This window comes from Convolutriloba macropyga, chromosome 1 (assembly GCF_964194025.1).
Source record: "Convolutriloba macropyga chromosome 1, txConMacr16.3, whole genome shotgun sequence".
Classification (NCBI taxonomy): Eukaryota; Metazoa; Xenacoelomorpha; order Acoela; family Convolutidae; genus Convolutriloba; species Convolutriloba macropyga.
Genome location: NC_134468.1, coordinates 61,178,873 through 61,250,961, shown reverse-complemented (window position 1 = coordinate 61,250,961; position 72,089 = coordinate 61,178,873). Strand labels below are relative to the sequence as shown.

The 72,089-nt window shown below is 36.6% G+C and overlaps 3 protein-coding genes across 3 annotated transcripts in view; all 3 read right to left on the bottom strand.

Annotated features, from left to right (window-relative positions):
• Positions 1–2,441, bottom strand: part of LOC142341248 (uncharacterized) — an 88,608-nt gene extending 86,167 nt beyond the window's left edge. The window contains exon 1 of the mRNA XM_075392171.1: positions 1,516–2,441. Coding sequence (XP_075248286.1) covers positions 1,516–1,791 — 276 coding nt within the window. The 5' untranslated portion in view covers positions 1,792–2,441. The remainder of the gene's footprint in view (positions 1–1,515) is intronic.
• Positions 2,442–29,829: 27,388 nt separating this feature from the next.
• On the bottom strand, positions 29,830–31,620 carry LOC142341241 (peptide-N(4)-(N-acetyl-beta-glucosaminyl)asparagine amidase-like). The gene has a single exon (XM_075392162.1). It carries the CDS (start codon positions 31,477–31,479, stop codon positions 29,905–29,907), a length of 1,575 nt encoding a protein of 524 aa, XP_075248277.1. The 5' UTR covers positions 31,480–31,620; the 3' UTR covers positions 29,830–29,904.
• Positions 31,621–61,045: 29,425 nt separating this feature from the next.
• Positions 61,046–63,054, bottom strand: LOC142350299 (uncharacterized). Its single transcript, XM_075402109.1, has 2 exons — positions 62,772–63,054; positions 61,046–62,313 (listed from the first exon to the last, which is right to left on the bottom strand). The coding sequence occupies exons 1-2, from the start codon at positions 62,850–62,852 to the stop codon at positions 61,579–61,581; spliced, it is 816 nt and encodes a 271-aa protein (XP_075258224.1). The 5' UTR covers positions 62,853–63,054; the 3' UTR covers positions 61,046–61,578.
• Between the last annotated feature and the right edge of the window lie 9,035 nt (positions 63,055–72,089).

The window sequence follows — 72,089 nt, the reverse complement described above, 5'->3', positions numbered from 1 at the left end:
TCACAATTCTCTACGATGATTAAATCGATCGGCCAAAATTGACTTCACGAAACACAAGTTGCACCTGATTTTTTTCCTGCGCAAAAGCGAAAAAACTTTCAAAAATACCACAAAGAGCCATAAGAAATTTTGGACAAAAAATCTCGACAAAATTTCAACACAGGTAAAACAAAAATAAAGACCCGAAACCTATTCTTTCCCCAAACAGAAAATCGAAGGACTGGGTTACTCGATTGCTCCTCTGAACTAATTCCAATGCGTGTAGCCGGTTCCAATGAAAACTTAGATAGGTTCAAAAAAAACTCAATGACGTTATTAACCTCAACAGAACTCAAGTTCTAAAAATAAGGAATTTCATGTAGCACAGACGCTACAGGTTTTCAAAACTATTATTGATATTAATTTTAATTTAATGATTGAAGTTAACACAGTATTTCGCCGTAGAACGTGCTTATAACTAATTATTGCAAAGTAAATTCATCAAAGCAGTTTCTATAGGTGACATATTCAATTTCAGATTAATTTCAAAACATAGCTGGCAGATTGCCAGAAAATAGCCGCAATTGATTCGTAGATCGGCAGTCTAAAAAAACAGTAAAAAAGACAGACCAAAAAAATTCGTCTTTTCATTGAGGGCTGATCTGTTATATTTTGATTGAAAATCTGTATAAGTTATTGCTGCCTCTATTAGCTGCTCTCTAATAACCTTCATTTAGAGTGACACACACCCATTTGACCTTATCTCTTTGAATTAAAGTAAATAAAAGTCAATTTCAAAGTGAGGAAGTCATTTTTGAGAGTGAGGTAAGTCAAGTGTGACCAAAAATTTAATCACGCACATGAACAAAAAAACTCGCTCCACTAAGAGCGAAAAATGACGTCACACATGCAATTCAGTTGAAATTGCATGAACGAATGAACAAAAAGTGGCTGTGACGTCATATGGTCGTAACAAAAATCATGACGACGAAATAAAAAACATAGCAGGACAAGTCCTGACGTACAATTCAAAGAATTTTCATTGACTAAAAAAACTAGACCTAAAACGGACTATGAATGGATTGGAAAAACCATTTAGAAAAAAATCCGATCCAAAAAATTGAAAAAAGAGTAAAAATCAAAGTGAAATTGCCGCATGTGAACAAAAAACCACTAGCGAGAAAGCGAATTTTTGTTCAAACACCATTTTCTCACTCTACTTTAAATTTAGAGCGAAAAAATTTTACGCCGCAAAACCACTCACTTTTTCGCTCCATTTCCTGTTTCGGCGTGACCAAAATCACCACTCCAATTTGACTTCAAAAATCATGAAAATGTGTGAACAGATCTTAAAAAAAAGACGGCGCCCCAATACAATTCAAATTCTTTGAATTGTAAAAACCAAGAGAAGGCCAATAATAGCCCCAGCTATCGCTGTGCGGCTATTAAAAATAGAAAATCAAGACAGCTGGAATGAGCATTAGTATACTGAGAACTTGCTTTGTTTGTTTTAAAATACATTGAGAGCAGTTTTACCTGTCTTGCAAAAGGAGTAATGACAGCGTGGGTTGACTTAGTGGTAAGCGGGGGAATACTGCTCAAAATAGTCTCCAAAAGTGCCTCTCCATCATTAGACGATACAGGAGGTACTGTACCAATTGCAGCAGCCACATTTGCACTCACAGCTGATACCGTTGCTCCAGTTGTAACATTCACATAACTTCCGTCAGCACCTCCAATCACACCACCACCAGTCCCGATAGTCCCCACAGCAGGACCCATCGAGGGACCCATGGTCAAGGTCGCAGGCATTTTATTTGTTCACCAGCTGATCGTTTGTGAACAATAAACCCTGCCGTGATCGATTCAAATTACGTGACAATAAAAATACTAAGTACAGCGCCTGCTCCTCCTCGCCAACACAGACTGAATGCGATGAAATGTACCAGTAGGAAAAATCTCAATGGAATACTATACACACAGGAAAGGTATAAACAAAAATTTCCTCACAATAGCCCCAATTTCGATAATAAAATTGGAAAGCAAACGGCGAGTAAACTTTGACAAGAACTGTGCGTCGTTGTTGTCGTATTCGTGTATTCGTTTCGTCTTCTTTTCTCACGTAATGCCTCACATATAAATAAGCAGAAACGTTGTAAGTACTGCTGACGCCGCTGTTGAGAGAGCCAAACGACTGCCGGTGTCTTACATAAAGATAGCTCGACCCGTTGGTGTTATAAGTAGTAATGGTAGTTAGTAGCAATACTTATAATAATAATACACGATCCAGCGGCCAAATATTGAGCCAGCAGCTTCTCTGTCCTTCCGCACAATCCCTCCGGGCATATCAGAATGGCCTCCCCCTCATTTACATAGTCTCTCTATGCACAGAAGAAGATACACACTCTTTGCCTACTCTATTCATATTTAGCCTGAAAACAACCGACACACTATCATAAAGATGTACGCTACTTTTTCGTTATTCAAAGCATCTTTTTTATTCCATTAAGCATAATTGCATATCTGCCGGCCATTTCTTTCATCCGTCTTTCTATTTCGCAAAGGAGTATTTGAGGTCATATTTACACCAAATTTCCTACCATAAAACTAATATTACCTAGCTAGGATTTCAATTGTTTGAACCTTGAACAATAGCAAAGACAAAAAGCACCACTGTCTGCAAAAATGATTAAATGAGGAACAAAACACCAAAGCAAAATACATCCATTCTTCTCAGAGGGCTTTTAAATGCAGTAACAAATGAGAAATTCACGAGTGGTCTTAAGATATGCAGGGCGCACTTCTTCAGTGTCAGCTTCACCAAAACAGTTACTCAATTACCAGTCACAGTGACTGATCAATCAGATATATTTCGGGAATATCTAAAATCTTTATGCTGTTTGCAAAAATTAAAGTATGCTCCCATAGTGTGCTGGGCACAAACGACTAGCACAAAAACATCACTCTTTTACATGCCATGGGCTTCTTTTAAAACACACTCCTCAATCGAGGCTATCGAAGTTGCAAAAAACTCAACCCAGTCCAGCAATTAGGCAACAACTTCCCTCCCTGCATTGAACTGCGGAAACATTTTAGAACATTATCCGAAAAACCTCTGGATATCTGTCTAGACTAGAGTTATTGGCTGTGTATGTATAATAATATGTACAAACCACAACAATAACAACAAATTCTCAAAGATAACTTTCACAATACAAAAATTAAGTGAATGTTTGATTGTTGCCTGCATTTACCGTTACATCTGAAACGTTGTCTATTGATTGTATTTATCAAATTTGGTATAAATACTCCCTTGACTGTCACAAGCGGTTCTTATAGTCAAGTTGATACTCTGACACGAAAATTTTTCCAAATTTTTTGGCGTTTTGGCGAGAATGCCGGGCAAGACGCCAAAAAATTTGGAAAAATCATTAGCAGTTATGTAATGTTTGTCGTCGTCAGCCCAGGTGAGCTTCATCATTTAAAAAAATTTAAATTTGAAAAATTCAAAAATTTTGAAGTTCTAAAATTGCATGAAATGCATTTTGCACCGGCTTTCAGGTCTCAAAGATGATTTTTTCGTTGACTTCATCTCACCTGGTGACCATCATCATCGAAAAAAAACTTTGATAAACTTTGGGAGAATTCGAAAATTTTGAAGTGTTAAAATTGCTTGAAATACTTTTTTGCACCGGATTTTAGGTCTAAAAGTTAACTTTTTGTGGACATCATTTTACCTGGTGATAACTTTATATCAAATTTTTATCATCATACATTGACATCAATCACGGCTCATGAGCTATAAGCAGAATACCTTATATAGTTTCAATTCAGCGAAAATTATAACGGTGATGAGATCTGTCATTAGTGAGCCTAAAAAACAAAACAAAACGAATAAAAATGGACAAAAAATTCGCTAATTTTTAAAAAACTGTTACGTATCAAATGAAACCATTAAACAGATTCAACTATGATCAGCGTATAGCCAAGCAGACTTGTAATAATTAAGACGGAGTGAGAGGAGAACGAAGCTCAAAAACCCTCAAAACTAAAAAAACACAATTTCATCGACACAAATAGCGGTTACATTTGTTAGACACAAATTCAAACACTAAATTGAATCAATCATGCCTCAATAAAGAATCAATGACAACAGTCATTATTCGTACTAAATGATGTGACAATAAAAATAATAGGCATGACTGAAATCACTAAAATTTCTGGAAAACAAATACTATCTAAGTCGTTAAAACCATTCGATCTGAATTGAAACCATTATATAGACTCAAGTTGGCTTCGTTCGAAAACCAATCAGAGCTCTCATTACTGAGACTAAATGACAGGACAAAAAAAAGTAAAACAGAAAGACGCAAATATTTCATGAAAATAAATATTGTCTAAATCGTTCAAACTTCCAGGCATTACTTAAAATAAACATAGCCAGCAGATTGCCGGAAACTAGCCGCGATAGACGCTTGGGGCCTTCCATGAATTGAAACAACTAAAGAGATTAGATAGACAGATCGACCACCAGTCCTTTAATAGACCACTAGACTTTTTGGGTTAGCTTTGGGCTGTCATTTTTATGAGGAACATAAGCTCTATCCCAAAGTTAATATTCCAAATCAAAAACTCAAGACTCTAATAATCATGAATTGGGGCATATATGTTTAGCACTACTTAGATGCAAAATCAGTTAAAAAACTTTAAAAAACAGAAAAACAAAGTTAAAATGCAGCATGTGATTAATAAACCAATAGTGAAACAGCGAAATTAAGTTTAAACGAATAAACTATGCCTAGAATGAACAATGAATGAATTTGGAAAACCAATAAGAAAAAAATCGGTCCAAAAATAGAATAAACAGTAAAAATCCAAGTGAAATTGGCGAATGTGAACAAAAAATGACAAGCGAGAAAGCGAATTTTTGTTCAAACACCGTTTTGTCACTCTACTTTAAAATAAAACTTAAAAAATTTTACGCCAAAAAAACACTCGCTTTTTCGCTGCACTTCCTGTTTCGGCGTGACCAAAATCACTACTTCAATTTGACTTCAAAAATCATAAAAATGTGAGAACAGATCTTGAAAAAAACATTGCCCATACTTATGAATCAACAACTAGAACAACTATTGTGAACCCTGAACGTCCACAAATGCCATTAAAAATTTAAGGAAGAATAGAAACGGCATTCAAAAAAAAAATTGAACAAAAAAAACTAGAAAAATTTAATGACTTTTTTTCAACAGTACAAAAAAACATAAAGCCGAAAAAAGCTCCTTTGCAATTAGAGCAAAAATATATTCGCAAAACAATGCGCAAGTGATAATAGGCTAAGAAAATGGTCTAAGATTAAAAAATGAAAAACAGCAAAAAAATAAAAAAAAAGGTTTTAAAATTTCTCAATTTACTGTCAATTTTCCTAAGAAAAAATGAATTATACCAAGAAAGCTTTAGTCAATTGGTATCTGAATACTCCTTAAGTAACAAGCTTCTAATCAAATCCCACTAAAAGCATTAAAACAAAAGACAGGCAAAAAATCATAAAATTTTGTCTAAAAATCAGCAAAAACTGATTAAAAACCTCCAAATTAGCATCAAACTCAAATTAACTGGTTGAAACCTTCAATTCCTATCAAAAACAAGCCTAAAACTAATTAAGTATCATAATCAAACCTCATAACCATCAAAAGGTGCAAAAAACTAATTTTAAAAGCCGCACGTGAACAAAAAGATTTCGCTCGCTTTGAAAAAATTTTTCACACCTCAATTTCTCGCTCTCTCAAAAACAGCGGTATGAACAAAAAACCACTCTTTTTCCTCCACTCTTGATTTTGTTCAGCAACAAAATTACGTTTCATTTCCCGCTTCAAAATTCACTCCAAAAAAAGTGATTGAAAAAACAAAGCGGAAAGAATTCCGGAAAGGACTCGAAGGAGAAAATTGCCCATACTTATGACTAAGAAACTAAACGAATAGCATTAAAACAATAACACACAGCGAAAAAATCGATAAATTTCGTCTTGAGATCAGCAAAACCGATCAAAAACCTCCAAAGTAGCATTAAAGTCAAATTAAGTACCTGAAACCTTCAATTCCAATCAAAACAAGCCTAAAACAAACAATATCATAATCAAACCTCATAACCATCAAAAGTTGCAAAAAAACTGCTTTTAAAAGCCGCACTTGAACGAAAAAAAATTCGCTCGCTTAGAGAAAATTTTTCAACACATCAATTTCTTGCTCTCTCAAAAACAGAGGTATGAACAAACACCACTCTCTTTTCGCTCCGCTCTTCACTTTTGTTCAGCGCCAAAATCACTCCAAATTTTTTCACGCGTTTCATTTCCCGCTTCAAAAATCACTCCAATAAAATTGATTAAAAAAGGACTTCTCCAATACTCCACCTCGAGTCGAAAAAGAGGAAAATTAGAAATTTGCACAACCTATTTCAGTGAAAAGGGCCCTGTCACGCTTTCATGTGTCATTTCATTGTAACAACTATGGAGATTTACTCTCAACTAAAGAATTTATCAAGAAAAACTAAAGCGAGAACCATAAAACTAAAGGACATAGGCCAAAAGATTTGAAAAGAGACGAAAATGTGCTAAAATGTACTCGATTTTCTTTAACAAAAACAACTCAAACTTAATATCAATCAAATTGAGAGACAACCAAAAGAGCTAGAACCACTGATTTTCAACATAAAACTACCCAAATGCTATCAGAAAATGAAGAAAACAAAAATTGCTGAAGGTGTTGACTGTCTGAAAAAATTACGAAAAGACAAAAATAGCTGAAAATTGAAACCAAAAGTGCAAAATCCACTTAAGATGATCAAACATACTATTATCAATTTAGATAATTGAGAGAAACACCTTTGGCTGGAAAAAGTAAAACTAAAAAACTGTTTTTAAAAAACCGCACGTGATACAAAAAATCATCTCGCTCAGCAAAATTTTTTTCAAAATTACTTTTATCGCTTTCTTTCAAATAAGCGTATATAACAGAAAACTAATCTTCTTTCGGCTTTTCGGCAATTTGACCTGAACACTTTATTTAAACGCATTTCATTTCCTGTTAAAATACACTCCACAAAAATCCAAACGAAAATTCTTTTCAGTCAATTCGGTATCCAGATGCTATCATAGGCAAGTCATAAAAGGCCGAGAAACTTGTCTAAAAAAAAAAAGAGCCAAAAAACTGCAAAAAATTAGAAAAAACAGTTCCAATTTTCGCCATAATTTGTCATATTTCTCACCAAAAAAACGCTTCATCCACAAAACTGTAACCTCGTGTTAACTAAAAATTGCTGAAGTAATAGGGGTCTTTTCAGAACCCAATTGAGGCAGTAAAACAAAAAAGAAAAAGAAGCTCAAATTTAGCCCAAAAATCATCAAAATACATAACATCCGAATTAGCACAAAATTCATGTATATTTTCAGAAACCTTTGAACCACTACCAAACCCAGCTTAAAAAGAAATGCAAATCATAACCAAACCTCTTAACCAAAAAAGTTTCAAAAAAAACTGCTTTAAAATGCCGCACTTGGACAAAAAATTCGCTCGCTTACAGGTATGTTTTCCACACCTCAATTTCTGGCTCTCTAGAAAACAGCGATACGAACAAAAAACTACTCTCTTTTCGCTCCACTCTTCATTTTATTCAGCAACAAAAGCACTCTGAATTTTTTCACGTGTTTCATTTCCCGCTTCAAAATTCACTCCAATAAAATTGATTTAAAACGTATCCGGAAGAATTCCAGAAACGACTAGAAGGGAAAAAAATGCCCATACTTATGACTTAACATTTACAACAACTATTGTCAACCCTGAACCTCCACAAACGCCATAAAAATTGAAGAAAAGAAACGGCAATCAAAAACTTAATCAAATTGAAAAAAAAAACAAGAAAAACTGTCTGTTTTTCTGTCAATTTTCCCAAGGAAAAATGATATATACCAAGAAAACTTGAGCAAATTGGTATCTGAATATTCTTTAAGTAACACGCTTCTATTTAAATCCCACTTATAGCATTAAAACAAAAAACCAGGCAAAAAAATCGATAAATTTCGTCTAGAAATCAGCAAAACTGATCCAAAACGTCCAAATTAGCATTAAACTCAAATTTATTACTTGAAACCTTCAATTCCTATCAAGACAAGCTTAAAACTAATACAATATTATAATCAAACCTCATAAACATCAAAAGTGGCAAAACAACTGCTTTTAAAAGCCGCACGTGAACAAGAAAAATTGCGCTTGCTTAGAGAAAATTTTTCTACACCCTAATTTCTCGCTCTCTCAAAAACAGCGATATGAACAAAAAAACTACTCTCTTTTCGCTCCACTCTTCATTTTGTTCAGCAACAAAAGCACTCTAAATTTTTTCAAGTGTTTCATTTCCCGCTTCAAAATTCACTCCAATAAAAATGATTTAAAACGTATCCGGAAGAATTCCGGAAACGACTAGAAGGGAAAAAAATGCCCATACTTATGACTAAACAATTACAACAACTATTGTCAACCCTGAACCTCCACAAACGCCATAAAAAATTGAAGAAAAGAAACGGCAATCAAAAACTTAATCAAATTGAAAAAAAAAACAAGAAAAACTGTCTGTTTTTCTGTCAATTTTCCCAAGGAAAAATGATATATACCAAGAAAACTTGAGCAAATTGGTATCTGAATATTCTTTAAGTAACACGCTTCTATTTAAATCCCACTTATAGCATTAAAACAAAAAACCAGGCAAAAAAAATCGATAAATTTCGTCTAGAAATCAGCAAAACTGATCCAAAACGTCCAAATTAGCGTTAAACTCAAATTTATTACTTGAAACCTTCAATTCCTATCAAGACAAGCTTAAAACTAATACAATATTATAATCAAACCTCATAAACATCAAAAGTTGCAAAACAACTGCTTTTAAAAGCCGCACGTGAACAAGAAAAATTGCGCTTGCTTAGAGAAAATTTTTCTACACCCTAATTTCTCGCTCTCTCAAAAACAGCGATATGAACAAAAAAACTACTCTCTTTTCGCTCCACTCTTCATTTTGTTCAGCAACAAAAGCACTCTAAATTTTTTCAAGTGTTTCATTTCCCGCTTCAAAATTCACTCCAATAAAAATGATTTAAAACGTATCCGGAAGAATTCCGGAAACGACTAGAAGGGAAAAAAATGCCCACACTTATGACTAAACAATTACAACAACTATTGTCAACCCTGAACCTCCACAAACGCCATAAAAAATTGAAGAAAAGAAACAGCAATCAAAAACTTACTCAAATTGAAAAAAAAAAACAAGAAAAACTGTCTGTTTTTCTGTCAATTTTCATAAGGGCTTTTTCAATAGTACAAGGCAACATAAAGTCGAATAACGTTCCTCTGCAATTAGAGCAATAAAAAGCTCGCAAACCAATGCGCAAGTCATAATAGGCTAAGAAACTTGTCTAAGATTTTAAAAAAGAATGGTTAAGAATGTCTGTTTTTCTGTCAATTTTCCTAAGGAAAAATGATATATACCAAGAAAACTTGAGCAAATTGGTATCTGAATATTCTTTAAGTAACACGTTTCGATTCAAATCCCACTTATAGCATTAAAACAAAAAACCAGGCAAAAAATCATAAAATTTTGTCTAAAAATCAGCAAAAACTGATTAAAAACCTCTAAATTAGCATCAAACTCAAATTAACTGGTTGAAACCTTCAATTCCTATCAAAAAAAGCCTAAAACTAATGAAGTATCATAATCAAACCTCATAACCATCAAAAGGTGCAAAAAACTGCTTTTAAAAGCCGCACGTGAACAAAAACATTTCGCTCGCTTTGAAAAAATTTTTTCACACATCAATTTCTCTCTCTCTCAAAAACAGCGATATGAACAAAAACCACTCTTTTCCCTCCGCTCTCACTTTAGCTCAGCACCAAAATCACTCCGAATTTTTTCACGCGTTTCATTTCCTGCATCAAAAGTCACTCCAAAATAGTTGATTAAAAAAAAGGACTTCTCCAATACTCCTCTTCGAGTCGTAAAAACCAGAAAATAAGAAATTTGAACAACTTATTTCAGTGAAAAGGGCCCTGTCACGCTTTCAAGTGTCACTTCATTGCAACAACTATAGAGATTTAATCTCAACTAAGAATTGATCAAGAAAAACAAAAGCGAGAACCACAAAACTGAAAGACATAGGCAAAAAGATTTGAAAAGAGACAAAAATGTGCAAAATTTACTCGATTTTCTTTAACAAAAACAACTCAAACTTAATATCAATCAAAATGAGAGACAATCAAAAGAGCTAGAACCACTGATTTTAAACATAAAACTAACCACATGATATCAGAAAATGAAGAAAACAAAAATTGCTGAAGAAACTTGACTGTCTGAAAAACAATGCGAAATGGTAAATATAGCTGAAAATTGAAACCAAAAGTGCATAATCCGCTTCAGATGATCAAACGCACTATTATCAGTTTAAATAATTGAGAAAAACACCTTTGGCTGGAAAAGTTAAAACTAAAAAACTGTTTTGAAAAAACCGCACGTGATACAAAAAATCATCTCGCTTAGCAAAATTTTTTTCACAACTCTCGCTTTCTTTCAAATAAGCGTATATAACAGAAAACTAATCTTCTCTCCGCTTTTCGGTAATTCGACCTGAAAAATTAAACTTGTGGACATCAAACTGATAAACCTGAAAAAGAAATAGGCAACCTCGCACGGTCAATTCATACCGCTCTAGCTGGCTTTTGGAAAAACAGGATCAGGAAATGGAATAAAAATAAAATAGGCAACTATTGTCAAGCTATCTACGAGTGTACAGTTACTACAGAGGAAAGTCAGCGATATGGAAAGATATTCGTTGAAGGATTGTATTATTATAAACAATCTGCCGCTAGTGCATGGAACGAATTACTGGGAACATGTGCTCTTTTTTCCACAATTACCTCAATATTAAAGTTCAGTACCGTTGCTTGTCACGCACTAGGTCCAATAAAAACGCAAATCAGCCGCCAGCATTCATTATTCACTACATTGAAAGATCGAGTCTACGGACGGAAACATTTTCTGCGAGATCAGCACAATCCTATAAACTTGAGGCTTATATTTCTTAATGAACGTTGGACAATACGAGATGCTCAATTGATGGATCGTATGAACGGACTTGGTGTCAAAACCAATGCGAACCCAGGGTTTTCGTGAAAAGAAATAGAAGCAAACAAAAATCCCTCATTGTAGTTGATATGGAGGATGTTGATTCATTGCTCGCTCAAGGCTCCCTCGTTGCAGTCATCTCCAAGCCGAGCAGGAACAGAATATGGACCCAACAATATTCAGTTATCGACGAAGCCAGTTCGGTTCAATTTTGCAACGGGTAGTCAGCGTCAAAATGACGGAAGAGATAATACAGTGAACAATACAGCTGCATATAATTGCTGTGACTGACACTTGGTTAAACAAAACAACTTTTTTTCTCGAAGCAGTGGTTCAAGGGGCGGGGCGTAGGCATTTATACGACAAAGGGGTTCAAAGTTTTAAGGAACACTCAGAAGAAGAAGTTCTGAGCATAAACGTTGCTACAGAAAACGGGCAACAAATTACGTTTAGTTTTATATCGATCACCATCCAAGTGAGTTGGTAGTTTTCTAATTACGCTAGAAAATTGTCCTAGAAGAACGACAATCTTTGAAAAACCATATAATTACGGTAGACTTTCATTTTGATCATTGAAAAGTAACAGATTGTCTTCAGCTTATCTGAAGTGTTTTTGTTCTTTGACTTTCATTTTTGTTGTTTGACTTTCATTTATTAAGTTTGACTTTGTGCGAGCATTGAACGTACACACTCAACAAGTTGCATATAATTTGGGGTAATTTCTTGAGCAAGTATTCCTAAAACTAAGCTTCTGAGTTGAATATGATTTCAATATTGAAATCAAATCCTGACATTGCAATAAAATGTTTGAGTGGCAATGTGCACTGCTTGGATAACTTAAGTTTGTTAAGAAAAACAAAAAGGGCTCGCAAAAATAAAAAAGGGTACCAAATTATTCGTACAGGAAGTAGGAAAAACGAATGGTATAAGCTATATGTGAGAAGTCCGACATCCTACAATTTTGAACAATACAAGATTTCGTGAAATAAGTGCAACGCCCTAACGCGTAAAGACTTGAAAACATATTGCAGGAACAAATAATAAAAAATATCACTCTGTAGTTGCTAAATTCATTGGTTCCAAATCAAAACCTTCTCTGCCTGAAAGTTGTGACTGCAATACCGCAAAAAGTATGAATCATTATTTTGCAATTGGTGCAGATTTGAATGCAAAAATAGGGAAAACCGATACAGTTTTTGTCAAGAGAGGAACAAGAAATCTTCGTTTCCACAATCTAGCAACCAGAATTGAAATGGTAAGTGACAACTCGCAAAATAAATACAGCGCTGGTCAAGAGATAAATTTAAAAATGATGAAAATCTGCTAGTCAACAATAAGTGGTGCTCTAACTTAGATCCTCAATAGTTGTTTCGAATGTGGCATTTGAGCAGCTTTCAAAAAATAGCGGAAGTGACTCCAACATATAATGATTAAAAGATTTTGAAAATTATAGAATGATATCCCTATTCCCGTTACTAACAAAAATTTTTTAGCGTAACACAGTTTGAGTTGCACAATGCTAATCTAATTGATGGTTTGAAAAATGAAAAACGATGCACTTATGGTTCTACTAGACTTGAAGAAAGCTTTTGATGGTCTTCATCACCTCGTAGTACTGGAACAATTAAAAACATTATATGAAAGTAGCATATTTTTTAAAACAAAACACCTCATCAAATGTGAAGTTCCTCAAGGTTCAGTTCTTGGGCCCCTGCTCTTTCCGATATACATAAACGATCTCCCGGCAGTGGTCTGCAATTCATCAATGACTCTTTGATGATGACACAGCCATTGTGAAGAATCCACATACCAGAAATCAAGTTTCAGAAAGACCTTGATAGAGTTGAGCAATGGATGAAGGGTATCAGTTACAGCAACAAAATCTATGGTACTGAGATTAAACACTGATATCTACAGTACTTCCCCTAACTTTGCTGAAGAAAAAGTGAAAACTGTGGACATATGCAAATACCTGGAAATCAGACTAAACAAGTTGTCCTTCCACCGTCATTTTGATTAATTATGTAAACAGATGAGCAGTCTGTATGGAACAACCGAAAAGCTAAGGAATATGATGAACGACAATGAACTTAGGAAGTTCTACAAAACAAAAGTCCAACCCATCTTGCAGTACAGAATACTGATTAATGTAATGTGAAAAGAAGCAATCTTTCTTGCAGTCATAAAATCTAAAATCAGTTTTTCGGAATAGTTATCGCTAAAAAGAGCAAACTGAACAGTTAAAAAATCTATCACCATAAGTCATATATTTTTGAGTTGTTTAGGCGAATTGTTTACAAAGAGCAAGACTTGAGTACCAATGAAGCGCATTTCTAAACAATGGGAAAAGCTTGCGGTGTGAACTCCTTGCCGATGTTGATATGTAAAGCGGAAAAACTTTCCATTAAGTTAGGACCACTCATCTGTTCAATCCTCTCAAGTGCCGATCCCTGAAACCTCTTCTAGCGGAAGTTCCATATAATTTGTGTTTGCATGAATTCAGGCCCAACGTCATAATTGGAAATCTAGTGTTGGTAAACGTTGTATTCAAATAATGCTAAAAAACAATATTTGAAATGCCTCCCAAATCAATAATTTTTATTGCACCTTTGGACGGCTTCTTGCTTGTGCGAGATTCCTTTCAGTGCTCAGGGTGTGGAACGCACTACTGTTGCAGTGCCATCAATCAGAACTCCGAAGTCACTCTTGTCAGTAGGGAATTCTACTTGGACTACTCACCCTCATTGGCACTGAGAGGTGCCTCCCATGAGCTTGGGGCTCTCTTGGACTGCAGATCACACTAATATGCATCCCCCTTCTGTTTTTGCTACCAAACTAAGTAAACTTTGACGTTCTTTTGCTCATTTATTCGTTTTATTTTGATTCCTAAAATTATTGGGTTTAAATATTAGGTCCGGCCTTCAACAAGCCTCTAGCTGGCTTTCTGGCCAGTCCAGTCTTCTTGGCTTTTGTACATTTTTACGACTTTCGGTGCATACGACTTTCGGTGCATTTAGGTATTATTATTAGTTTTATTATTATTATTATTATTATTATTATTATTATTATTATTATTATTATTATTATTATATTCACGAAAACGACAAAATAGACTAAGCAATGAGTAAACAAACACGTGAAAATTATCAGAATTTTAAAGTCTCGCCCCACAAACTTCCTTGAAAGTGTTTACTTGTAAATGGTGACTGCATTTCGGAAAGTTTTAGCCTAAAAAAACTGAAAGGTTTAATTATCGTAAGAAATTGTTAACCAGTCTGCTTGTCTTAGTGCTCAACAATTTTCAAAAATCGTTTCCAACAAATTTTTTGAGCAACGAGCAAAAAAGGACATAACCTTTGAATAGTGAACATCATAGTTTTTATAGCTCATTCGACATGATAAAAAACGTTTGATTTGTGTAAAAAGATGAACTTGTGCATTTTTCAATTTTTTAAAATCTTGGGTGGTAATCAAAACTGAACACTCAGCACACGAGAACACAATTATACACACACAATAGGATAACTGCCTTCCAAAAAATCAAATCTGATATTTATATCAATTTATTTTTTTTCGTTTGCTCATTGGGCTTATCTTTTGCACCGCATATTGACTCAAGAATTCGTTTCATGGGCTAAATTTCCTGTTTCAAAAACACTGCAATTAAATTATCAATGAAAGGACGCTCAACCATTACTACTATGAGTCGTAAAAACGCCATAAAAACGCGTGAAGTCAAAAAAATTGGGTTACACTCAATCATAGCTCATAAAATTGAGAACAACAGCTCAAACAAGGGTGAAACTTTGAAAGGTGCCACTGGGGGAAGGAAAGTTAAAAAACATATATCGATTTTTACAAGGCTGTTCATATTCTTTAACATTCTTGTAATCAAATAAACATCCAATAGCTATAATCAAGATTTTTTGACAATTACAAATACCATAGATTCACATAAATTTTAAAACTTTTGAGGAAACGGTTTAACGAGTTCAAAAAAGTGTACTGATCTTTCTAACTAAGGTTTCAGGAAAAAATATCTCACTTTTGAGAATAAACTTTTTGATCCTTGAACTATCAAACCCTTGAACTCAATAACCAACAATCAACTTTGTCAAGAGCTTTTAAATAAGACCTCACCTATAGGAAAATATAGACTATCAAAAACGATCAAAAAATGCCATCCTTATGAATTTGCTTCATTTCCCGAGAAAAGAAAAAGGTATAAGTTGCTCTCAGGTTATCTCTTAAACATTTGGCAATAATTCTACAAAAAGAGTGTTTTAAAGCTCTGTTTTCGGGTGCATCCATTTTCTGCATTACAAGTACAAGTTGTGTAGTGTAAAACCTCTTTCCCGTTCCTTATTTCCAAAACGGCACTTCGTTAGTTACGCTCAGCTGAACCAGAGGATTAGTTCCATACTTTTTTCAGATGCCCTCAAACAAACAAAAACCAATGTTGAATTTGAAATCTACCGGCAACGCTAGCTTAGCTATTATTATTGCTGCCTAATCCTACCATTATAATTCCCAATTGAACAAACTCAAACAGGCTTCTTGAAGAAAAATTCTGGTCGCAACAATCTTCTAACGGTCAATCGTTTATTCATTGGACTGCTTCATTGATCACCATAATATCCCAAACCAAACTACAATTGCAAAAATAGCTACTGCTTGTTTTTACAACCCTAAACTGATTTAAGCTTTACAATTAGGCTGTTCAGCTTAGGCCAGCGGATAAGAATTGATAAAATCTTCTTGAAGAAAAATTCTGGTAGCAACAAGCCAAAACAGTTATTTTCCCTTTACAAAATTTGCCTAAAAAACTTAAACAAACCGTTTTAGCAATTCCTACACAATGACCATTCCTACTCTCAACTGAATCACAATTCGAATTACACGTCAATACTTTTTTTATCCAACTAATTGTGATTAACAAAGCGACGAAATGATTAGAGAAAACCTAATAATCAACATCACAAAACTCGATTAGATTTAAGCAAAGAAGTTAAAAAAAATTCCTCAGTTTCAAACAAAAATCACAAATGCAAAACCTAAAATCTGGACATGCAGGGCCAAAAAAAGCCCTCTAAATTTATTTCAAAAATTGAAAACTACTCCAGTTCGAAAATTATATGGAGGTAAATTGTGTGTTAATTCAGATGTCGAGCTTTCAGTTTCATTAGAAAGGGTCCGATATCCTTTCAATCGATTTTGACCACGAAGTAAAGATTCCAAACTGACCACTCTACCTGGGCAACTTGTAAAAAGTAAACCGTCGTCATTATAAAAAAATTCATGGAAAAATATTCTTGAATAGACCAAAATAAGATTAAATAATTTCTAAAAAACTGGAAATCACTTTTTATTTATAAAGAAAAACGATCTGGAACACTATGGGCCTCGAAAATTTTGGTGATAAAGACAAGCAGCAGCTCAAAAAATCTAATTAAATGTTATTAAAAGTTGACATTTACAAAGGGTTCTTACCATCTATGAGGACAATATTCGTTGTTAAGAAAATGCAAATTATTATTCAAAAATGGCATAAGAAACTAAGCATTAAGCCCTTATCAGGCTCAAACTGTTCATTCTAAAATATCAGCAAAAACAATCTACCGAAGCGAATAAGATAAAACTTAAAAGATAACATCAGTAATTTACTTGAAAACAAAACACCTAAATTTCCACAAGAAGACTTGATCAGACAATTAAATCTTATCAAGAAAAAAATTTGTCACGTCCTGGTCATCCTAAGCCAGAAACATACCCGAAAATAACTTCATACAAATTTTCTTTATGAACCAGACGACTTCAAATTTGTTCCCAAATGAGTAAAGCACAATAAGAACATGAACGTTGGGATGGATTTTTAATACCGGTTGTTGTCAAAAAATTATTGTCAAAGACAATCCTATGGAAGATAAGCGCAAACATAATAAAAACACGCATCATTATTTGTTTGCTTACATTATAAACAAATTTGAATTACTGCAAATTTGCTAATTTCAAAAGTTTGCTGCACAATTAAATTGTAAATGCCGTTTGTGCATAATTGAATGTGTAACTCTATGAAATGCAAAGAAGATGCTATAACATGTGTAAGTGGGGTGCAAATGGTCGTGGTGGGCAAAAACAGAGAAGATCCCTACCTCTGAGTCGTAAAAAACCCCTAAAAGAGTGAAACCAAGCGCTAATTGAACGATAAAGGGTAGCACTCAATCATGGCTCAGAAAATTGGAACAATAGCTCAAATGAAGGTGAAAATTTGAAAGGAACCGTTACGGAAATGAAAGTTAAGAAAAACAATAGATTATCATTTTTTACGACAAAACTGATCATACTCTTCAACATTTTTTTGTAATCAAATGAATACTCGTGTGAAGATTTTTATTCAAAATTACAAATATCAATAAATTCACATGAAAAGTTTATTGAAACTTTTGAGAAAACAGTTTAACGAGAAAAGGCATTGCGAGTTTAACGGGAAAAAGCATTTCATGGATGTTTCTAACTAATCTTCAGGAAAATGTATATCACTGTTGCCAATACACTTTTTGATCCTTGAACTTTGATGAGAATGTTAAATTGAAGTTTTATGTAATTGTAACTCGGGGAAAACTAATTCAAAAAAACCACAATCAACAATGAACTTTGTCAAGAGTTTTTAAATAAGACTTCGGGTGTAGGAAACTATATCAGCTATCAAAAGCGCTAAAAAATTGCCACCCTATTATTTTCCTTCTTTACCTGAGAAAGGAAACTCTCAGGTTATCTCGGACTTTTTCTGCTAGCTAAAATACAGAAATTTCATCGATGCTTAATTTATATGCAACAAATTTTTGTTGAAATAAGTAATACTTTCAAACCATAGCTGTAATAGCTTTTAATAAATGCATATTTTAGAGCATGTTTAAACATGTATGAATGGGGGTGCAAAACTACGCTGGGGGGGGGGGGGGGGCGCTAGCAGAAAAGATCCGTTATCTCTTACACTTTTGACAATCCCTCTACAAAAATTGTACCAAATATAATGACGCAGCTTAAACCAAATACCATTTTGGCCCGGCTTACTCCCAATCTAATTTTAGCTTCTTAGCCAAATGAGTGTTTTACAGCTGTTTTCGGATGCATCCATTTTCTGCATTACAAGTACAAGTTGTGTAGTGTAAAACATTTCCCGTTCCTTATTTGCAAACTGGTACTTCGTTAGCTACGCTCAGCTGAAACTGAGATTAGTTCCATATTTTTTTCCAGATGCTCTCCAACAAACAAAAACCAGTGTTGGATTTGAATTCTGGCCACGCTAGCTTAGCCATTATTATTGTTGCCTAATCTTACCATTATAATTCCCATTTGAACAAACTCAAACAGGCTTCTTGAAGAAAAATTCTGGTCGCAACAATCCTCTAACGGTCAATCGTTTATTCATTGGACTGCTTCATTGATCACCATAATATCCCAAACCAAACTACAATTGCAAAAATAGCTACTGCTTGTTTTTACAACCCAAAACTGATTTAAGCTTTACAATTAGGCTGTTCAGCTTAGGCGAGCGGATAACAATTTATAAAATTTAAAACCGCGATAAAACCAACTTTCGACAGCATTTCTTTGTACGTGTATAAATGTAAGAGTTGTAAATGTTGAACCCATAATTGTGCTATGAGTAAATTTTGTTACACACGCACAGTTGCTTCCACTTATCTTATTAACTCGAGTTAGGCGCAATTTACAAGAGCCCAATGTTGCCAGTAAATAACCCACAATCCCCATTTCATAGACTAATAAACGCCAATTTAAGCCCGCAATCCCACCACTGTTTATACTATCTCAAATAAAGCCCAGCTGGCTTGTAAACAAGGCCCACTCCAATGTTCCTCTGATTACGATTTCCATGTTACACTTTTAAAGAACTCTGCTTGACTTAATGGAAAATTTATGCAATTTCATTCACCATTTCTCACACTAGATACAATATATTACTCCTCCGTCTCTTTCCCCTCTCCCTCTCGCTCAATCTCCCACTATAATAATACCGTGTCCCTAATGAACAAACAGAGCTAGTTATGGCTTTCGTTTGAGCAATAGTGTAAGTAGCAAACTATAAAGTAGCATGTGTTCATATTTCTATACACCATTGAGCAACATACACACACTCATAAGCAAACTTAGACACCATTTTATATACTCCGGAAGGACCTATCTGCCTGGCACTCTAGTTCATTTGCACCACACTTACTCATTCCTTCATATCACGTCAATTCCATTTCTTCCATTCTTTGCCTATTTCCCCCTTCTAGTTCAGTCCCTTTCCAGGAGGTAGCCGAGCTGTGACGTCTGCGATCTTACTTAAAACTTATCTCAGCTATCCTCAGATCTTGTCCGTCCATTATTGTGGCCCCCCTTTCACGTTTTTCTGTAATACAGTTGTCACTACAGACAGTTTTGTAATCGTCATCGGATACCACTTTGCTCACAAACTTTATTCATTACTGAAGTTCGTATAAACAAATTAAACGTAACTCAACGGTTAAAAGATACGTCAAAACTTTATACATAACTCAGAAAGCGCTGTTTTGTCGTGTTATTAATCTTATGCGAGATTCAAGCCATGTTTGAGTCACAGTTTTTTTTATCAACTAAAGACTCTAGCAATTCGTGAATTAAGCACCGATCATAGTATCGTCGGCAAATCCTAGCTTATTTTTACATTGATTTGAAATAGGATACTCTATCTATTAGACAAACAAAAGTTAGCTTAGAGCAAATTTACTGGCATTCACATTTGTTCACAGCCGTTCATACAACTGACAGTTGCCAATATGTACAAAAGCTATATCTAGTACTTGCTTTACAAATGCGATGTTCTGCCGAGAAATTGTTTTCCATATTTGCGTTAAGGATTTACCTTTGTTCGATTGAACGACAACGACCGGCTCAAAATGACTGCTTTATGATACAGCCTTGAGAAATTAGCTACGATGCAACATGATGACAACTTCAAAACTATCTTAGCTTTTGTTGCTGTGTGACAATCGGCACATCCTAAGTGAGCTTAGTGATTACACTATTACAATTCGATCATATCTTATTTCACACTTATGCTGTCCGAGACTTAGTCCCAATCATAACTTAGATGTGACAGAATGACTGAAAGAATTACGGTGTCATCTGATACCGAAGCTAAAGCTCATGTTGCTAAAACGCAGTTTATGAACCCATTGTATTAGTATTACTTAGAAGTTGATCTACTATCTGAACTTAAATTTCTTTGAGACGATTTAAAGCCCAATTCAATTGATACACTTATTTCGATTTGAAAACATAAAATAATACGTGGCTGCCAAATAGTGGATCTGCTAATGAATTGGTTTTGGACCATCACAACTCTGGTCACATTCTGCCTGCATAAGAGACTGAATCGAACAAGCAGACAACTTTTGGGCGCAAAAGTACTCCGGTACAGTTTCCTCAGCATCGTCACCGTATTCTGCTTTAGCCCAGAGTGCAAGCTAATCTGGAGCGACTTACAACCTATGGAGCTGCAACTTCCCCATCCTTCTCTCCTAAACAACCCCAACCACCAATCATATCAGTACAAATGTGCCATTATACGCATATTTGGGAACAACCTTTACCCATTACAACAACGGGATCAAGGCAGCAAGAATTTACTTCACATTCTGCAACATGAACAACCGGACGCCGAGTGCCCAGTAGTTTGGGTTATCAACCGGATTATCAACACAACTGAAAAGGCACAAATTAAGGCACTCCTCAAGGACAAACCGCATTTAATAGAGGTCGCTCTGGACCACAAGGTGCTATTGAACTACCAATCTTTGCCAAGAGACGCTTTGAACCACCTCACTGACATCAACAATGCTCGCAACATTGCCTTAAATTATGCACTGAATTTAAACGCAGAGTGGGTCCTTTTGTTAGACGGCAATTCTTTCGTCACATCCGAGGGTTACAACACTATGACAAGTTACCTTTCTAATCAGTACTCAGACTACGGCAGAACCGCCGCTTTCATTCCTATGAGCAGAGTTCTAGAGAAAACGACGAATAAGGTAAAACTCAATCGCGAAGCCAAGCTATCTGACCTTAAACATGCTCTTTCTAACCTCCAAGAGCCTTATCTCGCTTTTCATCACAAATTCCTATCTCAGGCCAAAACACAAAATGTATCATTATTTGACAGCAGTCACGGATACGGCAAACAAAGCAAACTTTACACTTTGCGCCAATTGTTCCAACAGTTCCCAGATGCAGTAGCTTGCCGACAGGCTTTCGAGAAATGCGCTTTAAATTCCTGGTTCTCAACTGTCACCGATTTCGAGGATGCAGCCTCTGAATGTGGGTACGCTCTGCGCATGCTATACTGGCCAGATAGATCTACAAACAGCTCCAGTGGTGTGTTCACTCCCGAAAAGAACAACTCATCACGAGCACAACTACGCACTCTTTCCTTCTCATACTTGATCAAAAGTATCAAGTCGTATTTAGAATCTACAAAGCCCGAAGAAATATTAACAAACCGGTCGCCTCAAAACTAGTCAGCGCTTTCATGTGAAGCCTTATGTGAAGCATTGCATAACTTTCATCTCATTATTTGATTTCACAATTACATCAAAATTCCAGGCCAAAACTGATTCCCTCATCGCTCCTCCAAGAAACTTATGTACTGAATCCTGAGCAATATTTTGTAATTATTTATTAAATATTCTGCTATATTGATAAACTACCAAATTGCACATTTTTTCTTAAAACTAACAACTGAAAGAATTAACGAGGAGTTGGCACATCAAGCGTCAATCATCTGGTTCAAAACCTATCAAGCGACGAGAACGAAGAATTACCTCAGAAATGTTAAATGTACAAGAGATTTACTTAAATGTTCGAAAAAAAAAAATAAAACGATCAATTAGAAACAATTATCAAAAGAAAATTATTTCCTACTTATAGCGACTTATAATTCCTCTAAAACGATGTTTGACTACTTGAAATAACGAGAATTTTTTATTTTTCAATTTCCTTGACTTAGACTTTAAATCTGTTTGATGCTTGCAATATCCAGTTGTACCCTTAACGATTAGCAGTTCAATTATTCTTATCTGCCACTTATTGTAATGTCGCTAGGTGTCCATTCAATGCTATTAACTCAAATCATAAAAATGTAAATTTGTTATAGTGAAGAAAAACATTTTTCTTAATTGCTACAAAATACTTTCCAGAACCTTACACTCCATGTAATCTTGGGTTCAATTTGATGAATCATGCCACTGATTACATAGATAACCTTTGAAACACCATCAGAATAAATAAGTTGAGAATAAAACAAAGGAAAAATTATGTTTTTCCACACTGGTCCGTTGTCCTCATCTCATGTTCGGTTAATTTCCAAACATATTACCAATAATCCAAAATTCATTGAAACATAAAATCAGCATAGACCAGAATCAACCAGCTTGAGTTAATCGATATACATAAACTATTTTTTCTATCAACATAAACCTGGAAAAGATGAAATCGTTTTGGTTTCGATTTAACTTCTAAAATCCACAATTTAGGACACATGAATTTAGGGCACATGAATTTAAAATAACTTGAAAATAACTTCTGGTCAAAAATGGAACAAACAGTATTAGTATTCTCCAATTATTTATTTCAGTTTTTCGTTAACTAAAAATCTTCAATATTGTTCCTCTTGAACTTAGCGAGCGGGTGAGATATAGAGAGAAAGATGTGACAGTCAAAAGATCTTTTCAACTCTATACTCAAGAAACAGGGCAAAAGTTTGGCACAACTTAGGTGCGCACTATTGATTTTAACTAGTAAATGTTCATAAGATTTAAGGTTTTTTTAGTGAGGTAAGTCACGCAATCGGACTAAAAGTAAGAAATGACGTCACGCACACAAATTTCTAAGAATCCTCGATGGGGACGATGAATTAAAAAACATAGCAGGACAAGTCCTGACGTACAATTCAAAGAATTTTCATTGACTACACAAAAACCTAGACCTAGAACGGACTATGAGTGAATTCGGAAAACATTTTATAAAAAACTCACATCAAAAAATTTTTCTCACTCGTTTTCTCACTCTACTTTTAAATTAAAGCAAATAAATTTCACGCCCCAAAACCACTCGCTGTTTCGCTCCACTTCCTGTTTCGTCGTGACCAAAATCACAACAATTTGACTCCAAAAATCATGAAAATGTGTGAACAGATCTTAAAAAAAGACAGCGCCCCAATACAATTCAAATTGTTCGAACTGTAAAAAAGGAGAGCGCCTAAATAATAGCCGTTGAGAGGCTGACGACGGCTATTGAAAATTAGAAAAAAATGAAGTCCCTTATATTAGCCGCTATCACTTCGCGGCTATTATTAAAGTTTTTGACGTATGATGGAACTTGAGAGGAATGATGGAACATTCTGTGCTACGCAGTGCCGCGCGAGTCGCCTAGTTAAAATAAAAATTGGCGTCTTCACTAAAACTTAGTTAAAAAAATAACTAACCATCTCAAAAACTACACCTGATGACTTCTGTCAATTAGCCCAAAAAATACAATTAATCCCGAGCTTAAATTTTTGAAAACTACTGGTTCAGTAAACATCAATGCAATTTTCATGACAAACAAAGTCGTTCGGGACTTTTTGTACAAAAACAAAACTTCATTTTAAATACAGAGAGGAAGCAGAAATGTATATACATATCTTCTTTGTGTGCCATCAACCGACATTGGTGACCAATTCTCTCTCGTAATCTTCTGAAAACTTCTTTTGTTGTTTTGCAGTTCGACTAATCCTTGATTTGGTCCATGTACATCTTTTTTGTCGTCCTCGGGATTTCTGGCCAAATATCTTCCCGATCATTACTGGATGTTCAATCTTTCCTTTCCTCATTAGATGTTCGAAAAATTTTACTTGTCGCTTTGCCAGGGTGCTCAGCAAACATCGTTGACCGCCGGCTCGGCGTAGGAATTCTTCGTTACTGACTTATTCACTTCGTATCTGTCCACTTTAATTTCATCATCATGCGTAGGAACCACATTTCTAGGGCCTCTAGCTTCTGCCAATCTGTTTTAAGTATAGTCTACGATTCCGAGCCATACATTAGTACCGGAGAAACGGAGCAACCCCATAATAGAAACCTCAGTCCCAGATCCTGTTTGGTGTTGCAGAGGAATGTTTTCATTTTGAAAAATACGTTCTTCGCCATGTTAATTCTGTTGCAAATATCTTCATTCGAGCGTCCATCATTTGTGAGAGTAGACCCAAGATATATGAACGATCTTACGCCTTTCACCGGTACTCCGTCGATACGGACATTTGCTGGCACTTTGTTTGGGCTTCTCGATATCACCACAATTTCTGTCTTTTTTGGATTAATTTGCATGTCAAACTTTTTACACTTGTCGTTTACCTCAATTAGAAGCTCTCGCAATTCACTTTCTGTGCTCGCGAGGAGGACTGTCTCATCTGCGTAGCGAATGTTGGTTAGATGATGCCCACCTACGACTATTCCCGGGAATCCGTCAGCAACGCGCAGAATCAACTCGGAGTAATATGAGAAGAGATCCGGGGACAATACACAACCTTGGCGTACACCTCTACAGAGGGGAACGGGACCAGAGAACTCATCATCAAGTTTTACGATCGCCTGCTGATTGAAATACACATTCGGGATTAGCCTGATCCTTGTCTACAAAATCCAGGTCAGACAGAAGCTCGAACAGGATGTGTTGTACTGTGCCGAAAACCTTTGTGTAATCCGTCCGCAAAGCATTAATAAACTTCTCGGTTAAATTCAAGACAACGTTCAAACAGCACACGAAGCATGAAAGTTGAGTTCCTGGTCCCTTTGTCTCGCATAAACCCAAACTGACCTTCATTTATCTCAAAGTGTAACACCGGTTTTATTCGGTTAAGTAGAACTTTGGAGAGGATCTTCAGTGCGTGGCTCATTAGGCTGATTGTTCTGTAATGTCCACACTCGACGGCTCTGGCTCTCTTTGAGAGAGGTACAAAAATGGAGTCCATAATCTCTTGCGGGACCGATCCGGAACTGTACGAATCATTAAACAACTTACAGAGTTTCCGCACCAACTTCATTCAGTATCTTGTACAGGTCTGCTGGTATTTCGTCTCTACCACTCGCTCTGCCTTTGGGCGTTTTCTTTGTTGCGCTCACCACTTCTTCAAGGATTAGCTTGCCTGCGAGTTCACCACTGAACTTGATTGTCAGCTGCTTTCGACTGTTGTCAGAATAAAGATCCTGAATGTACTCTTTCCATCTATACCGTACATCTAGTTTGTCGAGCAGAATCTGGCCATTTCCGTCCTTGATTACACGTGCCGAGCTTGGACGCCCCGAGAATTTACCTGTGATTTCTGTTATTCTCTCGAGGCACTCTTTCGGGCTGGAAAATTCCAGGTTGTCAAGATCGGTGCACTTTTGATGAATGAAACCAGCTTTTGCTGGTAGACAGGCCTTTCTTATTCTATAATCAATGGCTTTAATGCTCAGGGTTGTGTTTGAGTCGCCTCCTGCTTTGAATAAGTTGCAGGATTTCTTTTGTTGTCCAAGCATTGTGTCGCCGTTTCTCGTGTTCAGGTATATGTTAATTTCGTAGTTCAAGGCATGCATTTTTGATTTCTTCCCAGGTGTTAAGTTGGGGAAGCAAGTCATTGCCGGCATTTCTCAAAGTTGACAGCTTTTCCTTGTCCATCTTCATGTTGTCATGTCGGGTTAATGCTCAGGGTTGTGTTTGAGTCGCCTCCTGCTTTGAATAAGTTGCAGGATTTCTTTTGTTGTCCAAGCATTGTGTCGCCGTTTCTCGTGTTCAGGTATATGTTAATTTCGTAGTCCAAGGCATGCATTTTTGATTTCTTCCCAGGTGTTAAGTTGGGGAAGCAAGTCATTGCCGGCATTTCTCAAAGTTGACAGCTTTTCCTTGTCCATCTTCATGTTGTCATGTCGGGTCACTTTCCTTCTCGTTAGCTGTTTCAGTTTGACCTTCAACGTTGCAATAACCGGATTGTGGTCACTGCCACAGTCCGCTCCCCGAAACGTTAAACAATTGGTCACTGCGTTTCTGAAAAGATCATATACATATACAAGTCAAAATTAATACATAATTAAAATATATCATATATTAATTGTATGTATATGTTAATGGAAATTCCTTACAGTATTTTCAATGAAATTTTCTTATATATTAGTTGTGTATAATACTTAATTCAAGGAGACTTTGTATTCTACTATCAACGACGATTTTCTTTACTTACCTTATTTGTACATCCTTTTTGAAAATGTAAGAAACGTAAGCAGTCAGTAAAATCTTCCTTTGATCAACAACAAATGTAAGAAACTTATTTTGTAACTAACAAAAAAGCAACTCAGACCGACACTTGAAATTGGTTCAAAAACACAGTAGCGTGAACTGCACCGGCCTTAGAATAATCTACAAAAAGTTAATGAAAAGTTAATTTTAGTAAATCTTTAGTTTTTTCACTCAAGCTCGTTCAAAGAAACGCGGTATGACAGAAATTTAAGAACCCGTGTTTAACCAGTTCAGGCCAGATTAAATTCACTTCCAACGACAGAATTTTCACGCAACCGACCAAAAAAGTTTGGGTAACTCAACTGCAAACAAAATGTATTGGGTTTTCGGAACAACAAAACAACCAGTAATTTATTAGGTTTTCAGAAAAACCTTACGATGGTTCAAGCAGAAGCAAATTAACGCCTTCGTCCTCCATATTTTCAAATTTGTAGAGGTTTCTGTTTCTTTCATAGTTTTGACATCCCATTTCAGTAACGAATACACAGAACGTTTTTTACAAAAAAACAACAGGAGAAGACCTGAATTACAATCCCAAGATATTTGAAATATAGCCGGCAGATTGCCGGAAAATAGCGGCGATAAACTATTGTGGCCTTCTATGAAACTGAAACAACTAAAGAAATAAGACAGACAGATTGACCACCAGTCCGTTAATAGACCACTATTGGGTCTTCTGGGACTTTTTGGGTTAGATTAGGACTCATTTTTGAGACATATACGCTCTATAAGGAAAAAGCCCTAATAGGGCTCTTTAATATTTAATTTAATATTAATTAAGATTCAAAACCAACAACTCAAAGACTTCAATATTCATGAATTAGGACATATACGTTTTGTACTACTTAAATAAGAACTTAAAATACCAACAAACGAAAGAAATTGGAAAAAAATATTTACTGCAATTGTTTGGAAAAATCATGTAATCAAACCATTACCAGCAAAAGACATTGCATGGAGCAAATTTTTATGCGAAAGAAGAACAATGCGAAAGGACAAAAAAACAATTAACAAATAAACAACAAATAAGTGCAAAACTAAAAGCACCGACATATGCAAAGAAACACAGTGTCCAAGTCAAGTCATAAAAACTATCGATCAATCAACAGATAAAGTGATATAGGTTCACTTTTCCCAGATTAAAAACACAAAATTACCTTTCACTACTGAGACTATATGCTGCAACGACAATAAACCAAAGCGGTAGAAAATTAAAAGTTTTTTTTACAAACATTGTCAATTTCACAAAAACCATTAGCAATCAACTGAAAGTCTTAAATAGGTTAACTAAAGATTGATTAGAACCAATAGGACCTGTCATAGCGAACACTAAGTGCTAAGACCACAAAGAACAAAATGAGCAAAGGTTGAGAATTCATTAAATTTGTAATTAAATTGCAAAAACAATAAATGGATCAGACTTTTCATGAACTACCAGGCCGATGAAACTAAAAAGAATAACAAACACAAAACCAAAACAAATTTCTGAAATACCGCCTCTAGGTCGTAAAAACTATCTAGTCAACTGCATATTTTAAATACGTTCCCTTTAGCCTTATAAAAAATCTAATGAAACCTTTCAATACTGCGGCTACATGTCGAGACCGAAAAAAAACAAAGGCCGAGAAAATGAAAATTCTCTAGTTTTTCACAAAGACAACAAACAGAACAGCAAGTACGGACGAAATAACATGTACTAACGTTTTCTGGAAACACGGAACTCTGAACTTTTAACAAAAAACCACTAGCCGCTCATTGAGGGATTAAAAAAGGAGCTCAGCATCATTAAAACAGGTGTTTCGCATTTATTAACACTCGCGAAAACCGAAGATTAAAAAACGGAGACGAAAAGCCGCACGGGAAAAAATTATCAAAAACCAAACAGTTGTTCAAACCACTTTGAAAGCAGACTGAAAAATTCACGCTTTAAAACCACTGTCTTTCTGGCTACCTTTAATATTCCAGCGTGACTAAAAACAACACGTAAGTGACTTCTCATTGACAAAAGGAAGTGAACAGATCTTAAAATATCAGCGCCTCAATACAAACCAAATCATTCAAACCAAGAGTTGATGAAGTAGTAAATTTTCCAATTGTGGGTAAAAATTCTGCATTTTCACTTCATTTTAAAAAAATCATAATGCACTCAAAATATTAGTTTTATTTAATCAAATTTCCACTCACAAGTAGAAGCTCGGATGTTCAATAGCAGCATTTAGTCTTTTCTATGAAATTTATGTGGAAGCTCAGTCAATATGGGATAAATTTACAAAAATTTCAATCCTACAGCTAAATTTTGACCTGTAGAGTAATTTGACCCGAATTTTTCTCACTGAGTGAATTTTCCTCTAAAACAAAAACTTCGCCGCTCAGAATGTGTTTTCAGGCAACGAACAATTTCAGCAGAGCGTTTTTTTCACATCTCGCTGATTTCACCTATTTAGACGAGCTGAGCAGTTCTTCTGACGGAAACCCCGTATTTAGTTCCGACAATTTTTCGACATGACACTGAAACTAACCTATAACAAAGAAATTTGACTGATGATCATGAACACTGCGTAAAATTCACATGACAGCCGGAGAAAAAGTTTTGGTTGAGACTAATAAAGAGATGTCGAGAAGGCGAAAACTTCAAGAAAGGCCAAGCTTTCAAACCTTTATAACAATCAATGTCCAACCGACTTTGAATTCTCCGTTTAATAATCTTCTGAGATAAATAAAAAATAGCTCATTATATATTGTAAACTTAAAAGGCGCGCAAAAATTCTCAAAAATATTACAGCAGCTAAATTGTGGATCCAGCTCACCCCACCCCTAAAGATTTAAGCCACTATTTGTTTAGCTCCAATCAATATTTAGCTGAATCAATACAATAGTTGAAGTTACTACTGAATACATATACTTCCGATTCATATCTACGACTGTGTAGTCTTTATTCATCTAAAAGCCAAAACTTAAGATTCAAAATCAAAAACTCAAAGACTCTAATACTCAAGAATTAGGGCATATACGTTTGGTACTACTTAGATGCACAGTATTGATCTTTAACTAGTAAAATTTGAAGTTTATTAAGTGAAGTTTATTATAATATCTACGACTGTGTAGTCTTTATTCATCTAAAAGCCATCCGTAAATTTTTGTGGACAAGAGAAGCAAAAAAGTTTACGCGCCAAATTTCTATTTCCCTCAAAACGCATAGGCGTTTTATCGGCTCTTTTTTTTCAACCCTCGATCAGCAGAAATATTTATTCCCGTGCACGGATCTCCGCATGCTATTTTAAAAATAAGACTCAAATATTTCGGCTCGCATTCCTCTTTTAGTTATTTACAGTCCATTATAGTTAATTGCTAAATTTTTTAAAGGTATAATACAATTAAATTAAAATTATAGTGTTATAAAACCAGCACCATTAGGTAGAATAATGAAGTTTAACATGGAAGGGATTTAATCCAGGCTCATTTATGGACTGTCGGAACAACTGTGCATGCTGCCAATAAACATCACCCCTTCCACCAGACAAATCACACACAATCATCACATCATTCAAAATCTTCCCCCTCAAATCAACAGAGTTGACATCATCGTCATCGGCAGAACTCAGCTCTTCAATAAATTGCCTCTTCCCTTCTGAATCAAAAGTGTGCAACGCGATCAAAACTTTGGCATCTTCATAAAGCTTTCTACTCAATTTAACCTCAATTCTGTTGAACTTCACGCTTCCACTTTTAGGCGGAGAAAAACGCCAGGATATTTTTCCCGCTTTCGCCTCCTCAGAATCTGAATTTCTACTTAAGTATACCATTTTCCAATCAAACTCCTCTTTCCTGAAGATGTTTTCATATTTTTCAACTCCCTTATCCCAACCATACAAAATAACAGGATTCACATCATCAAGAGAACTGCGAAATGTGTACATATCTTCAACTGGACAATATGTCAATGACGCAACATTTGGCACAGAAGTTGAGCCTTTAATTTGAAAAATGTGGGATTTAACATTGCTCTCAGCAGACATCACATCTCCAAGTTCTCCCCGTTCTCTCCTCCATTCAACGCTCCCTGTGGTTCGACCTTGAAGTTCATCAGCTCCTATCTTCTTACCGTTCAATTTAGAGTTCAATCTAGAATCGTTGTTCAAAAATTCAATGTACTCCGTTATCAACCTTCTCGATATTGAGCCCCAGTCCAGTCCATAGTTATGCTGCTTTATTTTGGTGTTCAAGTTAGTAATAATTCGGTGGACCATTGGTTCTCTGTACTGCGTTCTTCTAAGTTTTAAAGCCTGATGATCGTGAGAGTATCTCCAGGTTGAATCAACAATTTCGTATGACGAAACAGAAAAAATGTAAGTCAGTTTCTTCTTCCACCCTTTTTCATACAATAAAGGTTTGTCAAAATCGTTTTCACAAGGGTCTGCGTGCACCCACCTTTTACCCAAGCAGTCACAGAACACCTCAGCCCACACGTGATCTGTTTCATCCAACACATAGCGGGTCTCAAAATTACAAGCTCTGCATAACAAAACGAAGCAGTTGGCCCATTCACCACATCGGCCACGCCTGCTTGTTAAAAGGCGAACTGGACAATTGTATCGTGGAAATCTGTTAATCATTTGACAATTGGCACAAAAATGATTCTCCACCCGTAACGCTCCGTATCTTAATTCTTCGTTGTTCGCTTGCAGCATTCCACGATTAAGAGTTTTGCCACCGCAGGATTCACAAGCAAGTGCATCCACCCATTCAAAAAATTCCAGTTTAAACCAGCGCAGAAGTTCCAGGAACAGAAACTCTTTTATCGTCAGTTTGCAATCTTTCTCTCGATTGAGGAACTTTCGCTGTGCAGTAGTGGTGAGCTTCACTAATGGAACTGTAGCAAGGGCAGTTTTCTTTGATTCTTCGTTCTCGTACGACTCGATAAAATGCCTCCACTGTTTTTCAAGCTTATGTTGCAGGTTCAGCTCTGACTGCGTTAAATTGTTCATAATTATCTACAACATGAAGCAAAAATAAAAACGTGCAAATTAAAATTGGTAAACAAAAATAAAAACATGGAAAGTCAAAATACAAAACTTGGTCCCGTCTTCGGGGACAAGACAATACTTTACATAAACATAAAACAGTATTATTCCGAGTGTCAGTTATTCCCCTTATTTTAAATGCCAGAGTTGACTCAAGAAAATTAGCATTTGTCTTAAAACGTTTAATGCAACTACAAGCTCAAAACATAGTGCACAATAAACCCATCTTCACACACGCAGATCACCTCCGAATATCTGGATAAAATACACGTTGACATCAGTTTCAATATTTGATGTGAAAATTTGCTGAAGAAAACTGGGAGATCTATTTCAGTTTCTGATGTCATGGAATGGAATGGAGAAGCACAACATCGTACTGCTAAATTGCAATTTCCTGGAAAAAATTAAGTAAGAAAAAAATCCACAAAAAGGTAAAACTTAGGCGCTTCAAAGGCAAGCCTCAAGCCTGTTTTTTCTAAAGTTAAGCCAATCACTTTTCATGGCGGTGTCTTTTCCAACAATTTCGTCGAAGAAATTAGGCTAAAATATACGCCAGACAGTTGTTTTTAAGTCGAGTTAGCTGACTGCGATACGCCTTTTAGAAAAACAAAATAGTTTTCAGAATAGAGATGATAATAAGATTTCATTTCTAAAGAAACAAATAAAATACAAAAAATAACCCCACTTTAATCCAACTTCCATATTTGTATTTCTTTTAATGAAAACATGTTGCTAGCATTTGATTTTATTCATTCATTATGGTCTAAGCATATCTTTCTTCCGACTCTTCGTTTGAAAATTTCAGTATTTTCCCCTTACTAACACAATTTTTCATAAACTCGTCGCTAAATCCGCTAACGTAAGCAAAATTTCGCCATTTTGTCTAGAATTCCCCCTTTAAAACTGTATTTATAGATTGGTCTTTCCATATTCTGAGCTGTCACAGGGTGCTTTCCACAAAAGTTCACAAAAAAGTTGAATCTTTTCATAGCTGTTGTCTCCCTGTAGATATTTCTTAAATTTAGCTTCAACGGCTTATTAAAACAAAAAGAAAACAAAATAACAATAAAAAAATTTTAGGTAAAATATTAAATTTTATTAAATGGATCTGATAACGGATGCAAAAAAAGGTTTTATTTAATCTAAGACAAGTAGTTAAACATTTTCCTGTGTACAGCAAAAATAACTGGGCTTTAGCAGTTTCTGGGAATTAAAATTAAGTAGTTTGTCAATTTCAAAAATCTAATACGAACGAGAATTCGATTGTCCTTTGAATCTATTCATTAAACGGACAAATAAATAGTCACAAGTTTTAAATTTGCAGAAAAATCAAAAGTGTAAAAAACTTCTCACGAAAACCACTTAATTTAAAGTCCCAGAAACTACTTAAGCCAACTTTAACTTAAGACGTTTCTTTGTCTGAACACATTATTCAACTGGTGTTTGAACAAAAAGATAGCCTCCAAAGCAAATAACTCAGTGGAGTAAAAAATGACGCATTCACTGATGAGATCTGCCAATATTAGGAAATTGAGTCAAGACGAACAGCAAAATCAAACAACAACAGCAAACATTAATTACATCCAAAACTAAATGTACAATTTAAAAAACAGAACTTAATAACGAAGTCACGATAGCTTCAGATAAAACTGAACTGAATAAAATGACTTGTACTTCTCTAGAAAAGTTATGGGACCAGTTCATAATAAGTCTCGGTAACAATTAGAAAAAAAGAAAAACAGTTAAAAATTTCGCATAAACTTCTTAAAACAATTAATTTCAAAAAAAAAGAAAAACCATTAGAAATTAACTGAAAATATTACACAGGTTTACAATTACATTAGCTTCAATAGAATGGCATTAAGAACTGTCGTCATTCAAAATTAATGCGGTTACAAAAGGACAACAAAAAAATTCAATTAAAACATTCCAGAAAAGGCTGTCGCAGCCGTAAAACCACATTTTGCCCCTCAAAATATGTTCGATTGCGCCTTCTTCGAACACCGATACTGTAGTAAGTGAAGTCTCATAAAAGACATTAGGTAACAAGTAATTTTCGTAAAAAAATTCAAAGTCATCAAAGCCTTTTATTACAAAAACAAATAACTAAATAGGTTCGTTTATTCGGCCAGAGGAAGCCATTGAGACCTGCAATTATCCAGAATATATTTTACGTTTACAAAAAGAACGTCAAATCTGACAAAAATCAACAGTTGATTTTTTTGTGAAAAGCCCGTGTCAAAGCCAGTGAAGTCACAACGAATTGTGGCACCTTCCCATGACATGAATAATGTCATATAGGACCTGTAATAAACAAGACTAGGTAACAAATACAGTAAAAACAATTGCAAAGTTGAAATTTTTTAATACAATTTTTTTCAAAGTCATGAAAACCATCAGCTACCTACTGATATCAGAACATCGGCTCATCTATTCTTCCATAAAAAGCCAATAAAAACTTTAAAATCCAGGAAAATTTATACGACTAAAAAGACAAAAAACGACAGCTAAAGACAAAATTATATTCAATTTAATTTTTTGAGAAAGTGGCGTAGAAGCCGTTAAAGCATTACCTCTAAATTTTGGTATTTTCAATTGTTCCTTATTTTGTATAATAATAAAGTGATATGTGAGCTGTCAATAAAGTGATAATGTGTTAAAACGAGAAAATGCGAAAAATGGACAAATGCCTAAAAAAGAAATGTGAAATCTAGTAGTTTTAAAGCCTAACTTAAGGCGAAAACCACAAAACAGATAAAATTTTAATTCAGTAGAAAGAAAAAGTTTTCTTTCTTTGCTTACACTAAGCTACAAGTTGACCAAATTCAGAAAAAAATAGAGGCAAAGTTCCATAAGCCATTATTTATTCAAATCAAAGAATTTTAAAGTCCAAAGGACCATAAGCTCAAGTAAAAAACTAGATACATTAATTGGGAGCTACCTATGAAACCTGATGGACCTATCACCAGGGAGCTTCGATTTGAATGTTTTATGTTCTTTAATTACTATAAAAAAGATCGAGTTTTTTAAAACACCGAATGATTACAATCCGAATTACATATCCGAACAGCCCTGCTAATGCTGTTCGTCCATTAGGAACACTTAGTTTTTCAAATGTTATAGATATCGATAACTTGTTAGTTAAAAAAACAAACAAACACTGCGTTTTTGATAATCAATGAGTAAAGTCAGCAAAAACGGCAAAATATTCATTGCAGAGAACTCTTAATGGAAGTGGAGGTAGGACGAGCCCCCATTTGAGTTTACAAAAATTGTGTTGGTGGTTTTTGGGTGTGTACTTCAAGCAAACTTAATCAAAGTGGACAAACGCAGCTTAATTGTGCTATTTCTCATGAAAAAGGTTGAACTTTGAAATATTTAGCAAAAACTTTTGCCAAAAAATTATATCAAAATAGTCAAATATACTTTTTGTCCTTCAAAAAACCAACAACACTATCCTTAAAAAATTCAACTTAATCTAGCAAAAGGAAATTGAAGGCAAAAAATCAGGAAAATGCGAACAAAAATAATGCAAATCGGTGTAAAATTAAAAAAAAATTGAAATCTCGCTTTAGACAACGATATTCAAAAATATCTTCTTTAATTCCATATTCTACGCTACAGAGGCTTTTTAGTGATACTACTCACAACTCTGCGATGAATATATCGATCGGTCAAAATTGACTGAACAAAAAACCCAATTGAGTCTATAGTTGCTCCCCCCACAAGAGGCGTCGGAACAAATATCTACAGAGAAACAATCCATGAACCGTTGCAACATGACCGAAAAGGAAAAAAATTGACTTTTTAAGTAATTTGCGTTAAAATTATAGAAAATATACAACTGTTCATTAAATTCGCGTTGCAAATAAATAGTTTCTTTTGGATCAATTATAAAAGTAAAAGTCTTTAAAACTTTGGTACAGATAAATAATTAAAAACTTCCATCTTTGTTGGTTTTCTTTCGCTTTTGAGATTAACTTCAAGTACTTTTATTCGTGCTCTCAAACTCGAAATTTGCGATTTAAATAAGAAGATTAAATAAATAATGTTCTCAAGCATATCCCCTTGCGACTCTTGTTTTGGTCATTTTCGTTTTGACAACTGTGGAGATATTTGCATATGATTGCTAATAAAATTTTGTCAGTAGTAGAACAAAAACCATGTCAAAATAATTAGTGGAGGCATAAATTTGTGTTCGATAAAGTTTGTTCAGAATAGCCCAGCAATATTGCTTCAAAATTTTGACAAATAGTTAAATAAATCCACTCAGACGGACCCTAGGAGGGCTCTTTTTACAGCCCGAAGGTATAACAGTTAGGTCTACTAAATTCTGCGCGCGAAATAGACTTATCTAGTACTCTCAGACTAACCCACTCAGTAAAACATTGAAGGAATACTTCAATTATAACGGCGTACAATATAGTTATCACCGGAGTCATGGTATTGAGTATACACATGTATTCAACTATAACTACAAACTTGACAGAATTCAGCCGTACAAGCACTATATTTAAGAGAAGAGAGTGATTTCAGTCTCTGATTGGTTGGATGTGTACATTAAGTATTTAATCTGCTACATCCATCCGGGGTTAAGAGTTTTTTCTCCGAATCTGTAGAATGTAGCTGTAATGTGTTGTCCTGAATGTGTTATCCTCGTCGAATGTTGGAGTTGGTTACTTTTCTCGTCGTCTGAGCTCCCTGTCTAGTGAAGTCTGCGACAAGAGTTCTCAAAGTGATCCAGAGTATGTGGATCAATCACTAAGGGTGCCAGTTACAAGGTGTGCTGGCCAGGAACGTCAGGCTTGTGAGAGTATCCAGCTGTCTCCCACTGTCGTGGCGAGGATTCATTCCCAGCTGGGTGGAAAGTCGTAGTTTCTGTCGGTTGTACAAGATTTCATCTCCATCTGGTACAGGTATATTTCCGATCGGATTTGCCAGCTTCCTTCTGTTTAGAATTCATCATTAACTATGAGCTACTTAGTCCTTTAAACTTAAAAAGTTAATTCCTGCGGGAAGTTTCGACCAGTGAAAAGACAAAAAAGAAAATGCTCCTTATCTTCAATTAGTATGAAGAAACTTAAATATAGAAAAAGGATAGAGAGAAAGGATATAAGTCAACGATAAATTTCACAAAATTTAAATTTTTAGCAAGAGTTCTGTGAAAACTCTCTCAAAAGGTGTTCAAACTCGATGTACGGGGCCCGATTGTCAGGATCCCGGAAAAATTCGAAAAAATCATTGTCCAGCGCCAGACAAGCAGCGAGAGCCCGAGGGTGAACATCCGTGTTGCAATGCATGCTGCATTGCCAGGAGGTGGTTTTAGGATATCTGGCTCCCCTGGAAACGGCTCTTTTGGCCAACTTGTCGGCGATACAATCCCGGTAGAGGAGGTGTAATGCAAAGCCATACATACACTTCATGGCTACTCCCTCCACACATTGGTGATACTCAATGGGGACGAGAATCGGTTGATGCGTCCTACCGTATAGGGGAACAGAGAGGTAGTAATTTCTTATTGAATTAAAAATCCTCAGTGCTCCTTTGCATTGCCTAGCCAAAGATGTAGTCTGATGTAGTAGTTCAAATAATACGGAAATGCAATCTTTGTATTGATATATTGGAGTCGGAGCTGTACATTAGGTGATTTGTGTTATGAAAATGCGCTGCACAAGGAAATAGTTGTGGATTGTGTGAAATATCTTTGTGCGGCTGACTTTAATCGATTGAGTGTTCAGATTAATCTGTGTTGGGTGTAAGAATCCAAATGAGAGGTAAAACGGACCAAACGTTTGGTAGAAACGATAGGGAGTCGTGTCCCTCGTGAACATCGTGTCCAGGTAATCAATCTGGCGATCCGCCAGAGCAAGGAAAAAGTGCGACGTAAGCAAAAAAAACTTTCAATGAATCAGGGGTAAATTGGTAAGTGAGCTCATTCGAGGGGAAGGCTCGTATCGGGTCCCTCTTCAACATACTCGTTCTCTAGCTGTCCGATCGTATACGTGCTAGAACTTGGTTTCAGAGTATGTTCAGAGGAGTTAAATAATTAATACTCTCTGAAACATGAATGCCATGTTCGGCATTGATTCTAAGAGGATTGGTGAATTGGTGGAACAAGACGCGGGTTCGGACGGGATGAGTAATGTACTGTGTTGGCACGAAGGGATTAGATTTCTGCTTGGATGAGGACTGTTAGCCTCGGGGTGCACTATCTGTGGTTCGGGATGTGGCTGGCGATTGTGGCGTTCTAACTGGGGACAAGCGGACTGGGTAGGTCTCATGTCTCCGTGGGCGGGATCGTTTCGAGGTGAAGGGTCGGTGCACGGGTAGTTGTCCATAGAAGTGGGTCTTTCATTCGGAGGAGGTAGTGGGAATTGCTGCTGTGGTTGTGGCGGAGGCCCTGTGGGGCTTCCATATTGCGGTGTATGCAGCATAGTTGTTACCGGCAGTGGTGCAGGTGCTCGCATTTCTAGAGAACGGTATGCGAGTGGTTGCGACCGCGGTTGGTGGACGCGCACTCGTCCGGAGTAGAACCAGTTTGGGACTACCATTTCCGGTGTCAAGCGTTGTGACTGCTCAGCAGCCACTTCATCATCCCAGGAAGATTATTGCTTGTGGTTGTTGACCCTGTATCGATAGCACGTGGGATGGGCAAACTGCTCCCAGTAGTGGAGTCGTGAAGTTTGTGTTACTCCCAATGAAGAGCAGTCGCTCACCTCCCGCAGAGGAAGATAAAGTCGCGTGTGAGGGCAGTGGATTCACCCAAGAGAACGTGGCAACATCCACAGGATATGGCTGTGGAGATGCCTGTGCCATCTTGAAATCGAACTGTGTCAGCATTTCGCATACCGGTTCGGGTAATAGAGGAACCAACTCCAGAGGTGTAAGGGGCGAAGGAAGAACGTCGTCGCCGTCCAGCATGATGCCATATTTGGTCGGCTCGTCATTGGGAGGGATTGGTGATCCCTCGGCATAGGAAGCCGGAGGTAGGTTGACATCTGTATTGACACTAAAACAGAAGTGTTTACATCGTAGTGCTTGGAAAGGTTAAAAGAGTTCTTCGGGACTTTCCTGATAGTCAGGTTCTTCCACAAAAGAATCTCTTGATAATGAAATAGCATGAGAGCCTTTTCGTCTATCGGGATTGAGGGTTTCAAGGTGCAAAGACCAATAATGTTGGGAGGGTCGATGCTCTGCGTTTGTTAAGAGTTATTGTGTAGAGGAGATGAGAATTTTTTATAGAAATTATCGAACTTTTCGTGCAATAAGCTCAATTCAGTTTGGGAGTGTTGTTGGTTACTATCAACAGAGTGACGTCACTTTCTTTTCTTAGGCGATGGTGGTTTATAAAAATTTCAGTCAGTTTGTAGTACATGAAATATGGTTTTGATAAACCAGAAAATCTGCAGACTGGGTAGGTCTCATGTCTCCGTGGGCGGGATCGTTTCGAGGTGAAGGGTTGGTGCACGGGTAGTTGTCCGTTGAAGTGGGTCTTTCATTCGGAGGAGTTAGTGGGACTTGCTGCTGTGGTTGTGGCGGAGGCCCTGTGGGGCTTCCAGATTGCGGTGTATGCAGCATAGTTGTTACCGGCAGTGGTGCAGGTGCTCGCATTTGTAGAGAACGGTATGCGAGTGGTTGCGACCGCGGTTAGTGGACGCGCAATCGTCCGGAGTAGAACCAGTTTGGGACTACCATTTCCGGTGTCAAGCTTTGTGCTGCTTAGCAGCCACTTCATCATCTCAGGAAGATTATTGCTTGTGGTTGTTGACCCTGTATCGATAGCACTTGGGATGGGCAAACTGCTCCCAATAGTGGTGTCGTGAAGTTTGTGTTACTCCCAATGAAGAGCAGTTGCTCACCTCCCGCAGAGGAAGATGAAGTCGCGTGTGAAGGCAGTAGATTCACCCAAGAGTATGTGGCAACATCCACAGGATATGGCTGTGGAGATGCCTGTGCCATCTTGAAATCGACCGGTGTCTGCATTTCGCATACCGGTTCGGGTACCAGAGGAACCAATTCCAGAGGTGTAAGAGGCGAAGGAAGAATGTCGTCGCCGTCCGGCATGATGCCATATTTGGTCGGCTCGACATTATGAGAAACTGGTGATCCCTCAGCATAGGAAGCCGGAGGTGGGTTGACATCTGTATTGCCACTAAAACAGAAGTGTTTATATAGTAGTGCTTGGAAAGGTTAAAAAGAGTTCTTCGGTACTCGGCTGATAGTCAGGTTCTTCCTCAAAAGAATCTCTTTATAATCAAATAGCATGAGCCTTTTCATCTATTGGGTTTGAGGGTTTCAAGGTGCAAAGACCAAAAATGTTGCGAGGGTTGATGCTCTGCGTCTGTTAAGAGTTATTGTGTAAAAGAAATGAGAATTTTTTCATAGAAATTCTCGAACTTTTCGTGCAATAACCTCAATTCAGTTTGGGTGTGTTGTTGGTTACTATCAACAGAGTGACGTCACTTTCTTTTCTTAGGCGATGGTGGTTTATAAAAATTTCAGTCAGTTTTTAGTACATGAAATATGGTTTTGATAATAAACCAGAAAAACCTGTTGTGTTTATTTTAGCTAACGTGATATTAGGTCCTAAAAAGCTTTTAGATTTGAGGTAAAAGGGCTGCAAAACAAGCCATTGTAAAGAGTTAAACACTGTTTATGCAATGGTTTTTCTTTTAATACATACCAAGGGTATCCAAAGATTCCAACGAGGGAGTCTCTCAAATAATTTCTTTCAATAAGATCACGCCAGTCTAAGCGACCGAGTGTAAACTATTTGCCGTTAATAAACAGCTTGTTAGAACATTTAGTGTATTGGCGCTTTAACTGTAAGCACTTCCGCGTTAAAACTTTTACATTGTTTCGAGCCTTAATATAGCAAGACGTCAAGCCATATGATTCATCGCTGTCTGCGTCGAGCGTGACTTTTCGATCAATATTATACGCTTCATATGGTGCTTATTTAACCAAGGGAATGTTTTGTGTGACCTGGTTTACAAGAAGCCTTGTATGCGATCAAGCCAACCTGTTTTGATAAAACCTGTAGCCTCTTTTGGGAACTTTTGTGGCAAAAATTTTCTTTGTCGCTGCGTTTTGCATATAAGGCTTGTTCGTAGACCAGGTCACACGTAGATCAACCTGTTTTGGTCAAAAAATAGGTATTCTTTCGAAACATTGGTTTTCGAGTACATAAAGAGCGAAGGAAATTGTTTTTACATTGAATAACGCATATTAAATTAAAGCTTTTAAGTGTGGCAACTGTGTTCCTACTTCCAATGATAATATTAACCTACAAGAAGAAATTGTAGCTAAAAGAATAAAGGCAGTTTGTTTTAAAACTTCTATCAAGATCACATAATTTCTTTTAGATTTTCGTGGTTCATTTCGAAAAGTAATCGACCAAAAGCATAGTCGAGTTTGGCTTCGATTTGTACATTTGGATGTATTGCGCCAAAAAAATTTGATGTAGTGCGCCGAATAGTTTGTACTTTTCTGATTTACGATAAATTTTTTATTCTTGTGGTATAAAGTTACCATTTCGAATGATTGCTTTTGTGTAAGTTGACACAGATGGTGCTACGATTGATATTGTTAGGTGTATGTCTTAATATTCTGACGTGGGTTTGCCGGTGGTGAAATTAGCTTCTTTATATTGGATAAAAATTATCCTGGTTTTGTGAAGCAAAATAGGGGCGGTATTCGTCACATTTATGATTTAGTTAACCTAGAAAGAGCTAATTCGTCATAGAGGTGGCCTTGAAAGCGACTGGAGTACATGTGAGCACTATGTTCATGCCCGGGATTAGTTTCGTTTGTGAGTGCACTACAATAAACGTCTTAGATTCCAATTTTGGGAGTCGATATGTTACATTTATCGATGGTGATTGGTTGTTTTATAGGTAGCGGGAGTGAAAAGAAAAAATTAATAGAAGTATGATTAATTGTAATGGACATGTGTAAGATAATCCTGAGTGAGGACAATCGAAGACAACGCAGCCAGCGGTGCTTTTAGTGTATCCATCAAAACTCATAGTGGATTTTTTGACAAATGCTGAGGGGTTGGAGCGGCTGCTTGAGGATGGAAAATTAATTTGTATTGTTCAACAACCTCGACCGAAAATCTGAATTTGGATTGTTTAATTAGGTCGTGTGCTCGTTGCTTTTTACTGTGTTGATCTGGTAAAATTTTTTCTTCGTGTACCCCAATTATGTAGTTTTTCTCCGCTATTATGGTATCCAAAGAGGGCTGGAGGGGGCACAAAAAATTTCGGGTCAAGTTTTAAAGGGAGAGTAGGCCAAGTTCTTGTGTCTGGCTGCTTGCCAATACACTGATGAGCATATTGATCTGGATCGAGGGTTGCGGAAATCAAACTGAGTTATTATTGGGGGTATACGGTGAAAGCTTAGAGGCAGGGAGCTTAGAAAAAGGTTGAGGAATTTACTATATTAAATGAGCGATTCCAATAAACTTGTCGAAGTAATCGTACAATATTTGAGACTGCTTTTTGTGGAAGCCATTAAAGCGGTTGTTTGTGTGTATACTTGTGTTGTGTTTGCAATGGTGCGCTTGTGTTTCACTCTGATGTCAAGCGGGGGGATGTCCAGTAGGACTAGGTCTATCTTCAGATTTGGCAGAAATAATGACCTAGTAAGGTTGATCTTCGGTTTCTTGTGCTTCTGTTTTGTTGGTTGTTTTGAGAAGTTTGCTGAAGTAAAGTAATTCAACATTTCTGGTGGTGGTGCTCTCTGTGGAACAGGTTTTATTGGTGTTGAGGGCAAATCTGTGTGTTATAAAGCCTGAGTATGACAATAAAGTTTGTGTCAACTTGTTTTGTTTCCTCTGGGTGTATTTGCGTTTGACTCTGATAGGCGGATACGGTATTACTGATTGTGGGGAAAAGCGGGGGGAGTTTGCAGTAGGACGCGGGCTATCTGCAGTTTTGCCAGTAGTAATAATCGAGTAAGGGTGTTCTGCGGTTTCTTGTGTCTGTGTTTTAATGATGACTTTCTTTAGTGGATTGTTTAGTGGCGTCACTGTAGGAACAACTTAGTGCTTCGGTAACCGGAGGAGCACTAGAATTTGTGTTGGGTTGGAAGTTGGGTAGTGAATGGTCGCAATTGTGAAACTAAGCTTTGTCCAATAGTAGGACAATTATTACGATAGAATGTGTGTGGGGAAGTATAACAATTAACAACAGATTTGAATGCGGTATACTGACACTAATTACAGCGAAGGGTGACTCTGGTGGGAAGACATTATGTTGATAGATGAGAACAGAATAAATTGTTAGAAGTTCAAGCGAGTTATCTTTTCTTTCAAATTACGGATACTCCGTTTTACTTTGAGTTTTTGTTGGTTTCCCAACTTTATAAGGTCTCTGATATATTTCATATCATAAAAGACTGGTAGCGTCTAAATTAAGAGACAACACTATGTCTGCATATGTTCTGTGTAGCTTGTGGTGGAAAAACAAAAAGAAAGCAATGTGAACGTTATTAAAATCTCTGATGTAAAAAACCCACTCGCAACAAGTATTTGAATAGAGTAATCAACGTTTTAAAAGGTATCATGAAACTTGATTAGTTTAGTCTAAATTTTTTATAAATCGGAATGTGCCCGCGTAGGGTGTTGGTCTGTAAAAAAAACTTCAAGTCGTTGTTGAGTGCTAATTTCCATACCTGTTATTTGAACCCAAGAACATGAGGATTTTCAGTACCGTGGACTGAAAACTGTTACAATTGTGAGGAAGTTGCTGTGAGACAGTTCTTCATATTTTATGTGTTCATCTTAAGTTTTGCTGGAAATTTAAGAAAATTTAGTGAGAAATGAAAAAAAGTTAAAGTTGAGAGTTGAAATGAAAGAGAGAGGAAGAGAGACAACTGAATACAGAGCAAGAAAGACTAGTGATTTTAGTTGAAGCCGTTCACGCTGACTGCAACTTTTTCTCGGGGGGTAAAAAAAGTTACCGAGTAATACCTAGTTAAACTAATGGGGTTGGGGATTTTCCTATACCGATTTGTGGGGCGGTTGTTGACTTAAATTTCAATTAATTTACTTTCTTTCATATCTGCAGTGAATGTCCAGCTTTTCCCTTCCAATTTCTTGATGGAGGAGTTTTGTGGTTATGCTTAGATAGCAGTTGATTAAGTATTCCCCAAATGGAGAAATCGTGGGGTAATAGCTTTTCTAAAAAATTCCTATTGTAAGTAATTGTGTTTGGGGAAGATAGGTGAAGGAACTACACTATGGAGGAGAGGATTATAGAGGAGAACGTAGCCTGCTGTGCTTTTAGTGTAACGATTACACTTATAGTGAATTCCTCGTCAAATAAATGTTGAGGGGTTGGTATTAACCCTAAAAAAAGGTGGAGTGGCTGCTTGAGGATGGAAAATTAATTTGTATTGTTCAAGAATCTCAACCGACAATCTGATTTTTGACTGTTAAAGTAGGTCGTGTCCTCGTTGTTTTTCACTGAGGTAATCTTGTAGTATTTTGTTACTCTTTTCGTTGAGCCAAATTATGTAGTTGCTCACCGTTTTTATGGTCTCCAAAGAGGGCGGGAGGGGCATAACATATTTTGGGTATAGTTTTAAAGGAAGTGTAGGGCAAGTTCTTGTGTCTGGCTGTTTGCCAATACACTGGTGATAATGTGATTTGGATCGGGAGTTGCGAAATTTGAACTCTGGGTTATTATTGGGGGTTTAACGTGGAAGCTTGGCGGTAGTGAGCTTCGAAAAGAGGACTTTACTATAATAAAGGAGTGATTCCCATAAACTTGTGAAAGTCATCGTTCAATTTGAGATTGGTTCCTGTGGGGGCAATTAAAGTGTTTGTTTGTGTGTTTACTTATTGTTGTGTTTGCGCTTAGCGCAGTTGTGTTTAACTCTAATAGGTGGGTCCGGTATTACTGATTGTGCGGTAAAATGGGGGTGTCCAGCAGGACAGGGTGGATCTGCAGATTTTGGCAGTAAAAACGACCGAGTAAGGGTGATCTTCGGTTTCATGTGCTTGTGTTTTCTTGGTTAAGTTGAGAAGTTTGGAGTAATTCAACAGTTCTGGTTTTTGTACTCTCGGTGGAGCAGGTACTATTGGTTTTGGCGGCAAAACTGTGTGTTATAAAGCCTGATTACGCAAAAAAAGTTTGTGTATACTTGTTTTGCTTGCTCTTGGTGTACTTGAGTTTGACTGTGATTCGGGGGAGGTACGGGATTATTGATTGTGGGCTAAAACTGGGGAGTGTCCAGTAGGACGAGGTCTATCTGCAGTTTCGACAGTAGTAGTTACCGAGTAAAGGTGTCCCGTTTCTTGCGCTTGTGTTTTCTTATTGAAAAACTTTAGTGATGAATTTTTTAGGGGTGGATTGTTTAGTGGCGTCACTGTAGGAACAACATAGTGCTTCGGTAACCGGAGGAACACTCGGATTTGTGTTGATTGAAAGTTAAGTGTCGCAATTATGAAGCTAAGCTTTGTCCAATAGTAGGACAATTACAATATAATATTTTATAGTGTGTGAGGAGCAATTACAAAAAGCAAGAGATTTAAATGAAGTATGCTAACTCTAATTGCTTCGAAGGGTGACAGATTATGTCGATAGATGAGAATTAAAAAATCAGAAAAAAGTTAGAAGTTCTTCAAGCGAGTTACTTTTTTTCAAATTATAGATACTCCGTTTTACTTTGAGTTATTGTTGGTTTCCCAACTTTACAGGGTCTCTGATATATTTAATATCAAAAAAGGCTGGTAGAGTCTATACTAAGAGTCAACACTATGTCTGTATCTAGTAATTCTGAAATTTTTTGTAGCTTGTGGTGGAAAAATTGGAAGATAAAAGAAAGCAATGTGAACGTTACTAAAATCTTTGATGTAAAAAACCCATTTGCAACAAGTGTTTGAATAGAGTACTTTGATCAACGTTGTAAAAGATATCTTGAAACTAGATTTGTTTAGTCTTAGAGCTTTATCGGAATGTGTCCGTGTACGGTGTTGGTCTGTCAAATAAAACTTCAAGTCGTTGAGAGGTATTTTGCGTACCTGTTGTTTGAATCCACGAAGACGAAGATTTTCAGTACCGTGGACTAAAAATTGTAAGAGTTGTGAGGAAGCTGCTGTGAGCTGGTTCGTGAACTTGTTTAGGAGGCTTTCCTCGTTCTTTTGAAGTCACTCTATTGTAAGCAATTGATGAAAATACATTGAGACTGAAGAGAGACTGCACTCTGGAAATTTGATGATTAAGACAAAGCAAGAGAAAGAAGCACAGAAACAAGAAGAGTTCGAAGGAACTGTACTGTGAGACAGTTCTTTATATTTTATGTTTTTATCTTGTTTTGCTGGAAATTTTAGAACATTTAGTGAGCAGTGTGAAGTAAGTTGAAGAAGTTGAAACTTAAAAAATGAGGAGAGCAAGAGAAGTTTTCCGAAAGAGAGAGGAAAAGACAACTGAATACCGCGCAAGAAAGACTAAAGTGACTTTAGTCAAAGCCGTCCGGGCTGACTGGAACTTTTTCTCGGACGTAAAAAGTTACCGAGAGATATCTAGTTCAACTAATGGGGCTGGGGAACCTATTTTCCCCTAATTTCATTTCCTGATGTAGGGGGGTTTTGAGTGTTGTGCTTAGATAGCAGGTGATAAAGTGTTCCCCAAATGAAGACATCGTGGGGTAATAGCTTTTTTAAAAATTCCGACTGTAAGTAATTTTATTTGGAGGAGAGGGGTGACGGAACTAACTGAGCTCCCCATTCCGTTGTGGAGAAATACACTTTTGCACTTTCCCACTAGCTCTTTTTATAGGTTTTTTTTTGCGTTTTATGCCATATTGGATTTGGCTAACTACAACGAGAGATTACAAAAATGAATGCCTTGGTATTTGTACTCGTGCGTTGAAGTCTTCGTGCGTGAAGTCGAAATTTTAGATTGTGGTATACAGACTCTGCAGTCTTTTGTCGGTTGCTTTGGTAAGCGAACATCTCTGGTATTGTAGTTTTCCAAGTTAGTATCAGCCAGTCTAGACTGAAGAAAGAGTTCACTTGTGTTCTATTATTCGATGGTAAGCCCGGGTTGTCTAGATTAAACGAGACAGATTTCGACTTTGAGATAGTCCGTTTTTGTAGATTTAGTCGTGTAAAAGAGAATTGTGGGAGAAATATTTCTCAATTTGTTCTTGAACAAATAGTTTTTTTGGTTACAATATTACTGCAATGGCAAACTTTGTTCTCCTGAAACGTCCTAATTTAAATCTTACCATTTTTGGTGTTTCAATTATCTTTTTAGGGCCAACATTGGGTAGTAATTTCCTTGAATTATCAATTTTTGGAGTTTTGTTAAGTATGAGTACATATGAATTATTCTTGAGTGGTTGGGCTGTACAAAAACGGCTATTTATAAATGATCGCAGATGATTATTATGGTTTAATTGCCTGTTGCTGTTTTCCACCAGGCCATTTTACCATGGAACGTAAGGCGTGCGTGGTTTCAATTTTAAAATGTAAACACGACAAAAATGTGCAAATTTGTGGTTTCGTAATCAATTAAAAAGATATCTTGTTGTGCATAGCCAATGAGTCCTTTGGAAAAGGCTAATGGGTGATTTTGAAGGGTTTTGAGGGGTGATTTTGAAGGAGTTCCCCATTCCGTTGTGGAGAAATACACTTTTGAACTTTCCCACTAGCTCTTTTTATAGGGGTTTTTTGCGTTTTATGCCATATTGGATTTGGCTAACTACAACAAACATGAATGCCTTGGTATTTGTACTCGTGCGGTGAAGTCTTCGTGCGTGAAGTCGAAATTTTAGATTGTGGTATACAGACTCTGCAGTCTTTTGTCGGTTGCTTTGGTAAGCGAACATCTCTGGTATTGTAGTTTTCCAAGTTAGTATCAGCCAGTCTAGACTGAAGAAAGAGTTCACTTGTGTTCTATTATTCGATGGTAAGCCCGGGTTGTCTAGATTAAACGAGACAGATTTCGACTTTGAGATAGTCCGTTTTTGTAGATTTAGTCGTGTAAAAGAGAATTGTGGGAGAAATATTTCTCAATTTGTTCTTGAACAAATAGTTTTTTTGGGTACAATATTACTGCAATGGCAACCTTTGTTCTCCTGAAACGTCCTGATTTAAACCTTACCATTTTTGGTGTTTCAATTATCTTATTAGGGCCAACATTGTGTAGTAATTTTAGGGGTGGATTGTTTAGTGGCGTCACTGTAGGAACAACATAGTGCTTCGGTAACCGGAGGAACACTCGGATTTGTGTTGATTGAAAATTAAGTGTCGCAATTATGAAGCTAAGCTTTGTCCAATAGTAGGACAATTACAATATAATATTTTATAGTGTGTGAGGAGCAATTACAATCAGCAAGAGATTTAAATGAAGTATGCTAACTCTAATTGCTTCGAAGGGTGACAGATTATGTCGATAGATGAGAATTAAAAAATCAGAAAAAAGTTAGAAGTTCTTCAAGCGAGTTATTTTTCAAATTATAGATACTCCGTTTTACTTTGAGTTATTGTTGGTTTCCCAACTTTACAGGGTCTCTGATATATTTAATATCAAAAAAGGCTGGTAGAGTCTATACTAAGAGTCAACACTATGTCTGTATCTAGTAATTCTGAAATTTTTTGTAGCTTGTGGTGGAAAAATTGGAAGATAAAAGAAAGCAATGTGAACGTTACTAAAATCTTTGATGTAAAAAACTCATTTGCAACAAGTGTTTGAATAGAGTACTTTGATCAACGTTGTAAAAGATATCTTGAAACTTGATTTGTTTAGTCTTAGAGCTTTATCGGAATGTGTCCGTGTACGGTGTTGGTCTGTCAAATAAAACTTCAAGTCGTTGAGAGGTATTTTGCGTACCTGTTGTTTGAATCCACGAAGACGAAGATTTTCAGTACCGTGGACTAAAAATTGTAAGAGTTGTGAGGAAGCTGCTGTGAGCTGGTTCGTGAACTTGTTTAGGAGGCTTTCCTCGTTCTTTTGAAGTCACTCTATTGTAAGCAATTGATGAAAATACATTGAGACTGAAGAGAGACTGTACTCTGGAAATTTGATGATTAAGACAAAGCAAGAGAAAGAAGCACAGAAACAAGAAGAGTTCGAAGGAACTGTACTGTGAGACAGTTCTTTATATTTTATGTTTTTATCTTGTTTTGCTGGAAATTTTAGAACATTTAGTGAGCAGTGTGAAGTAAGTTGAAGAAGTTGAAACTTAAAAAATGAGGAGAGCAAGAGAAGTTTTCCGAAAGAGAGAGGAAAAGACAACTGAATACCGCGCAAGAAAGACTAAAGTGACTTTAGTCAAAGCCGTCCGGGCTGACTGGAACTTTTTCTCGGACGTAAAAAGTTACCGAGAGATATCTAGTTCAACTAATGGGGCTGGGGAACCTATTTTCCCCTAATTTCATTTCCTGATGTAGGGGGGTTTTGAGTGTTGTGCTTAGATAGCAGGTGATAAAGTGTTCCCCAAATGAAGACATCGTGGGGTAATAGCTTTTTTAAAAATTCCGACTGTAAGTAATTTTATTTGGAGGAGAGGGGTGACGGAACTAACTGAGCTCCCCATTCCGTTGTGGAGAAATACACTTTTGCACTTTCCCACTAGCTCTTTTTATAGGTTTTTTTTTGCGTTTTATGCCATATTGGATTTGGCTAACTACAACGAGAGATTACAAAAATGAATGCCTTGGTATTTGTACTCGTGCGTTGAAGTCTTCGTGCGTGAAGTCGAAATTTTAGATTGTGGTATACAGACTCTGCAGTCTTTTGTCGGTTGCTTTGGTAAGCGAACATCTCTGGTATTGTAGTTTTCCAAGTTAGTATCAGCCAGTCTAGACTGAAGAAAGAGTTCACTTGTGTTCTATTATTCGATGGTAAGCCCGGGTTGTCTAGATTAAACGAGACAGATTTCGACTTTGAGATAGTCCGTTTTTGTAGATTTAGTCGTATAAAAGAGAATTGTGGGAGAAATATTTCTCAATTTGTTCTTGAACAAATAGTTGTTTTGGTTACAATATTACTGCAATGGCAAACTTTGTTCTCCTGAAACGTCCTAATTTAAATCTTACCATTTTTGGTGTTTCAATTATCTTTTTAGGGCCAACATTGGGTAGTAATTTCCTTGAATTATCAATTTTTGGAGTTTTGTTAAGTATGAGTACATATGAATTATTCTTGAGTGGTTGGGCTGTACAAAAACGGCTATTTATAAATGATCGCAGATGATTATTATGGTTTAATTGCCTGTTGCTGTTTTCCACCAGGCCATTTTACCATGGAACGTAAGGCGTGCGTGGTTTAAATTTTAAAATGTAAACACGACAAAAATGTGCAAATTTGTGGTTTCGTAATCAATTAAAAAGATATCTTGTTGTGCATAGCTAATGAGTCCTTTGGAAAAGGCTAATGGGTGATTTTGAAGGGTTTTGAGGGGTGATTTTGAAGGAGTTCCCCATTCCGTTGTGGAGAAATACACTTTTGAACTTTCCCACTAGCTCTTTTTATAGGGGTTTTTTGCGTTTTATGCCATATTGGATTTGGCTAACTACAACAAACATGAATGCCTTGGTATTTGTACTCGTGCGGTGAAGTCTTCGTGCGTGAAGTCGAAATTTTAGATTGTGGTATACAGACTCTGCAGTCTTTTGTCGGTTGCTTTGGTAAGCGAACATCTCTGGTATTGTAGTTTTCCAAGTTAGTATCAGCCAGTCTAGACTGAAGAAAGAGTTCACTTGTGTTCTATTATTCGATGGTAAGCCCGGGTTGTCTAGATTAAACGAGACAGATTTCGACTTTGAGATAGTCCGTTTTTGTAGATTTAGTCGTGTAAAAGAGAATTGTGGGAGAAATATTTCTCAATTTGTTCTTGAACAAATAGTTTTTTTGGTTACAATATTACTGCAATGGCAAACTTTGTTCTCCTGAAACGTCCTAATTTAAATCTTACCATTTTTGGTGTTTCAATTATCTTTTTAGGGCCAACATTGGGTAGTAATTTCCTTGAATTATCAATTTTTGGAGTTTTGTTAAGTATGAGTACATATGAATTATTCTTGAGTGGTTGGGCTGTACAAAAACGGCTATTTATAAATGATCGCAGATGATTATTATGGTTTAATTGCCTGTTGCTGTTTTCCACCAGGCCATTTTACCATGGAACGTAAGGCGTGCGTGGTTTAAATTTTAAAATGTAAACACGACAAAAATGTGCAAATTCACTGTTAGTATATTCATTTCCATTATCGGTGGAAATGATATCTGGAACTCCAAATTAGAGACCCAGTGATCAATTAAAACGTTTTTTTTATTGCATTGATTGCAACATTTCGGGGTGATGAGTAGAGAACATAATGTGAAAACGCGCCTACTATAACGTAAATGTAGGAACTACCATCCGATGAATGGGTTATGTGTCTTTCGTATCAATTGCAACACTGTGATTGAAGTATGGTGAAATATCTAAAAAAGACTGCTGAGTGGCCTTTAAGAGGTTTGGCAACGTTTTGCTAGTTTGGCAATCTAAGTACTTTTGTGTGAGTATAGTTATCAAGGTTTTAGTACTGGGAAAATGGCATTCTTGCGTAATTGTTGCATAGGCCTTTATTTGAAAAAGTCCTTTATTTGTCCTTGGTAAGGTTGGGGTAACAAGACAGTTTTTATATCGTTTCCAAAATATCATCTGTCGGAGTACTGCATCCTGCTGTTGTGTTTCCTCTAGAAAGACCTCAGTTAGTTGTTTTTCCTGTAAAAAAGCAGTTGAAGATTTCTGCTGATTTAGGTATAAAGTCCTCCATTGCTCAATTGAAAATTTTCTTGCGTTTTTAGTTCTGCATAGTCAGCTTTTTGCTGATTAACTCTTTTTGTAACCGGTTGTTTTGATAGTATTTAGAGTAAAATCTGCATGTTGTACTACTGGTAAGTTTTTATATGAGCGGGATTTTGTGGATCCTTTTCATTTGTTTGGTTTTGTAATGAGTTTCAGAAACCGTCAATTTTCGATTTTAATGGATAAATATGGTTATTTTCGATTTGGTATCCGAGAACATTTACAGATTCTAGTAAGAAAAAAGATTTAATCGGAGCTGCTTTAAGATTTTTGTTTTTGAGAATTTAGTGATATTTTTCAAGGTTTTGAACATTGTCTTTCATCTCGTCCTGTATAAAAACGTCATATAAACTTGACATATTTTGTGTTTTCCGTATTGGAGGTTTGAAAATGCCGCTCGTAAATAAAGAAAAGGCAGCTGGTCGGATTGAAACACCGTAAAACAGTTGTTTAAAGCCGTATTGTTGCCCTTCAATAGCAAAATTTGTGAACATCTTAGAGGGTTTATCTGCTGGCATTTGGTTATATGCACTATTCACGTCAGCTATTGGCAAAACCTTTCCTTTAATACGTTTTAGTATAGATTGTATCTGCTCTATTGGTCAACTCAATTTTGTTTTGTCACTCAATGATTAATTGGTGAGCATCTAGGACAATTTTAAGATATTACCCTTTATATTATTATTACTGGATTAATAAGTGTTCCCCTTAGTGAGTGAATCAGTGTTCACTGGAGCAACTATATCAAAGTATGTAAGAATGTCAAGTAGATGTTGTACTTCCTCTTGTAATTGTAGAGGAATGCGTGTAGCACGCTAAATTTTGAAAACTGCTGTGACTTTCACTGGCAAAATATGTTGTACTTTAATTTTGCCGACCATGAAATTAGATGTTGCGTAACAATTTTTAACGGGAACTATAAATTGTTGTGTAAAAATCAAAAGCAATGCTAGCCGTTCAAAGAATGGTGTCTGTTTTTTTGCGAACGAGGAAAAGCCATATGGCATGTGGAACGTTTTTTGTGTGCTTTATATTCTCGTTTTATTGTTTAGACAAATTTAGAAAAAATAATTTATTAAGCGTTTCATATGTGCCGTACGTTAGATGGTTAGCCAAGTAGGCATCCATAAATTCTGAAATTTTATTAGTACGATACTTTGTGGTTTCGTAATCAATTAAAAAGATATCTTGTTGTGCATATCCAATGAGTCCTTTGGAAAAGGCTAATGAGTGATTTTGAAGGGTTTTGAATTGGGATCTATAGAGAATCGAAAAGCTATTCTAATGAGAGATTGATTTAATTATTTGTGGCCTGTTTGAATAACAGCTTTTGCATTCGTATGTAGTTGGGGAATATGCCAGTATAAAGTATTCAAAAGTTTGGAAATTTGAAGCATAATCTACAATGACTGGGAAGTTGGGAGTAATATGGTGGTGGTTTTCTCGATGAGTCGCAAAGTTTTCCATGGTTTTACTTTCATAAATGTGTTTTATCTCTAACGTGTAATTTGAGAATTTCATGGATTCTGTATACTTTTCTAGGAATCTGCTGCCAAGAAAGCTAAACTTTGTAACTGATACATGGAAAGTCAATTTATATACTGTCTTTTGATATCTACGATGTTCTGTTACATCCGGATGAAGCCAAATCTTACTGTTCAGTGAGACTGTAACTTAGCTTTATTTGCAGCAAGAACAAATGTAGACATTTTAAATGCATTTTGTGTTACTCTTTTGTCTTCTTCCAAGTAAAGTTAATTAATGCGTTAGGTGTAGCTCCGGATTCTATTAAAAAATCAATTTCAATATGTGGTGTTCTATTGTGGTCATTCGTTTGTAATGTGTACAAAGCAAGGGTAGTACCCAAATACTGCTCTTACACGAGGTTGAAAGGATATACTTTTCTTTGCTAGTGTTACATTTTTCTTGACAATTGAAATATTCACCCTCTATCTTAATTTAACTCTGAGTAAATCGTTAAACTATTGTTCAAGTAATTGTTCTTCGGAAACAAAATGTGTTTGTGGTTTCTGACTGGCAAATTGTGTCATCTGGTTGTCCCTGGTCTAAAAGTGAGTTGTTCTAATTACGTACACTTCTAAGGCATTTTCTTGAGAAAGGTCCCTGAGAACGATTATCTTTGCGATAATCGGGTGATTGTGTTTGTGAATAAGATGTATAATTATTATTATTGTTTGGTCAGTTATTTTGGAAGTTTTGTGGTATTGTGTTTGGTAAGCCCGATCTACTTGCTGGTTTGAAGTAACTATTTCCATAATATGGTTTATTATTTAAGGAATTCGGTATGGAATTTCTGTTAGGACTTTTATTGGGAAGTATCTCGTTTGTCTCTACTGCTGCTCCGTGAGCGATAAATAAATAGTAGAGGTTTACCAGTCATGTTATTTGATGTTATCTGTAAAATTGGGAGGTTATGGTTTCCCTTCAAAGCTTGATTAAATGTTTGTTGTTGGAAGTTCGGTTTGTGTGCAGGTTTTGATAACCGACGATCAGGGCAAGTTTAAATTCTATGTCCTGAACGTGAACCTTTTTAGGACGAGTTGTTCCCCTTTAAAATTCGGATCATTTGAGTACCTATGTCCTACTAAATTAATTCCGTATGCTATTTCTTAAACCATAGCTCGAACATAATCTACTGAGATTGTCGATTTCGGCAGTGATGATTTATTGGGGACAAAAGAGAAGTCGTTGTTATGTGTTAATCAATATGCGTTCTGGTGATGTCTTCTTCGTTTTTTCTGCTAGTTGCGCAAATGGAATTGTGGTTTCAATGACGCTGATTTGTGGTTAGCTATCTTATTTAAGGCTATTCCTGTCAGTTGTTGATCGACTGCTTCATATAATGCAATTGTGCAACCATTCAATTGCGCATTTCTCAAGTCTGGGGCACTATTAACATGCTTTTCTAGCCGTTTGTTCAAATCGGAGAGCTAGTGTTTTAATTTATTCTCCAGAAGCAAATGTAATATTTTCTGAGATTAATTTAGCTTGATTTTTCGATTGTTAATTGTCAAGCGTTTCTTGGAACTCTCGGTAAAAAGCCTACCAGTCCTTTTTTAATTCTAGTGGTATATGGGAACCATTATTGTGCAGGGCTTATTAAAGCTGTTTGTATCATGGCAATTAGTAGAATCCAAGCTTCGTGATAAATTAAATCCGTTTGTCATGGTCCTGCTGTCATGACCATATTTGATGGGATAGCATTCAAAATCTTCTGTGGTATACGTTGGATGTGTACCACCAAAAGGTTGTAAGGACTGTTGCATATGTAACCCACCTCTTAAATACGGGCGCATCATTGAATTTCGTCTCACATCAGAAGATGTTTAGGTTGTCGCTGATTGTAAGTATTACGGCGTCGGAGCATTTGTGGCGGAGTGATTTTTTTGAGAATTTAATTCTCCGACAAATTTCAATAAATTGTGCGGTCCATTGGTTACTTCTTGTAATTGAGATGTGTTCAAAATCATTGGTTCAGTATTGAAGCGGACTGAGTTGTCTTTGTAGACAAGGTAGTGGTATGTTTACAATAAGTAAGGTTGGTAAGGTGTTCTTTAATGAGTTTGAACTTTGTGTTAGTTTTTTATGAATTAATTGGTTGCTGATTGTTGAAATTTTCAAAAACAATTTTGTAAATCAGTTAGTTAAAGAATAATTACGGTATGCGATGTAAACATTGGTCCATCATCCAACAACGTGGAATTAAAATCTGTTTCTTGTTTCGTTTGGACTTGTATCCGTTGGTTGTGAATGCATAGTTGTATCTATGTGTTGTTCAATTGATGTTTCTAACGAGCTATTTGGTTCCGCATTGTAAACAATTTTGTGTATAAGGTCCGATGGCACTTCTTTGAGATACATAATTTTCTGGAAACCACTTTGCGTAATGTATTGTAGTACTTTGGGCAATTTTGGAACTAGATAGTGGTATTTTTGCTATGGCTTTTGTGGCTGAGTGACGTACATAGCTTTTCCAAAAACGGTGTAAAAAACATGGTAGAAGTATGAGTTCTTTTAGTATATCTACGCATTCAGCAGTGAACTCGAAAACTTCTTTATTAGATGGTTAGAGCCTTCAATTTCTTGTCTAGCCATTTTGTCTAGCTAGTTTCCGCTCTTGATTGTGCAGCCAGCCTCTGCGTTAAAAACGGGTGCAACTCTTTCGAGAAACTCGATTGACGAATTTTTAACCCCGTATCCACTGTCAGCAGTGTGTATTTCATCGTTAACGCCTATCCAGAATTCAACTAGTGCAGTGATAATGGGCAGAATAGTGTATCATAGATGAGAGAAGTATGTCTTGCCGTGATGGGATCACGAGCAAAAAGGATTGCCTTTCTTTGATTGCTTACAATAAACCTCTATGAGATAAGAGAGGAAAGCTGTACGAGCAACTTGCGACACCTTTTCCGAGAAGAGGCTGTGGTTCTTTGCCAAAATAGTGAGTTTGCTGTTGATTTGAAGTGTTTAAAATTATATTCAGTTCTGCATCTTGAAACTGACTAATATCAAAAAGTTTTATTTCATCAATTAATTGTTCTCTTGTCTGCGTAGAGAATTGGCTACTACCGGAAAAAGTATCGGATGTAGTTGATGTTTGGCCGTTGTGATGGCTCATATTTTATATAGAGTAATTGCGTTAAATCGTTTCTTTTAATGGTTCAGATATAACAGGATTGTGATTATTATTTATGAATTTAGGAGCACAAAAGAGAGCAAGGACAAAAAAAATTCTAGCTCTAGGTTTGTCTGCAAGAGAAGTTGTTGTGATTTGTGTGAGTTGTTTTTACGGTTACAGTTTGTTAACTCACTGCTCGCACCAGTTAAGGCGTACCCTTGGACGGCTCCTTTTACAGCCTTAAAGTATAACAGTTAGGTCTACTTATTTCTGCGCGAAGTAGACTAATCTAGTACTCTCACACTAACCCACTCAGTAAAACATTGAAGGAATACTTCAATTATAACGGCGTACAATATAGTTATCACCGGAGTCAAAGTATTGAGTATACAAATCTATTCAAATATAAAACAAGACTGACAGAAGTCAGCGGTACAAGCACTATATTTAAGAGAATAGAGTCTTCTCAGTATCCTATTGGTTCGCGTTGCATATTCAGTATTTCATCTGCGACATCCATCCCGGGTTAAGTTCTTTTCTCGGAATCTGTAGAAGGTAGCTGAAATTTGTTATCACCGTCGAAAGCTTGAGTCGGTGACTTTTGTCGCCGTCTGAGCTCCCTGTCTAGTGAAGTCTGCAACTCGGCTAGCCGGTGAGTGATCCACAATTTGTGGATCACTCAGTGAGGGTGCCAGTTACAGGGTGTGCTGGCCAGGAACGTCAGTCCTGTGAGAGTATCCAGCTGTCACCCACTGTCAAGTGAGGATTCATTCCCAGTTGGGTGGAAAGTTGTAGTCTGTAGTTTATCGGTTGTAAAAGATTTCGATTCATCTCCATCTAGTACAGGTGTTGTTCCGATCGGATTAACCAGATTACATTCTGCTTAGAATCCATCATTAGCTATTGTGAGCTACTTAGTCCTTTATCAAACCTAACGTTTACTTTAGGTTTTGTTTGAGGACAACTCTATTCTAAAAATGTTAGTGGTAATTTATATTTCATAAAAACTTAAAAAAGAGATTTTTTCATTTCCCATCGAGAGCTTATGAGACACTCCAGAAATGATACATTTACACTTATATAATAGGGGAAAAATTATACCAGCTAATCTCTCATCAGCTAAAACTGATTCCAAAAATAGCCTTAGAATTACTTTTAGTCAAATTCATCAGCTAAAAATTTTTGTTCGCCGCCAATCTATTAGTAATTTACTAATCATTCAAGAGTGACATGAAAAGGTTTTTCGCGAAAATGGAATGTCTGCGGGTTGAGGAATTGCAGTTTTACAATTTCAGCGTCAATCATGAAAAGGGATGAATCAATAGCTACGTAGACACAAGCCGGTTTGGTCCGAGAAAAAACATGTGTCCGCACTGGCGTGGGGCTTGCATTGGTGGCTCCAGGTAAATTAAACTTAGGCAGACAAACCTGACTGGAGGCTGAAGCTGAAAATCGAGGGGGTTGGGGCAATAAGGGACGGCAAAACATGCCAACGGGTGCAAACAAAAATGCCCTTTTAATAGTGAAATTACGTCCGTTTAGCAAAATTAGTTGAGATGGAGCGCTTGATCGGGAGGAACCTATAACTCGAACCTATAAACTAGATGCTAGTAAGCTTCTCGAATAACTTGATAGTTAATACCCTCAAAGTTAACCAGTTTATCCTGTTCCTCAAGATTAAAGGTCACCATAATTTGTTATTCAATAGAAAAATCACTTACAAAAAATCGCACACAGAAGACCAACAGTACTAAGGTAACTGCTACAAACTTTATATTAGAGCAATTAGAAAGACATAAAACGACCTTTTCTTCTATTCTTAATTTTGCGTTTAGTCTGTAGCAAAACAAATTGATAGCTATTCAAGACCGTTTTAATCACTCGTTGAGCTATAAAAAGCATCAAAATATTAAGATTTAGAAGAGACTGCACAAAACACTCCTTCATTAAAAAATTATTAAACGACGAAGATTTTGACAGGCATTCCTGTAAAAATGCAGTCAAATTCAAGAAAAAAACTGCAAATATTATAAACCCCAACTGTCAATCCAAAATTTAACCTATCCTCAATTGACAGCATTTAAGCAGAAACTTGTTTCTCTAAAATAATCTGCCAATGACAAATTAAACCTATCCTCAATTGACAGCAGTTAAGCAAAAGAAACTTGATGCTCTAAAATTTTCTGCCGATGACAAATTCTTCACAACTGAGCTTCACAAATTGTTTCTTAACCATTAACTTTCTAAAGTACTTTTATATCTATTTTTTCACAGAAAACATTCTTAATTTTTGAATCGAATGTCGACAAAAAACCTGCGAAAAATCTTTTTATGGCAACCTTGTTTAAAACCAGAAAGAAAACAAACTGCCACGGCGTTTTAAAATTTGAGCATAGATGAAACCCGAAATACGAGGAAATTAAAACTCAATCGAAAAAGTTGCCGTGATTTTCATTGCTCCGAGGCGATCTGACTATGGAACTAAAACAAAATGTTATCGTCAGCGTGAGCAAAAACTGCATTAAAATACCATCAGGACAATAGCCACTACTAAAGCTTTCATTTCAAAGTGAAGAAACAAATACCAAATAATGTTTTCATTCAAATAGTACATTATGGGATACAAATTTCATAAATTCTTCTACTTTACAAATTCCATAAACTTTAAAAATTCTAAATAAATGTCAATTGTTGATGAAAATATACACACAAATTAATTGCACTCAAAGTATTAGCTATTGAAAGAAAAACTACACCTCTGAGGCTGCATTTTCATCTAGAGGTGTACGTAAAGTACTTCATCTACGACATCCATCCGGTGTTAAGTTTTTTCTCGGAATCTGTAGAATGTAGCTGAAATTTGTTATCACCGTCAAAAGTTTTGAGTCGGTGACTTTTGTCGTCGTCTGAGCTACATGTCTAGTGAAGTCTGCAACGAGGGTTGTGAGTGAGTGATCCACAATATGTTGATCACTCACTGAGGGTGCCAGTTACAGGGTGTGCTGGCCAGGAACGTCAGTCCTGTGAGAGTATCCAGCTGTCACCCACTGTCAAGTGAGGATTCATTCCCAGTTGGGTGGAAAGTTGTAGTCTGTAGTTTCTATCGGTTGTAAAAGATTTCGATTCATCTCCATCTAGTAGAGGTGTTGTTCCGATCGGATTAACCAGATTACCTTCTGGTTAGAATCCATCATCAGCTATCGTGAGCTACTTAGTCCTTTATCAAACCTAGCGTTTACTTAAGGTTTTGTTTGAAGACAACTCTATTCTAAAAATGTTAGCACTAATTTTTATTTCATAAAAGCCTAAAAAATAGATAGGAACTGTTTTCATTTCCCACCGAGAGCTTATGAGACACTCCAGAAATGATACATTTACACTTATATAATAGGAAAAAATTATAGCTAATCTCTCATCAGCTAAAACTGATTCCAAAAATTGCCTTAGAATTATTTTTAGTCAAACTGATCAGCTAAAAATTTTTGTTCACCGCCAATCTATTAGTAACTTTACTAATCATTCGAGGGGGACATGAAAGAGTTTTTCGCGAAAATTGAATGTCTGCGGCTTGAGGAATTGCAGTTTTACAATTTCAGCGTCAGTCATAGTGAAAAGGGATGAAGGAATAGCTACGTAGACACAAGCCGGTTTGATCTGAAAAAAAATGTGTCCGCACTACCGTTTTTGTTGAACGGTAACGTTTAAACCAGGTAAAAATTGTGCAAACTTGCATTTGCCAAGAAGAAAGCGAGGCAAAATTATATAAACATTATAGCAATTCCAATTGACCAGTACCGATATACAGTAACCGATATACAACCTGGAACCATCAATGCAATGTGGCTCCAGGTAAATTAAGCTTAAACAGGCAAACCTGACTGGGTGCTGGAGCTGAAAATCGAGGGGTGGGTGCAATAAGGGACGGTGAAATATGCAGACGGGTGCAAACAAAAAAATGCCCTTTTAATAGTGAAATTACGTCCTTTTAGCAAAATAAGTTGAGATGGAGCGGTTGATCGGGAGGAACCTATAACTCCAAGAAATCCTCATTACAAAAACAATTTAAGTCTCCTCAGCAGTTTAGCTGAATCGCGCATACCTAGATGCTAGTAAGCTTCTCGAATAACTTGATAGTTAATACCCTCAAAGTTTACCAGTTTATCCTGTTCCTCAAGATTAAAGGTCACCATAATTTGTTATTCAATAGAAACATCACTTACAAAAAATCGCACACAGAAGACCAACAGTACTAAGGTAACTGCTACAAACTTTATATGAGAGCAATTAGAAAGACATAAAACGACCTTTTCTATTCTTAATTTTGCGTTTAGTCTGTAAAGAGCAAAACAAATTGATAGCTATTCAAGCCCATTTTAATCACTCGTTGAGCTATAAAAAGCATTAAAACATTAAGATTTAGAAGGGACTGCACAAAACACTAAATACTCCTTCATTAAAAAATTATTTAACGACAAAGATTTTGACAAGCATCCCTGTAAAAATGCAGTCAAATTCAGGAAAAAAACTGCAAAAATGATAAACCCCAACTGTCAATCCAAAATTTAACCTATCCTCAATTGAGAGCAGTTAAGCAGAAGAAACTTGATGCTATAAAATTTTCTGCCGATGACAAACTCTTCACAATTGAGCGTCACAAATTGTTTCTTAACCGTTAACTTTCTAAAGTATTTTTATATCTATTTTTTCACAGAAAACATTCTTAATTTTTGAATTGAATGTCGATAAAAAAAACCTGCGAAAAATCTTTTGGGGGCAACCTTTTTTAAAACAGAAAGTAAACAAATTGCCAGGGCGCTTTAAAATTTGAGCATAGATGAGGATATTTTTCAAGTTTTTTTTCTATATCAAAATAATTATTCGCTATGACAGAAAAGTTTATTATGAAACCGAAACACGAGGAAATTAAAACTCAATCGAAAAAGTTGCCGTGATTTTCATTGCTTCGAGGCGATCTGACTATGGAACTAAAACAAAACGTTATCGTCAGCGTGAGCAAAAACTGCATTAAAATACCATCAAGACAATAGCCACTACTAAAGCTTCCGTTTCAAAGTGAAAAAACGAATACCAAATAAAGTTTTCATTCACATAGTACATAATGGGATACAAATTTCATAAATTCTTCTACTTTACAAATTCCATAAACTTTAAAAAATCTAAATAAATGTCTATTGTTGATGATAATATACACAAATTAATTGCACTCAAAGTATTAGTTATTGAAAGACAAACTACACCTCTGAGGCTGCACTTTCATCCAGCCTCTCGATGAGGGAATTTATTGCACCTCAAATAACTGGCAATAAGTCAATAGCCATAAAGGACAAAGTAGAAAGCCATAAATTTAGATATGAAAAGCTCAATAATATCAAGCTATAGGCTTTCTTTGTATCGAGAAGTTAATCAACAAACAAGGTGGTTTCACAAATTTCGCATCATAATTGTATCATATAACAGCGCTATTGTACAGATTACTGGATATTTATAATAAGCTGACATCCTGTATCGCGAAGTTAATGAACCCGACTGGGGGGTTGATTAACTTCTCGATACAAAGAATGACAACAGCTTGAGAATAAAGCAAAATATCCAAATCATACAGCACTTAATTGATGCATTTGGGAAAGCGAAGATCTATTAGTTCGTTTCACACATCCACAGATCATAATCGTCAACATCAATGTGACAACGGCTCCCATCGAGAACGCAACCACAAAGGGTTTCAGCGATTCCAGTAGGTATTTTGTTGTCGACAGATCTCTACTGACGCCATCGTTCTTTGAATCGCCGCTGCTTGTAAATGCTTCAGCAACACTTTGACCTTTCCTGAGCTTTTCCTCAGCTTGGTCGATGGCAATTCGGTCTAGGATTTCTGCGACCTCTAGATTTGCTGCTTGTGCAATCATCCACTGCAGGAACCTCAGATTCTGGACAACAATTTTATTGACAGCTGGGCAGTATTTCTGCACTTCACTCTTACGAGGGTCGTGATCCTTTGAGAAAACCTCTCCAACAATTGGCAGAAGATGGAAACAGTAGTTGATGATTCCATAGAGAACATCTTCTTCACTGTCTGTTTCTGTTTCAACCAGCAGCACCTCCTGACACTGAGCTTTCATTTGTTTTCGCAGGGATTCAAAGCTTAGTTGCTTCTGTAGTGTAGTGCCAAGAGCACAAGAGTAGTCTAGCTGACAGCCGCTATCTTTGATCATCGGTGAGATGCTCAGGTTCAGGTGCCGCAGTACACTTAGCATCAGCTCTTGATTCAGCTGTCCCGTTGGAGATACCGCCGTGTCCTCTTTCGTTTCCCTTTTGCTCCATGTCGCTTTCTGAAATCAATCAAAGCATTTAGTGATTGAACAGATTTATCTAATTTTATGTGGAAACAATGGTCAGCTGAAATCTTTTAGAATTGGAGCCGATTAATCCTGAAAAATCACTAAAACGGATGCTCAGTAAATTCTTGAAGACGGCATTTGATTTATAATGTTGAACGAAACATTTCTTTTTTAATTTGACACAATTTTAGATCCTTTTCCATCGAAATACAACCAAACACGTCATCAAAGACGCAATCTGATAACCAAGTCTCATAATTAAAAAAAATTATTATAAAACCACACTATCTATTTGAACTTTAAATAATCGGTATTCAAACGACTTAGATGCTGATGCACTAGACGCCAGGAACATTACCGTTCAATTAAGAGAAATATACTTCAAGAGCCAATAATAAAATGACCTTGATGACTTTTGACTGTACACAACTGCTGTAAACAAAACTTACCTTGATGACTTTTGACTGTACACAACTGCAGGCCAGCAAAATTACTACACAAGTCAAACAATATTTGTTGAGAGTGACCATTATTGTAATTAATCACTAAATTAAATTGAGTGAATCGCCACAGAATCAAGGCAAACTGATTAACGAGGAAGTTGTAATTTGAATGATACCTCATTACATTGAGGTAATTTAAAAGGCAATATTTCGACATCTTCTAGTTAGAGTTTACGTTTGTTTTTGTATACAGGTTCGCGTTCAAAACTGAGATCACAACGCACCAATTCTAGTTCCAGATGATGTAATGGGAACACAATTTTTCCTTTTAATAGTACACTGACAACAACTCCTCGCGCTATATCGAACCAAAAGAGAATACATTTGCTCTTTAATGTATGGATAATACAAGCCGCCGCAACTATAGGCCGAAAGCTATAAAGCAATATCACTGCAGCTATGGTAAACAAAATAGCAAGGGAAATAACTTTCTCCCCTTTTTCTGTTTATTGCAAGCTAAGCTAAATACACGATCGAGTAGAAAAACACCATCTCTTATGCAAGCTTCAAAAAGTGGTTAGATAATTCGATGGAAATTACGTAATCCGTCTTAAACAATATCCAAGGACATACAGATTCAACTCATATTAAGCATAAAAAGCCTATTTGAAACACTCAGCCAAAACTGTTTCGGCAGAGATAAAAAATTAATTAAAAAGTGGGCAATTTGCGGAAAATAGCCGAGAAAGACTGGTGAGACCTTTGTAACAACAGACAAATGACGAGAACGAATAAAGCACATGCGAGACGAAACGAAGTCTGTTATGGCCATTTTCTTTCTAATTATTCTAATTATTATAATTATTCCACAAAAACTATTTCACACAAGTTCAATCAAGTAGAAGAAGAAAAGACGCGTTAATCTGGTTAAATGTATAAATATGCACAAGCAAAAGCATTGTTATCCAAAAAAACTATTAAAATAAATGTTAAACTGTTGAGTACATTGACTTAAAACAAAATAAAGACAGGCTTCTCGGCTTCGTTAATTATTTATTGACTGAATCGAAAAATTTTTTCGAAGGTATTTTCAAATGTAGGAAGATTCACTAAATTGGATCTTTTACGTTTGTGTCCCCCTTAACTTAGTGGGTACATATTATTCGCATCCCCCCGACGCACAAGCCTATTTTTACATAATTATTTACTATGTAGTGACACGTGCTCTGTAACTGGGGGACAAAAATCCTCTAAATTATAAGAGAAACCAAAAATTTTCACATTTTGGTATAACTTTTTGTCATGTTTAATACTCCAAGGGACTTGGACAAAATGTTCCATTTAGTGCCCGTAGAATGAAAAGAAGATTTGATTCAATAATCAGACAACCGATGGCCTTGAGAATTAGATTGGTTGGCTCAACCGTTAATATGATAATTTGCGCTCGGCAGTTCCAAGTTTCCTAAAAACACGAGAAAGAGCTTAAATCAAGTCACTGTTTCACGCCTCAAACTTCTGATTGCACGCCTCATTGAGTCTGAGATCTTTTGAATTTTTGTATTTGGATCTGAATAAAAATTTTAATCCCCAGTTTAATTGTTCCAATGAAAGGAACAAAATTTTAGAGACATTATTATTTAGCAAAGCCTATAAAGCCTATTTAGAAAGCTATAAAGCAATATCACTGTAGCAATTGTAAACATAAAATAGAAAGAGAAATAATTCTAGCACAAAGTCGAAATGATTCTAGCACAAATATATTTGACAAAGTTCCAATAAAGGTGGTAGCCGAATCCTTATTGTTTCAATTGCAACATCCATTTCTGCCAGTTTCTTTCACCTGAGATTTATACAAAAGTTTACAATCCATTGCTATGACATGGTATTTGCATTGTTTTTTTCTAGTTTGATTTTATTATCAACTTCCATCATTACAGAGGGGCAATTTTTATTGTTACGATTACTCAGAAACCTGATGTATTGTTTCATCGGCACTCAAGTCTTTCTTTTAAATATGAAATGAAATCATTTTGGTTTTCATAGTCAACAATTATATTAGAATTAAGCAGGCGATCATCAACATATTGTCTGTTTCGTGTTCTGATTCAGAACTTTTGAGATCCTTAACGTAAAGATTAAAGAGCAGAGGATGGACCACTGTTCCCTGTGGCACATCTTCTGCTCTTTAAGATGTGCCACAACTTTTGTGAAGCAACTTTTGTGAAGCAACTTTTGAAGGAGCTGAGGTTGAGAAATAGAACCAACGCTTTCGATAAGTCTAATAATGCAGCAGCAACTTGTTTACTACTTTTACAAATCGATTATGTAAGTAATAGCAAAACGTCATTCAGTTGAAAATTTCCCAATTAATTAAAATTTTTCGCGGCTCATGTACTCGAAATAATTCGATAATAATTCAAGCAGTACTTCGAGGTTTTTTTCAAAAAAATTTAATTACCAATATATATCTGTCAAAAATAGATTGAGAGGGTCATATTTCTTTAATAGAGGACTAACATTTGCAATTTCAAGTGGTTTTGAAAAACAGGTCAAAATTTCATTGAAAAAATCAGTTAAATATGAAGCAACTACAATTACTGCATCTTTCTTTGCACAGGCAGTAATTGAACATGAACCTCTAGGTTTATTTCTCTTCAAATCCCATTTTGCCGAGAGCATGAAACCCACATTGAGGTTTTTAAGATGTTCAGGGTTAGAAAATTATCTTCATAACTGCAAACTCTACAATCTGTATTTATCGACAATAATCATATCACGAAGCGACCCTCGTGATTTGGTTTACGACTGATTTGGTTTACGACCTGAGGCGACCCTCCAATATTCGAATTTCCAGTTGTCTATTGTTTTGTTGTTTTTCAAAAAATTTTAGAGCCTGATCGTTTGCATTCAGTTTACATTACCCACGCAAAAAAAAAATCTTACGAGTGAAATTTCATGGTTTGGCTTGGGAGAGCAATGATTTCCTATTGCTACTTGCGGCAAATTTATAAAATTACAAAAATTATAAAACAATGAAAAATCCCCAGAAAAAATTTTTCTACCACGTACACTCCGAAGAATCAAAGGTCTTCATTGAGTCAACGCCTATGACAAACCAAAGTGCGCCAATTGACTTATTTACTTTCTGCCTGAATGACTTTTCTTCAGTAGAATTCTTGAATTCCAGAGGACTATTGTCCATGTCGAATAAAGTATTTTATCTTTCTTGCTTGTCTATGCCTCTGATCCCTCCTGAGCACAAAGGCTTCCAGTTCATACCAGCTCAGCGTTGACTTGTTGAACCAGTGTTTCTATATGGCTCACTAGAAAGAATGTATTCGTCCACTATACTATCAATTTAACTCAACTATCAATTCCCAATTTTCAGTCATTATACATGCGACCTGGAAAACCAAATGCTAGCTTTAGTTATTGCAACGCCGATTTTGATAAACTCAATGCCCTCATAGTAACTAAACCATTCTCAGGAATTTGTTGGAGCAACGTAAATGTTCTAATTGAACAATGGTATAATTGGATAAGACTATTCATATTCCAGACAGTTCCACGGAGAAAAAGGCACAGATCTCAATTATCACCTTGGTAACCCAAACTACTTCGAACCTGATCAGAAAACTTTATACTGTAAAACGTAATCAGCCTGGTAAATACGAGAAGATTAAATTGATGCAAAGATCTTGCGAACGAAGTATCGAACAAGACCGTGCTAACATTGAAAGTCGGCTAGCAAATACAAGATCTACAAGCAAGCTTTTCAAATACTTTCGAACTTTCAAGTCAACATGTATTCCTGCTTCTGTCTCTTATAAAAATGAAATTAGCACTGATTCCAAGTCGCAATGTCGTTTGTTCTCAAAATTCTTCGCACCTATATTTACTGTATCTAGCGATTTTGTACCTGTGGAAGAAGTCAAACTTGCTTGATTTTGACTTATCTCAAAGTAAAATTCGTTGATTATGTGAAAATCTTGATGTTACTAAAGCCGTGGGCCCAGACGGAATACCTCCAATCCTTTTTAAAATGTGTGCTAAAATCATCAGAAAGTCCATGGCATCCGTGTTCTACAAAATAAAGCAAACGGGTGTTTTTCCTGTATGCTGGAAAAGCTCTATTGTCAGTCCAACTTTTAAAAAAAGTTCTAAAGCGAATGTAGAAAACTGCAAGCAAATATCACTCCTTTGTATTATCTCAAAAATTTTCGAGCGAACTTTGTTTGATTCTCTTTATAGATACGCATCACCCTATTTCAGTGATTTTTAATTGGGAATCCGGAAACAACGCTCTTGTATCACTCAACTACTAATATACCTTGAGAAAATCTACAATTTCTTAGATTCTGACGACGAAATTTACTTCATTTACACTGACTACGAAAAAGCTGTCGACAATGTCGATCACGGGATTTTGTTACAGAAACTATATATAATTGGGATTCGTCGCAGAGTATTTAAATTGCTGCAATCATACTTAGCGAACAGAACTCAACGTGCGCGAATCAACGGAAACTTTTCCGAAGAAATTTCGGTTACCAGTGTGTCCCACAAGGCTCAATCCTCGCCAGCCTTCTTTTTCTTCTTTATATAAATGATTTGCCTCTCAACTGCAAGAATTGCCTGCTATGTGCCGACGATGGGAAATTCATCTCAATCAACAGCTCCTCATTGCTCTTTCAGTTGGACTAATCAAGAATTAAAAAGTGGATTGATCATAACAAACTGCCACTCAACGTTAAGAAATGCACCCATCTTGACTTCGGCAATACAACCAAGGCATTTTTCTTTTCAGGCAACGAGATACAAAAACTTATCGTGCAAAAAGACTTGGGTTTGTTGATATCCCGAGATCTTAAATGGGCTGATCACATTAGAGCAGCATGTAATAAAGCGATAGGTGTTTTATGCCTGTTGAAAAAGAGCTCGCCCCCTTCTTACCATGTCTGTTAAACTGAATCTTTTCAAATCCATGATAATCCCGGTTCTTATTTACGGCAGTAGTTGCTGGTATGCCAATATCGACAATTTGAAATCTTTAGACAATGTCCAGAAACGGGCTCTTAAATGGGTTTGCTCGGACCGAAACAGTACTTACAAAGAGCTCATGTTAAAAGCTGGAATAATTCCCCTGTTATTATACATGCAATTACAAGATCTGCTCACTCTATCCAAATGTTTGACGGGATATGTTGATATCGATTTTAATCCATACCTTTGTTTGAGGAAATGCACTCGTGACATCCGATCTTCACACGACGTTAGATTTGACCACCGCAAACCACGTAAAAGCCAAAGCGAGCAGAGTTTTTTCTTCCGTACCGGTGCCCTCGTCAACAGACTGCCAGCAACGATCGACATCAATAACCCCACTGGCCTAAGACAACGACTACTACGTGTTCTCTGGACTTTCTTCGACGCAAATAACAACGAGGAGAGTGTAATTTGCAATCATTCACCATCACGAAAGAAAAAGGGAGACGATCCCCGTGCCAGCAGATGAAGATATCTCCTGGCCGAATCCCAACTACTACTACTACTACTACTACTACTACTACTACTACTACTACTACTACTACTACTACTACTACTACTACTACTACTACTACTACTACTACTACTACTACTACTACTACTACTACTACTACTACTACTACTACTACTACTACTACTACTACTACTACTACTACTACTACTACTACTACTACTACTACTACTACTACTGCTACTACTACTACTACTACTACTACTACTACTACTACTACTACTACTACTACTACTGTTTGAACACTTAAATTCCATAAAGAAATAAAGGAACAATGACAATAAGTACAAACAAGTTAATAGAATGCATATAAGTTTGAGCTTATCTGGGTTTATTTAATCCAGGAAATGCTGTTCGACAAAACTGTTGAAGCGGGATTTAGACTCTCTTTTCGCTTTCTGTCGTAAGGTGATGTAGCTCATGCTGTTCCTTGAGCAATCTTCTTCAAGTTGATCCATCCACGTCTTGCGTTGACCCCCTGGAGCTTGTTTAGCATATCGATATTTTTCTGTCGGCTCCCAGGTGAAGGCTCGGAGCGCTAGACGATCGTCATTCATCCTCAGGATATGGCCAAACCATTTCAACCGTTTAATCATGATCATTGAAGAAAGTGTCGACATACGTGATCTAGCCAGTACTTCTTCATTTGTCACCCTCTCCAGATATGAAAAACATAGTATCCTTCGCAGACAACTGGTGTGAAAGCTCTCAAGTTTCCGTTGAGTTGATTTATTCATGGTCCACGTTTCAGAGCTATATAAGACCACTGATAACACGAGAGCTCTGTATAACTTGCATTTGAGGGGAATACTAAGTTGTTTGCTCTTCCAAAGCTTCTGAAAGCTCGCAAATCGCTGTCTCCCTTCCGCCAGCTTGACACTGATTTCCTTTAGGTCACCATGTTGCAAGCTCACGAAAGAACCGAGATACTTGAAAGCTTCTACATTTTCGAACTCCACTCCATCTCGATCGTGGACATTGCAGGAGAAAATGCGAGATCTTCCAGCCTTTTCTCTGCCGCAGTATCGTGACTCGTGAATTCGTCGGCCTTCCACAGTTGCGAATTTTCTAGTTCACGTCTGACAAGTGAGACTTTTCTCTAGCCCAACAAACTTTGACGCGCTGTCTTCGACCCTCTTCGAATTCTTAGACTTGCAAAATCTGGCTTCATGCACTTTGCAGCCTCTTGCAGTGTCGAAGCGACGTTTACAACCTGAACATACACAACTATCGTCTTCAGAGACCGCAGATGATCTTCTATTCGCCGTAGACACTAGATCAGCAACCACTGACCTCTCGTCGCTGCTAACTGTTACAAGCTCAGCCTCCGCTGAACTCTTCAGTCTCAGTTTCTCACCAGCTAGTGTCTCGAACCAGCCCGCATTCTTCTTCTTGCCCACCAGCACCTCTCTGCCAATGAGTAGTCGGGATTGGTTTTCGGCCTCAATGAGAGTCCCAAAAACGGCCTTTGCGGTTTCCTGTAAGAACTTCCACGTTCCTTTGAGCAATGGGTACACTGGCTCCGGGTTTTTCGCATTTAACACCCATATTCTTTGTCTTTCCAACATTGATCATTAGACCAACAGCCTCGGCTAAAGATCATCTTTGTCTAAAGATCACCTTTGGCTAAAGATCACCTTTGTCTGAGTGATCTTGTATTGTTTCACCTTTGTCTTTACTACTACTACTACTACTACTACTACTACTACTACTACTACTACTACTACTACTACTACTACTACTACTACTACTACTACTACTACTACTACTACTACTACTACTACTACTACTACTACTACTACTACTGCTGCTGCTACTACTACTACTACTACTACTACTACTACTACTATTACTACTACTACTACTACTACTACTACTACTACTACTACTACTACTACTACTACTACTACTACTGTTTGAACACTTAAATTCCATAAAGAAATAAAGGAACAATGACAATAAGTACAAACAAGTTAGTAGAACGCATATAAGTTTGAGCTTATCTGGGTTTATTTAATCCAAGAAATGCTGTTCGACAAAACTGTTGAAGCGGGATTTAGACTCTCTTTTCGCTCTCTGTCGTAAGGTGATGTAGCTCATGCTGTTCCTTGAGCAATCTTCTTCAAGTTGACTTGTTGAACCAGTGTTTCTATATGGCTCACTAGAAAGAATAAATTCGTCCACTATAGGTTCATCATGTCGCACGACGATAGATGTCCAAAGCCGGCATCATTTGTGCCAGTATGCAGACCGAGTCTTCCGCTGGTTCTGGGGCAGCTTGTGTTCGGGATCGCCCTCGATGATCAACAGTGCCCTCTTTGGTGTCTTTGCTATCAGTTCTTAGACGTCGTAGTTGGAAGCACCGTGTTCAGTAATCTTCTACCGATAGCTTCATGAGTCACTGAGAGTGTCTCTTTTGGGCAGCCCCAGTCAATAACCGGCTAATTTTTGCAGTATGTTCCTGTGCTTGTGTAATTTCTTGGTTGCTCCTTGGATGTTCTTTAAAATTGGGTTTTATATCGAATTTGACCGCAAGTACTTTGACTTTGGCCTTTGCTGGTGTTGGTGAATTGTTAATAGTGAGGTTTTGGTCAATCTTGGCCTCCTGCTCCAATCTGTGAACACAGTTGCAATTGATTTTTCATAATACGCTGGATCATGGAGTACATTATTACAGAGGTCTATTTCGCTAGCAAAAATGTTTCCTCTTGTGTCTTTCGGTAAATTTGAGTGCCATAAGGGGCTATGAGCATTGAAATCTCCAACAATAATAAAGTCATCTAACTCAAAGAGTTTACTAATCGAAGTATTATGTCCTGCATCACAGCTAGACGGAAGTTTTGTTACCACCTGCGATGAGTTCTATGACTCGGACTTTTTATGTGTTTGTCAGAAGTCCTAAAATTAGTTTCTGAAGCCGAATTGTGACGGAGTTTTCTGTCTCTATGAGAAGACTTTCAGGAGAAATCAGTTCGGTTTATAGGAAAGTCGGTTAAATCCATTTTTTTATATGAAGGCTTTCGAGATAAAAAGACGTAGGTTTTTTGAGAATAAAAGAGCTTCCTGTGTGCCCCATAAAAACAAAGGTACAGTTCCTTTTCTATCCCCAATTCATTCACTTTATACTACCCACGCAAACAAAGATCTTACGAGTGAAATTTCATGGTTTGGCTTGGGAGAGCAATGATTTCTTTTTGCTACTTGCGGCAAATTTATAACATTACAAAAATTGTACAACAATGAACAATCACCTGAAAAAATTGTTTACCACATACACTCACATACACTACGCGCCAATTGACTTATTTACTTTCTGCCTGAATGATTTTTCTTCAGTAGAATTCTTGAATTCCAGAGGACTATTGTCCCTGTCGAACAAAGTATTTTATCTTTCTTGCTTGTCTATGCTTCTTCCTGAGCACAACGGCTTCCAGTTCATACCAGCTCAGCGTTGACTTGTTGAACCAGTGTTTCTATATGGCTCACTAGAAAGAATAAATTCGTCCACTATAGGTTCATCATGTCGCACGACGATAGATGTCCAAAGCCGGCATCATTTGTGCCAGTATGCAGACCGAGTCTTCCGCTGGTTCTGGGGCAGCTTGTGTTCGGGATCACCCTCGATGATCAACAGTGCCCTCTTTGGTGTCTTTGCTATCAGTTCTTAGACGTCGTAGTTGGAAGCACCGTGTTCAGTAATCTTCTACCGATAGCTTTATGAGTCACTGAGAGTGTCTCTTTTGGGCAGCCCCAGTCAATAACCGGCT

Coding starts and splice junctions, on each gene's coding strand:
- LOC142341241 (XM_075392162.1), bottom strand. CDS start 31,479: ATGAACAATTTAACGCAGTCAGAGCTGAACCTGCAACATAAGCTTGAA.
- LOC142350299 (XM_075402109.1), bottom strand. CDS start 62,852: ATGGTCACTCTCAACAAATATTGTTTGACTTGTGTAGTAATTTTGCTG. Junction 62,314..62,771: donor TACAGTCAAAAGTCATCAAG/GTAAGTTTTGTT, acceptor GATTGATTTCAG/AAAGCGACATGGAGCAAAAG.